This window comes from Pan paniscus, chromosome 13 (assembly GCF_029289425.2).
Source record: "Pan paniscus chromosome 13, NHGRI_mPanPan1-v2.0_pri, whole genome shotgun sequence".
Lineage (NCBI taxonomy): Eukaryota > Metazoa > Chordata > Mammalia > Primates > Hominidae > Pan > Pan paniscus.
The window spans coordinates 87,842,225-87,914,313 of record NC_073262.2 but is presented as its reverse complement, the minus strand read 5'-3'; the positions used below and the strand labels follow the sequence as shown (position 1 = coordinate 87,914,313).

The following is a 72,089-nucleotide window of genomic DNA, read 5'->3' as shown; positions in this document are numbered from 1 at the left end:
AAGATTTTTTATCTTAGTAGTATAAGCAGCCTAAACTAAATCCCTAAAGATGTTTTCAGATTATCCATGTGAAAACTTCACCTGTTAAGCCTTCTGAGCTTCTGCTCAATTTTTTGGTGCCTTCTTAAACAAGAGTGCATAAGCATTGATTACCAAATATTTGAAGAAAGCCCTGAAAAAGAAAGGCATATATTGACACAAGCCTGCAGGAAAAAACAAACTTGGATGACGAAAGACAATTTCCTCAGAGACATGAGAAAAGATATAGTGCTATGAAAAACCACTCAGAGAACAAAACAGAAGTTGTTTAAATTAGACATATAAGAGTAGATATTTTTACTTAATAATTTTTTGTGAAGTTGAAAATATTCCTGATTAAGGGAAGACAAATACAGGAAATAAAACAGATAATATAATTAAATTTTAAAAACACTTCAGGTGTCCAATACCAAATCTTAGCAATTTCAGAAATAGAGAAAAAAAATTAGGCCATGTTATATGCAAACTACCCACCTATGCTGTAGGATAATTAGTGTTTATAGGGTTGCATATGTTCTACTGTTATCTGATTGCAAGTTTTTCTAATAACCTCTACTTTATATCAGCATTTCTTAGTGCTGACTGTGTCTCTGTGACCTCTTTGCACGGCATCATTTTATTTTATTATATTATTTATTTATTTATTTGAGATAGGGTCTCACTCTGTCACCCAGGCTGGAGTGCAGTGGTGTGATCATGGCTCCCTGTAACCTCTACCTCCCCAGGCTCAGATTATCCTCCCACCTCAGCCTCCTGAGTAGCTGACACCACAGATGCACACCACCATTCCTGGCTCAATTTTTTCTCTCTCTTTTCTTTTCTTTTTTTTTTTTTTTTTTTTTTTTTTGTAGAGATGGGGTTTTGTCATGTTGCCCAGGCTGATCTCAAACTCCTGGACTCAAGAGATGCACCACCTTGGACTTCCAAAATGCTGGGCAAGTCCTGCTGTCTTTACCACCTTCTAAATATTTCTCACAACTCTATACTCATTGTCCATTACTTTGATGTTTGATCAAGATTTATTCATTTCTCTCTTGCCTTACTGCAGTGGCCTTCAGAAATATACAATTCAATGTGAAATCTTTACATTTAATAAGCATTGATTATTGTTACTATGTCACTTATCAATGACATTTGATTTTTTACTACTGTTTTTAACTGTAGAATTTATTAAGTTTTCAGTGAATTTAGTATTAAGACTTTTGTTTTGCCTCTTTCTACAGGCAATAGGAAGGGCATCCCATTTAGAGCCAATAGAAAAGATCAGAGATTAACATTTTAAAATTTAAGCCTTCACAGAAGAATTCTAGACATTTTATCACATGAAATTACTTCTACCTAGAGCTAAATCAGGACTTTATCTGTGTGCAATAGAGGCAACAAAAATCTACATATGGAAGTTGGAGAAAAGAAGCTTTCAAAAATAAATGTATGTCACCATTCTGTAGGAAAGAGCTCTCAGTGTGAATGTAAAAGAAATTTTATTCAAGTCAAAACAAGTATAAGACTCCTTATTGACTCTTCCTTGAACAAAGATTTGTCTGACTTCAAAAGAGAAGCAACAGCACCAGGCTTTTGAATTCAGTAGAGAGGGCTTGTAGACATGCCCTTTAATGGATCAATAACTCAACTGGTAATGAGAAGTAGAGTCTATTTCCAGAAGTCCAATACCAAATATCATAGATTAGCAGTTCTATTATATTTAAACTTTCAAACTCAAACTGAAGGGCTAAAGAATTTTTGAGAGAAAAGAGAGAGTCCACAGTCTTTAGTAAATCACCCTGTGACTTTCCCCATGTGATAATAATAGTCCTATTACAAAGACTCAATTAAAATGTGGGTCTTACAGCCTATTATGAAGATGTTTCCAGAGGAAGAAGAGAAGGAAGTCAATTTTCCTTTAAAAGGAATAACAGACAATACTCATACGCCAAAAAGCTTGAATAACTTCCTGGATAAAACGTCCTTGAGGCAAGAAAAATCAAACAAAAATCTATCTTGAGCTTTAATAAGTCTCAATCTTCTAAGTTTTATTTCTTAACCTGGATCAAGATTATGTGAATTTCGTACTGTATTTGGAATTATTTTAACTATAAGCACTGAATCCTATACCTATAAGTGCTACCTTATTTTTATGTTAATTTTAATTAATTTATTCTAATATTATTCTCACAGAATATTATGTTGTTTCAGTATTTTCTGAGTCTGAAATTTCTTTTTTAGATCTAAAGCCAGGGAGTGTTTCTCTTGTTCAGTTCCAATTATATTTCTCCCCAAATCTTACATTAATTTCTAAATAAAATGATAAAACATTCTAATCAGCTAGGGATTACCATAGGATTGTGTAGGATATAGGGGCTCAATGGAAATCAATAAAATGTCAGTGATTCAAGCTGTTTCAAGAAAGAAATACAATCCCTTTTTCTGATTTACATTTCAGGATTATATGCTTGTATTCTTTAAAAATATCTAAGCAGTTTTCCATCTCATTTTCAGGAAGAATACAAACCCTTCACCCCCTCCAGCACACACACACACTGTTATTTATAAACCTTTAAAAGCTTATAAAAACACAATTTAAAATAAATAATTCTTGATAAATACTGTATCAAAACTTCTGTACACATAACAACTATTGCCTAAGGATCCCATTAACGGAAAGTATGATAATAATGTAAACTAACAAGCCAATGACTATTCTTCAGACTCACAGATTCTAGTTCAAGAGATAATCTCATTCTTAATTTTTGCATACTAAGCTGGTTTATGATGTACTGTAGTATGTGCATTTACCAAATTTTTAAACTTGTGGCTAGGAATTAAAATTATTACTGTGGTCTTAGCATATTTGTTTTTGGCCTAAAAGTTTCTGACTACTAGTTTCCACATTACAAATTTTATAAAGCTGATATTTATTCTTTTATACAGTAATTGATTTTACATACTTTTGTATCTCTATTCAATACTCTGATCTTAGACAAAGTTCTTTATTTTTCTTTTTCTTGCTCAATTTCCTTTCCTATAAAATTGAGGAGTAGAAATGAATTGTCAGTAAGTCAGCTTTCATACCTATCATTCCAGATTCCATATTTGAATTAATGCTTACCTGATCATATTTTATAGTAATATACATAAAAGCTATTATTTACTAAGTACTTCGTTGCCAGACACTTTGTATTATTCTATGCAACCTTTTTAACAACTATATCAGCTATTATACAAATTGGATAATTTTGGAAAGAAAATTTAAGAAATGAGTTCAATAAGATAAAAAGTACAAGATCTGAAACATCTGTGTTTGATTTCAAGACGAGGACTTTAAACACTACCCTGTACTGAAATCATTACTTCTGTTCTAAAGACATATTGTGCTTCAGAATTTAAATTTAAGTATGAGGAATGTGTTTTCTCCCATTTAACCATCCTTATCCTTGGGATAAAAATAGAAGTACAATGTTTCTTTTTTCTTTTTATTTACTATGCCAACATCCAGTGTTGCAAGATTCTCCGTCTCCTTTTATCAGTAGCTCACCTCTATCCAAACTGGAGATAACTGGGAGCTAGACATTTGAAACCATCCAGTAAATCCTCTGAGTTCCAGGCATAGCATTCCCTGTTCCCATTGTGTGGCAGGCAGCAAGCCAATTTCCACTTGGTGCTTGGAATCAATCACCACAGCTATTACCATAACCCCTTTCTCTTTCCTGTTTCACTAGTATGAGACACTCAAAATAGCCAAGAGGTAAATTTCACTTTCCAATTCAATGTGAATATTCTGTCCTTTGATGGAAACTTTCTTCTCAGTCAGTCCCAAAGTTTCTGGAAGAGAAATAAAACATGTATTTCAGTGATCTTTAGGTGTATTAGTTAGAAGGACCATTTCCATGCCTTGATTCCTAGGCCCATTTACAATGACTATAGGAAAACGAGGCCCATATATAGTAATCACTGGTTCAAAGCATAGGACATTATTTATTTATTTATAAGTTTTTTAAAGAAATGGGGTCTTGCTCTGTTGCACAGGTTGGAGTGCAATTGCAAAATCATAGCTCACTGCAGCCTCAAACTCCTGGGCTCAAGCGATCCTCCTGCTTCAACCTCCTGAGGAGCCAACATGCTCGGCTAATTTATTTGTTTATCTTTTCACACCCAGCTAATTGTAAAAGGTTTATTTTTTTTAGAGAAGGGGTCATGCCATGTTGGTCAGGCTGGTCTTGAAATCAGGCCTCAGGCAATCCTCTTGCCCCAGCCTCTCAAAGTGCTGGGATTACAGGCATGAGTCACCATGGCCTGCACGCTAAATTGGCATGCTAATCTTTCAGGGTATTGTCTCTCACATGGTATCATAAATAAGTGTTAGCAAGTATCTTTTTTAAATCATGATAGTTGTATAAGGCCATTCTTGCATTACTATAAAGGGATAACTGAGGCTGAGTAATTTATAAAGAAGAGAGGTTTTATTGGCTCACAGTCCTGCAGGCTGTACAGGAAGTGTGGTGCTGGCATCTGCTTGGCTTCTGGTGAGGCCTCAGGGAGCTTTTACTCTTGGCAGAAGTTGAAGCAGGTGCAGTGACATCACGTGGTGAGAGAAGGAGCAAGAGAGAGAAAAATGGGAGGGCTCAGACTCTTTTAAACAACTAATACCGGAATGAGAATTCACTTATCACCAAGGGGATGGTGCTAAGCCATCCATGAGGCCCCCCACCACCATGATCCAAACACCTCCCAGCAGGACCCACCTCCAAACACGGGATTACCTTTCAACATGAGATTTAGAGGGACAAACATCCAAACCATATAAATGGTAATTTCTTTTAACTGAGCAATTGTAGACTGGCTCAGAAAATTCCCAATTTACATCTGAGATGGTGGTGTCAGTGCTATTCAAACCACTTTATATATTGTTGCCATTGGGCATTTGTCACATGTGTACAGGTTAGGTATCCAATAGGCACCAAAAATTGTGTGCTCTATGAGACTATTGATTGGGCATTTTCTATTCTAAATTCAGCTCAGTTTAAGTGTGCCGTAAGTCCTCTCAAAGTGTTTTCTCTGATGTGTCAAAGGACAGACATTGCAAGAATGAGGTAACCATATCACTACTATGTTTACTCTCCTCAGCTATTCAGATTTCATTGCCACTTGCCATAAAAACATTTTATCTGATTTATATTCAGTGTAGATGAAAGGGTAAAACAAATTATATTTCAGATATGTGGTGGAAATCCACTTCCCATCACACTCAGACACCTGTCTTAGCAATGTGTCATCTTGATTCATAGTCACACAAACTGTAGATGCCTGGCTGTTTAGGAATTTCCACCCTTGCAAATAAAAGGTGATCATTTTTTTCTCTCTCTCTGCTTACCAGAAAAAGAAATAAATTAGTAAATATACCCCAGAAATTATGAACCAAATAGTAGGTTAAAGTTGCTACCTGTTAGTTCAGTGTTCAGGGGATTCTGCAAGCCTTTTGTCCAAATTAAACAGATACAGTCTTTAGGCAGAGCCCATCAATCTTCAGGAGCCCTATTTCCCTTCTACCTGCATCAGCTGGCCATAGCAGCAGACTGGGAGAAATAGCCAAGACTATTTTTTTCATGTCCTAAAATACTCTCACTGTAATAACTTAAACATCCTTTCCATGTGCCTGGTGGTCCTTACTCACTTTTTGTGCCCTCTTCTCACTCACCACAATATTTTCTTATGACTACTTATTACTTTTTACAACTCATACCTATTCTGCCCTGGTAGTATTGGCTGTTGGAAGTATTATACTGATTTTCCAGAGAACCGACAGCTGCATCTGTTTCATCAGGGTTTCTTCCTCAGCCTGACTTCAGGAAAATGTTACAGCATGTGATTGGAAAATAACTACAGGTCTGATCCTGTCACTTGGTAACAAGACGATATTCACATTTAGTCCTAATTTAACTACAATGAGGAAGTTATAATCCACCCTGATGATACTCCAGAAATACATGCATTCAGTCAAATTCTCTAGTATGGATACCATATCTTGTGCATCTCTCTCTCTCTCTCTCTCTCTCTCCTGATATGTGAAATAAAAGAAAATTGTGGAAGGTGGAAAAGTTACAAAGTTATGTAGTTATGTCATATCTCACATTCCCCACCCCCTCATTTCCAAATTCTTATTTTAAAAATATTTACAGTTAAATCCCTCCTATACTGAATTTCTTTTGTGAAAATATTTAGTCCATATAAGTATTCCTTCAAGCCTTTTCATACCTCATATTTTAAATCAAAACATTTAATTGTCAATTTTATATTCAACAAAAACAATGGGACCAATGTTCCCCTGCCTCAGTCTCCCAAGTAGCTGGGACTACAGGTGCTCGCCACCACGCTCAGCTAATTTTTTGTATTTTAGTAGAGACAGGGTTTCACCCTGCTGGCTAGGATAGTCTCGATCTCTTGAACTTGTGATCCGCTCATCTCGGCCTCCCAAATTGCTAGGATGACAGGCGTGAGCCACGGCGCCCGGCCGCAATTGTCTTTTAAGAGAATATATTCAAGGACTGCATCAGGCAGTTCTGGTTAAAAAAAAAAAAAAAATTCAATAATCTCTGTATGTATCCTGGCTGTAGACACTTTTAAAATCATCTGAACAATTAAATCAAAAGTTATATTTTGTCACTGAAGCAATAGCATTTTGTAAATCTTTTCTGAAAGCTTAAAAACTTTAATGGGGTATAATTTACATATTCTAGATCACATATATTTAAAGTATACAGTATGAAACATGTTGATATACATACAATCTGTGAAACCCATGTACAATCAACATAACAGCCATATCAATCCCCCTCAAAAGTGATTTCATGTTTCTTTGTAAATCCTTCCTTTCACCCCTGCCCACTCACCTCCTAACCTACACAACCACTGATCAGCATTATGCCAGTACAGATTGGTTTGGAATTTATCACATTTTATATAAATGAAATCACAAAGTAAATATTCACTTTTGTCTTGCTTCTTTTATTCAGCATAATTTTTAATGATTCATTCATGTGGTAGTATGTATCAAAATGTCATTTTTTATTGTTACTGACAAGTATTCCATTAAATAGATATGTCACAATTATATTCATCTTGCTTATTTACATACTTTGGTGATCATCAACAAAACTGCTATCTAGCATTCATATATAGGCCTTTGCGTGAATATAAATTAACACTTTGCTAGAAATGGGATTGCTGGGCCATATGGTAAGTGCATGTTTAACTTGGTAATAACTGCCAAACACTTCTAGTCATACCATGCTATATTCATACCAACAATATTTGAAAAATCCATTTCCTCCGTATCCTTATAACATTTGGTACAGTTAGTCTTTTTCATTTCAGCCATTCTTAAAATGTGTTGCAGTATAGCATTGTGGTTTTAATTTGTATTTCTAATGAATTATCGTGTCTATTTGTCATCTTTATTATCTTTTTTGGTAAAGTGAGTGCTCAAAACCTTTCCCACTTCTTTTTTTTTAATTATTCAGTTTGAAAATTATATTTTTATATGTTCTGGACAAAAGACTTTTATCAGATATGTTATTTTTAAGTGTTTTCTCCAAGTCTGTGGCTGATCTTTTTGTTCTTTTAGGAGTGTCTTTTGAAGAGCAGAAGGTTTTAATTCTGCTAACATTTAATTTAACAACTTAGTCTTTTATGGACTATATTTTTGGTGCATATTTGCACAATATTTAAGATATCTACCTGACCAAGGTCACAAAGTTTTTCTCCTGTGTTTTCTTTTAGAAGTTAAATAGTGTTATATCTTACATTTCGGTCCACAAGCCAGTTTCAGAAGATTGTTTAATGTTGTAAGGTATACAACAAATTTTTTTTCACATATGGGTATCCAATTGTTTTATCATCCTTTGTTGTAGAATAACCTTTCTAAAGATGCGAAGGATCTGGGAAGAGAGGATCTTCTTCAACAAAGGTGCTAAAACATGCATTTTTTCATTTCTTTGTTGACCTATTCCTGGATTCTCTGCTGTATTGATTGATCAAAGTGTATATCGTTATGCTATCATCTCTTTTTCTTGATTATTGTAGCTTGAGAGTGATTCTAGAAACCAGTGATACTCCTCCAAGTCTGCTATTTTTCAAAGTTGTTTTGGCTGGTCTAGATCCTTTGCATTTCCATGTGAGTTTTACAATCAATTTTTCTACTTCTATAATGAAGCCTGATGGGATTTTGATAGAGATCATGTTAAAACTATAAATCTATTGGGAAGAATTGGCATTTTAACAATATTGAATATCTCAACCCATGAGCATGATATAGCTCATCACTTTATTAGGTCTTATTTAATTACACTCAGTAATGTTTCATCGTTTTCAATGCACAGGTCTTTTGCATACTTAGCCAGATTTACCTCTAATTTAAAAAATATATTGATAATAATACAACATTATTTTGTAAAATTCATGTTACATTTGTTCTTTGCTTGTAAATACTAATAAAATTGTTTTTGTACATTGATCTTGTATCATTCTAGTAGCTTTTTAGTAAATTGTATTGATTTTGTACATAATGATGTCATCAGTGAACAGTTTTCCCTTTTAAACACTAGGCATTTTTGTTTTGTTTTGTTTTCCTTTTTCATTGAACTTTCTAGAACCTTCACCATATTGTCAAATTTAAGTGGAAAGAGCACCAAGCCTTTGTCTATTCTTGAATTTAGGAAAAATTATTCAGTCTTTCACAATTAAGTATAATTTTAGCTGTAGATTTTCCATAAATGATCATAATTAAACTGAAGATGCTCCTTTTTCACTATTAGATTGGCACAAAAGTAACTGTGGTTTGCTGAGCACTTTTTTCTTTTTTTTTTCCCTAGGATGTATGCTAAAGTTTGACAAAAGGTTTTTAAAAAAATCTATTGTGATAATTATGTTTTTCTTTTTATTGGTTAATGTGGTAAATTACATTACTTTATTTTCAAATATAAAACCAAATTGCACTCTTGGTAGAAATATCATTGGTCACAATATACGATCATTTGGATATATTTTGGGATTCAGTTTGCCAATATTTAAAAAAATTTTGCTTCTCTCTTCAAGCAGGATATTGGTCAATAGTTTAATTTTCTTGTGAAGTATTTGGTTTTATTTACCTACTTTTTGAATTTTTTTAATTTGCTCCTTTTCAGGTTATAACTTACACACAATATGGTGCAGAAATGTGTATAGCTCAATAAATTTTTACCCCTATACACATATGCATATATTCACAACACAGATAAAAATGTTGATGAAGCACTGACAAACTTTTTCTATCAAAGGCCAAATATGTTTGTTCTTTAGTCCAACCAATCCGTGTTGCAACTACTCAACACTGTTGTAGTGTAAAAGTATCCATGGGCAATATGTAAATGAATGGGCATTTCTGTGTTCCAATAAAACAGTGGGTGGTGTTTCTAATTTGTATCATGAGCTGCAACTTGTGGACCCCAGATACAGACCATTTCCAGCACTTCTGAAAATACCCACTTAAAAAAGAAATTCTCTAACTTTATTGAAGTATACTTGACAAATAAATAAGGGATTTACTTATGGTGTACAAAATGATTTTTTGATATGCATGTACATTGTAAAATTATTATTATGATCAAGTTAATATACATATCCATCACCTCACATAGTTACCATTTCTGTGTGTGTGCATCTGTGTGTGTGTGTGTGTATGTGTGTAGAACACTTAAGCTCTACCCCCTTAGCAAAATTTTATATACAATTCGGTATTGTTAGCTATAGTAATCATGCTATACACTAAATCTCCAGAACTTACTAATCTTGTATAACTAAAACTCTGTACCTTTTGATCAACATCTCTCTCCATTTCCCTGACCTCCTAAGCCCTAGAAACTACCGTTCTATTCTTTGTTTTTATGAGTTTGAATTTTTTAGATTCCACGTATAAGTGAGATCTTGCAGTATTTGTCTTTCTTTGGCTTATTTCACTTAGAAAAATGAAATTTAAGTACACCCACGTGTGCAAATGAAAGATTTTTTCTCCTTTATTAAGGCTGAATAATATTCCATTGTATTTATATACCAGATTTTCTTCATACATTCATGTATTGATGGACATTTGTTTCCATATGTTGAAATTAACATAGTAGAGATGCCGTTTTGAGATACTGATTTTGTTTCCTTTGATTATGTACCTAGAGATAGGATTGCTGAGTTATATGATATTTTTAATTGTTTGAAAATCTTCATACTGTTTTCCATAATGGCTATACTAATTTACATTTCCACTAACAGTGTACAAGGGCTCTCTTTTTTCCACATCTTCATCAACATATTATCTTGTCTTTTATGATAATAGACAATATAAAAGGCATGAAGTGATATGTCATTGTTTTGATTTGCATTTCTGTGATAATTAGTAATGTTGAGCACCTTTTCATACACCTATTGACCATCTGTATTTCTGCTTTGTAGAAATGTCTGTTTAGGTCCACTGCCCATTTTTTAGTTGGGTAATTTGGTTTTTTGCTCTTAAGTTTTTGAGTTCTTCATGTATCTTGGATATTAACCCCTTATCAGACAACTGGTTTGAAAATGTTTTTTCCCATTTTGTAGGTTGTCTTTTTATTCTGTTGATTATTTTCTTTGCAGTGCAGGAGCCCTTTCATTTGACATACCCCTACTTGTCTATTTTTGCTTTTTTTGACTGTACTTTTGGGATTATAAGCAAAATAATAATTTCCCATACCAATGTCAATAAGGTTTTTATTCTTCTTTTTAGGAATTTAATATTTTCAGGTGTTACATTTAGGTCTTTAATCCATTTGTGTTGACTTTTCTATATTGTGTGAGATAAAGTCTAATTGGACTCTTTGGTATATGGATACTGAGTTTTACCAACACCATTTATTGAAGAGACTCTTTCCCTGCTGTATGTTCCTGGCACCCCGATTAAAACCAACTGCCCTTAAATGCATGGGTTTATTTCAAGGGTCTCTATTCTGTTCCATTTGTCTACTAGTCTGTTTTTTTAAGTACCATACTGTTTTTATTACTGTGGCTTTGTAATATTTTTTTAAATCAACAGATGTATGTCTCCAGCTTTGTTCTCTTGATCAAGATGCTTTCACAATTCAGAGTCTTTTATAGTTCCACATAAACGTTAGGATTGTTTTTTTCTATCTCTGTGAAAAGTACCACTGGAATATTGATAGAAATTGCATTGAGTTTGTAGATTGCTTTAGGAAACATGGATATTTTAACAATATTAATTCTTCCAACCCATGAGAACAGGATATCTTTTCATTTATTTTTCATTTTCTTTCAGCAATGTTTTGCAGTTTTCAGTGTAGTGATTTTTCACTTCCTTGCTTAAATTTACTCTTAAATATTTTATTCTTTTTCATGCTATTGTAAATGGAATTGTTTTCCTAATTTTTTCCATAGTTTGTTATTAGTATATAGATGTGTAACTGACTTTTTGTATATTGGTTTTGTATCTTGCAACTTTACTACATTTGTTTATTAGTTCTAATAGTTTTTTGTTGAGTTTTTAGAACTTTCTATATATAAAATTATGTCATCTTAAAACAACAATTTTACTTCTTTCTTTATAATTTGAAGGCTTTTTTTTTTCTTGCCTAATTGCTATGGCTACTACTTTCAATATCATTTGAATAGAAGTAGTCAGAGTGGCCATCTTGGTCTCGTCTCTGATCATAGGGCTTCAGCGTTTCATGATTGAGTATGATGTTAGCTTGTCATATATAGGCTTTTGATGATGTGGGCTTGTCATATATGGCTTTTATTATGTTAAGATACATTCTTTATACACCTAATTTTTGAGAGCTTTTAAACATGAAAGAATGTTGAATTGTGTCAAATGCTTTTTCTGCATCTATTGAGATAATCATATAAATTTTATGTTTCAGTCTGTTAAGGTGGTGTGTCACATTTATTAATTTGCTTATGTTGTTCTATGCTTGCATCCTAGGAATAAATCATGGCATATGGTCTTTTTAATGTGCTATTAAATTCAATTTGCTTGTATTTTACTGAGAAGTTTTGCATCTATTTTCACCAGGGATATTGTCCTGCATTTACTTTTCTTGTAGTTTCCCTGTCTGCCTTTGTTATCAGAGTAATACTGCCCTTCAAAATTAGTTTCAAAGTGTTCCTTCCTTTTCAATTTTTCAGAAGACTTTGAGGATTGGCATTGATTCTTCTTAAAGTGTTTGGCAGAATTCTCTAGTGAAGCTGTCAAGTCCTGTTAATTGGGAAGTTTTGGATAAATGATTCAATCATCTCTGACATATCATTACTGATATGTCATATTTTCTATTTTTTATGATTCAATTTTGGTAGTTTCCAATTCAAGGAATTTAATTATTTCTTCTGGGTTATCCAGTTTGTTGATGCATAGCTGTTTATAGTAGTCTCTTATGATACTTTGTATTTCTGTAGTATTAGTTGTAATAATCTTTCATCTATAATTTTATTTATTTGAGTCTTCTCTAAAGATCTGTCAATTTTGATCATCCTTTCAAAAAACCTCACTCAATTTTGATTATCTTATTTATTGTTATCATCTCTATTTTATTTATTTATGCTCTAATATTTATTATTTCCTTTTTCTGCTAAATTCAGGTTTAGTTAATTTTTTCGCCTAGTACTTTGAAGTGTAAAGTCAGAAAGTTTATTTGGACTCTTTCATTTTAATGCAGATGCTTATCACTATAAATTTCCTTTTACAGTGGCTTTTTCTGCCTCCCACAAGATTTGTTATGATGTGTTTCCATTTTTATTTGTCTCAAAGTATTTTTTATTTTACTTTTGATTTATATTTTGATCCATTGTTTGTTTAGAAATGTTTTGTTTAATCCCTACTTATTTTTGTATTTTTCAGAAGTTCTCCTATTTTCATGGTGCATGGGAATGGTAGCCAGAGGGCTAGGGACACTCATGGGCAAATTGGGTGAAGACGGGTCAGCAGGTGATGTGGTCTATGAGGTTCATGTGCAGCTTTATTGGTAGAATTTGTTTTTTATTTTATTTTATTTATTTACTTTTTTGAAACAGAGTCTTGCTCTGTTGCCCCAGCTGGAGTACAGTGGTGTGATCTAGGCTCACTGTAACCTCTGCATCCCAGGTTCAAGCTATTATCCTGCCTCAGCCTCCCAAGTAGCTGGGACTACAGGGTCGGCTAATTTTTGTTGGTGTTGTTGTTGTTGTTTTTGTATTTTCAGTAGAGACGGAGTTTCAGTATGCTGGCCAGGCTGTTCTCTAACTCTTAACCTCAAGTGATCCACCCAACTCGGCCTCCCAAAGTGCTGAGATTACAGGCATGAGCCACCACGCCTGGCCTGTTGGTTGAATTTGAAAGGCAGTTATTAGAAACAATTGCTCTTTGTTGAATTCCATGTTATGAACCCATTTTACCTTTTCTTAGTTGTCCCCAGACTATTCAGCCTTGCAGATTTCCTCAGTCTTCTGAGTGGGGTGCAAAGAAAAGTGGTTCTTGGGCAGCACTTTGCGTGCTTGGGGAAGCTGGTGCTTAATAAGCTCTCACATGGGAGAAGTCATTGGCTGAGGAGGGTGTCCATGATGAAAACTCCTATTCTGCCATCGTTCTGACATCACTGTAAGCAGTATTTTGTTTTGTTATCAAGATCATGTTGGCTCCATCAATGAGTTGGGAACCATTCCCTCGTTTTCCATTTACTGAAGGTTTGATTATTAGTATTATTTCTTTTTCAAACGTTTGGTAGCCTACCAGTCTAGTCCTGGAATCTTCTTTGTGGGCAGGTTTTTCAGTACAAATACAAATTCTTTAATAGATACAGTTTTAATCAGGTAATCTATTTCTTGAGTGAACATTGATAGTTTGGTAATTAAAGAAATATGTTCATTTCATCTAAGTTGTCCAATAAATAGGTAGGAGGTTGTTCATGATATTTCTATATTATTATTTTAATATCCATAGAATCTTCAGAGATGTCACCTTTTACCTGACATATGTAATTTACATTCTCTAATTTTTTTTCTGAATGCTAACTAGTGGTTTATCAATTTTATTATTCTTTGTGAAGACATCTTTTGTTTCACTGATTTTTTTTTGTAGGTTTTCTGTTTTATACATCATTTGTTTCTATACTGAACTTTTTTTTTTTTTTTACTTATACTTAGTTTAGGTTTCATTTGCTGTTTGTTTTCTAGAGACATGGTCTCTGTCGCCCTTGCCGTAGTGGTGCAGTGGTGTGATCATAACTCACTGCAGCCTGGAACTTCTAGGCTCAAGTCATTCTCTTGCCTCTGCCTTCTGAGTAGCTGGCACTACAGGCACATACCACCATACTCTACTAATTAAAAAAAAATTGTAGAGACAAGGTCTCACTATGTTGCCCATGCTGGTCTCAAACTCATGGCCTCAAGCAATTCTTCTACCTTGGCCTCCCAAATTTTTAGGAGTACACACATGAGCCACCATGCCCAGCTATATTTACTTATTTTTTTTAGAGACAGGGTCTCAGTGTGTCACCCAGGTTGGAGTGCAATGGCTCTGCCATAGCTCACTGCTGTCTTGACCTCCTGGGCAAAAGCTATCCTCAGGCCTAAGCCTCCCAATTGGCTAGGAATGCAAGTGCATGCAACCACATCCAGCTAACTTTTACAGAGTTTTTGTAGAGACATGGTCTTGCTGTGTTACCCAGGCTGGTCTCAAACTCCTGACCTCAAGCAATCCTGCTACTTGGGCAACTCAAAGTGCTGAGATTACAAGCATGATCCATCACTCCTGGCCTAATTTTCTTTTCGATTTCTTTTTTGATCCCAGGCTTATTTAGAAGTATGTTATTTGGGTAGCTAACTTTTGAAAATAGCATTTTGTGATATAAAATAAATTAATTTAGGTTTATATATATGCATATATATTTATATATTATGTTATATATATTTTTATATATATATATAACATGCTACAGAATTAGTTCTCCATAGAAATCCCAGATTTTAAATTTTGTTTTCTTTTATTCTTGTATTTATTCACGATATCGTATCATGTTTAGTTTTTATGTGTTTCTTCTGAATTCTTACAGTTTCTGTGTGTGTGTTTTCTATAAGATGGCAATCATCTTTTTAAGTATTTCAATTCATGACAAAATGCTTGAACCCATTCTTCCTTATTCTGTGGCAACATTTTTTATTATTTTTTTGATCCATGCCCATTTTTCTTTTAATTTATTTTTGAATAAAATGGATTTTTCAGGACCTAATGTTTAAAGAAAATTTCTGGTAGTCATGAGGGACATCATAGTTTTCCAGACCATCTGATTTCACCATCCAATAGCTTTCTCTCCACTGACTTAAAGGTATACTTCTTCATGCAAATATGCAAATATAGTTCATCTTTTTTGAATTAGGCAAGATCTAGGGAAAGCATACCTGCCACCCCTTCTAAGATCACTTCCAAACCCCTTTTTGGGAACAAAAGGTATTTGTATTGTTTTTAAACTCCTGCTGCCTTTGCTGAGATCTGCCTCTAATGGTCCCTCAGAGTATACTACATGCTTTCTATATTCCACCTTTTTGTCTCTAACAAAAAGTTTGATCACACATGCTTTGGGAATCTCTTTATGTGTTTTAGATTGTATAAAATATGTTTGTCTTCATATAGGTATACAAATATATATATGTTAATATGTACATATATAGTACATATATCACCAAATAGATATGCAAATATATATGCTAGTATGTACATGCACACATATTATATATTATATGTACATATCATATGCATATATAATACATAACATGTATGTGTTAATATGTACATACATTTATTTGTAATATGTACTTATATTATATGTACAAATTAACATGTATATGTACATATTAACACATATATGTTAATATGTACACATATTTATTTGTCTGTGATAAAACAACATATATTTACAACTGTTTATATATCCAGTAATGTCGAATACTGTGATGTAAACACATGTTGCATTGCATTATAAACCTAAATATAAGGGTTATTTTCGATTTAGCAATTGACACATTACATATTTAGGTTGACCATATATACTCTTGTAATATGGAGGTGACATTATCTATATGGGAGAGATTACATATAAATCATTATATACTTATTTCTAATATTTTCTATTTAACATCACATAGCAAAGTGATGGAAAATAACCATCTTAATGTAGAGAAAATGTGTTTAAACCTTTTGGACCAAGATAGTAAATAAAGGGAAAATTAGATTATCTTATTATTTTATTTCAAAACTGTTATATTCCTGATAGGTAAATATTTCTTATTGTGTATATATTCCATTAACTGCTAATGCAAAATCACTTGGAAATCTTTATTAAGACCAATAGTACACTATTGTTATCTTGGGTTTAAAGTAACATATTCTTCCACACTTTGTTTACAGGAAACCTTGAGGCTGTAATCTTGCTTGTTTCACATGGCTTCGGAGTAAAACTTGGCTCAAGGGCTTAAGTTTTTATGCATATTTTATTTATAAATTATTTAAATTCACACATCTGACTTTGATTTAAAGATCAGTAAAGTGAAATCTTACGGTTTTAGTTGATTTTTTAGTATCCTCTTGGTAAGACCTGGTTTGTGGGAAACACAATTTTGTATGTATTTAGTTTTTAATGTTGGTATATTGAAGCAAAAGTGCCTCTAAAATCTGTTCATATTTTTAAACATCAAAATTTATTGCTGAGCATATGCAGTAGGTAATTTTATTTTTTCTCTCACATCAGCACTGGAACCACATTAGAAGGTTGTAATAGCATAATTCAACAGATTATTTTTCTCCATTTTACATTTTGACTGTTCCTAAATACATAAACTTCAAATAAGATATTTCAAACATATCTACACAGTATACATTTACTGAAGTTTTTTAGAAGTCATAACAGTCTAATATAAACTTCATGTGTTACAAACATACCACATTGCTATATCATATAAAATCTGATTTTCAAAGGATGGAATATATTGTGTTGACATGTAGATGAATTTTCATCTTCAGTTATAGAAGTCATATATATATATAAATATATATATGTTATTCTTTACAGCCATATTTTTCAAGAAACTCACTTTGATATTGGTGAGGGAAAAACACTCCATGCTTTTTGCTTTTCCTTCTAATTTAGAATGACTTCTATAAGTGTTTCTCCACTGTGTTACTTTTCTGGCCTTTCTCTACCCCTCTATGCCTGCTTCAGATGGGTCTTTGACTTCATGTGATACATTGATGGAGGGCAATACTTTCCAGAAGCAAACCCCATTCCTGCAGGGAGAAAACTTCCCAACTTGTTGGCCACCACTGGCTTGCTAACTGCAAGGTTTGGCCCAAAGATGTGGCTATGTCCATATTAAAAGCAACTTGTAAAAAAGCAACAACAATATAAAGAACTTTTAATTCTATTTTCAGTCATTTATTTTGAAAGTGAATACCAAATTATATGATTTGATTTCAGTGTTAGGCTCATTTACTTTGTTAATAAAAAGAAGTAATATGATGCTTCTTTATATTATGGAGGTTACTGAAATAAAAACATGGGGGGTATGCTGATATAATGAAACACAGGGTAAACATGGGGATATACCAGGGGCATTGGAGCTCTATCACATTATTGATATATTCAGTCACCAAATTTCCCACCACTTCTTGATAGCAATCAATCCAGAACTTGCCCCTACTTTCCTAATCCCGTTTCAGATTCTTCTAGTACACACCCAAAACTTTTGAGAAGACCTCTCAGACTCGTCTGCCACTGATGTTCCCCTTGGGTGCTTTCTTAGTTCAGCAAGCTAAATAAGTGCAAACTTTTTTCTTTATCTAAATATAAGTGTGTTCTTGGTCTCTGCTGGTGGACTTTAACAATCCTGGAGCTTCCACTGAGATACTGTTGAGACATTTTTTTGCTGCCACAGACTAATATTCTTAATACAGAAGTAATACTTTCACTTGTGTGTACACATACTAGAGGCAAACTCGACAATGATCATAAGGCAAGTTAATACAAATCTGTGCTCCAAATATCTTATTGAGCCCTTCAAAATTCTTCTATTTCTGCCTTATGAATAGAGGACCCAAGACTCTTCAGCCACATGATATGTTTATATTAATTTTCCCTGACTGACAAATCATTGATTGGCCATTAAATATCCTCTCTGTATTTTGTTTTTGTTTCTGTTTTTTGGTACTGACCTGTTTACTAGAGGAAGTTCAAGACAAATGTAGTTATAATAAATGTCTTTCCAGCTGAGCCTGAAGAATGAAAGCTCTCCTTACACATTGTCTTTTCAGGATAAATTTTGTTGTATTATTCATCAACATGTTATCAACACTTATCTTGGTTTGGTTTTTGTATACGAGATTGGCTTTTAAAGATATTTTCTGTCCACAAATTCTACTTGCCATGGGAACCATTGATTTCTCAGGTCAGCAGACAGGGGCAGCTTGACCTTACATTGAGAATCAAAGATAGGCAGAAGAGATACTTTTGCTTTTGACTGGTCGTCAGCCAGTCTCTAATGGATAACCTGCTAATAAATTTGTGTTACCTTCCAGCACTTGCTTTTGTGTTATTATTCTTGAACTTTTCTTTCTAATCAGCATGACTGCACCAAGAACATTTAAATTTGCAGTAGCCACTTCTTAGAACTTTTTGATATAACCAAAATTGTTTATTTGAAACATACTTTAAAACAAAATGTGAAGAAAATAAACCCATAGGGACATATGTGTCTGGTTAACATAAAAGAAAAATTACTTGATTTAATAGGGAAGACCTCCCTCTTTCTTTTTCTTTACTGGGAAGATGAATAAGCACCAACTTTTAACATGAAATCTTTGCATAATTGTGAAGGATCCAAATTATTGTTTAAATCAGCTACAGAGTCTCTCTCTCCTTCTCTCTCTGTTTCTCTCTCATCAAAATTAATTTTGCTTTCCATGTGCCTTCTTGTCATCATGCAAAGAAAGAAAAAATCAATCTCAAATATTGAACTTTAATTATCTTCATGTCTGTCTCTAACTGGCTCACTCAAATTTCTACTTCTTTTCTTCCTCTCCCTCTCTCTTTCCCTTCATTTTGGTAAACAGTCCATCATAAAAATGTACACATTCTAAGATTATTGACTGTAGACAAATAGATCTAACACAAAAGGGGGACAAACTATAGAATAACATTTCCTATGACCTAAGTATAAGCCACTGCTTCAATAGGTTTTTTTTAACAAACAATTTTATATGTTAAAGGTTCACATGTATTTGAAATTAGAGATATCAAGAAATTCCAACAGAAAAAAAACATAGATTTTTATTCTTATATTTGTTGGTTTTTGTAAGAAGACAGTTCTATAAAATAAAAATTATTAAGCTGCTATGTCATTGATCTTGTTTCCTATATTACATGGTTAGGGGGAAAGCAAGGCACTCAAGAGTTTTGAAATATTATTTAAAGATGCTTTAAAATTTGATTTTAATTATAGAGGCTTGCAAATGTAAAATATCTGTCAAAATGAATATTTGTACATCTTATAGTGTCTTAGTTAGCTTTTAGGAAACATTTATATCTCTTCCTCGATTTTACCAGAGCCTAAAAATAATAGCAGTATAATATCTTAGTTTGCTAAGGTTTGTTTTTTTGTCAGTCAACTTTCTAAATTTCTTACATTAGTTTAGGAGTAGGTAAGTTGTAACTGATTACACAAATTGCTTAGACATATAAAAACGTAAAATTATGTTTAGTCAAATACATTTATAATAGTGGAAATGTTTTACAGGAGTTTAATCTTTTGAAATTCTTTCTACCTTACAAATCATAAAGAGGTAACAGGTCAGCTTTAAACTGTCATTTTCAGATCTTTGAGTAGCTTAACAATTTTTAAAGTATTATTCAAATTTGTTGATAAGTTAATATTTATATATCTGGACAACATAATTTTAATATCTCTCTGCTGATTTAAATTATAGAGTAGGCATCAGTTAAACGTTTAAAGAAGGATGTATAAATACCTTTACCTTACATTAACACCAGTGTTCCCTTGCAAAAAAAATAAAAAGTAAAACCATGTGTGTAATAATACAAGGATGTTTATGCAGTATCATAAATATGTTTCTGTTCATTGAGGAAACATTTTTTATTTAAAGAAAAAAGTTTTAGTTTGTGCCAGGATATATATTTTGATAAAGATAAAAGGTGAATTTAAGGTATTTATTATGTACACTTTATTATCCCTCTGTATAGTATATACAAATCATTACTTTAACAGGAGCAATGAAATACATTAAAATATGACAGAATTAGTTAAATGTGTTTGTGTTCATAAGAAAGCTGGGTATAATGCAGTTTGAGTTAATGTAAAAAACTTCATTCAACTTCAACTATAGCATCTCTTTAAACTGAAGGGGGAAGGAAACTACATTGTATCGTGGCAAATGCATTTTTGCTTGCATTTCTACAAACAAACAGAACTGGTTTTGGAGATTGGACTTTATCTAAATAATCAAAGTTATTAGTTCATAACTAGAGGCATAGTTGTGAATTTAGAACACAATCAGGAGCATCAGTCAAGCATAATGGGAACAGTTTTGTTCACATATGTTCTGTTTTAAAATGGAACATCATAACAGTTCAGTGGAGCTCAAAATTACAGCTGAGAAGTGATCAGTTAACCACCCTCAAAAAACCGCATATGGGAAATAGGCTGAAAAATTAGTTTCTTAACATTGACATGTTGCTGCAGTATTACATTCACGGAAAGACCTAAAAACATTCTTCTCAAAATAAACAGTATGTATATATATGTATATACATATACACACACACACACACATATATATGTACACACATATATATACACACACACACATATGTATATAAAAAAGGAGTTAATAGAAGTACTATCAACAAAAGAAAAAGAGATCATTGCATTTATAGAATTAATGCTGCTGAAATTTTGAAGCCAAAATTTTATAGACTGACTATCTTATTTCAAACTGGGCCAATGTTTGATATATATGTACATATAATTCATATAAAGGAAAAATAACAATTATATATCTTTGGAATGAGTATTTTTTGGACCATATTTTTAAAACAATTTCTAAAACCAGTGCTAGAGAGATTAAGAAAATGTGTAGCATCTTACTTATCATTAAGAGCCATGCAGAGGGAGAGAAAGATAATTCAGGAAGTGGCTCCATTTTTACAAGAAAAAAAATTGATAAATATTTACATTTGGGATTTTTTGTCTATTGATATTTCAAAAATAGTAATTACACATTCATAGTACTACAAAGACAGAGTTTTGTGACGAGAAAAGAAGTTGTGCCATGTAATCTCACACTTTTTACTTTTTTTCTAGTGGCAGCAATCACAACAGGGGTACTGGTTGATACCACTGCTGATTGAAGGTTTCAACTAGTTGGGAGGTACAGAATATGTAGAGAAATGCAGATAAGAGTAGAAAGGAGGACTAATGACCTACCAACGTCTTTCTATAATTGCCAATCAATAGCAACAAAGACCATACTGTGGAGTAAATTCACATGGCACATAGATGCAGTATATAGTGAATTGGTTAAGAATACAGCCTCTCTGTTAAACATCTGGATCCAAATCCTAAATAAAGCATTTACTGTGTGACTATGAATAAGCTATTTAATTTATCTGTGCTCTAATTTTCATTAATAAATTGGGGATAATAGTACCTAAGTTATGGGTTATTGTAAAAATCAAGTATTCGTTAACAGAAAAAACGTGCTAAGAACAGTGCTTCGTATATTGTTAATACTATATAAATATAAATAATATTATATTTGTTTTATTAAAATACACACCTGTAAACAGCTGAAACTTTTCTTCAGACAGACATGATAAAATGACCCACTCAAAAGATAGAAGGATCAGACTCTGATCTTAGTGTATTCTAGATACAAAGTGGTCGCCACCTCACTCTTCTAACTCAGTAGAGCTGGATCCCAGAGCAGAAGTCTTCATTTCATAGGAAGTAAGTATCCAGGAAAAAATTCCTTGAATGCGACTGCCTGTGGCCTTGGCACATGTTATTCTTATTATATATTTATATGACTAATTCTTTTTCATCTTTAATTTCTCAGATTAAATGTCCCCTCCTAACTGAGCTCTTTGGTACTCAATTTAAGAATATACTCTGTTGTAGCTCTGGAATGAGTCTTTTCCTGACCACAAAAGCTAATGTCTCTGTTAGAGAACGGTACTTAGAAACCAATAGCTTGGTGTTATTTGTGCTCATTGCTACCAGTATGTCACTGCTTCTAATCCAATTCTGATCCAATACCATGTGCTACAGCCTATACTTTTCACTTTCCATATTTGCAACTACCTTATACCATAGTGAGAAATCAGTTTCTTACTCTCCTTAATATATTGATTCATTTGTTCAAGTCTACAATGTGCACATACTAATTTAAGAGTTATGAAATTACATCACAACAAAGAAAGCAAAGCTTCTAACTAGAGTTCAATATTGATTTCCAGTTTGATTTTTGAACTAAAATGTGCATGTGGTGAAATGAACAGATCTTAAAAATCAAATTTGTTGTGTTTTGACAAATGTATACATCCTTTTACCCACATAATCATTAATATATAGACCATTTCTATCTCCTTAGAAATCTCCTCATGTTCCCTAGTCAATTCCCCCAAGAGGCAACCATTAAAAATCTATATATATATTTCATGGTAGATTCATTTTTTTCTGTTCTAGAACCACAGATAAGTGGAATCATGCTGTATGTGTTCTTCTGTATCTGTATTCTGTCACTCAGACATGTATTTTAACATGCAATTTTAAAAGTTGCATTATTAACAAAATATATGCAAAAATATATTAGTGAAAGGTCATGTTTTTTAACTATCTTTCAGGAGTTACATTATAGAAGTATCTCCTGAGGCAGACAGTGCTTCTACTGACTCACTCCCCCTCTTTCACCTTTGAATTAGGTCTACAACAGTCTTTCAGACAGAACAGCAGTATCTTACAGAAGAGCAATACCTTATCATCTTTGATATCTATCCTATATTTATACATACATTTGTTAACCTGACCCCAGACTATTTGTCTTACTCACGACACGACCTCTGTGCTCTAAGGACATCTTATTGCTACAGAAGATTAAAGTATTTTGTTTAAAAAATAGTAACAGATATACTGAAATAGCAGGCAAAAATATAATGGAAATGTATCTAATATTATTTCAAAATGTGCATTTCAGGGAATGTTTTACTTTAAAAGATGCAAATAATATGGATCTTATTCCCCCCAAAATGACAGGCAATTAAAAACCATGAAAATGAATGAATTCATTTTGCATATTTTGTCTACAAGAGGATAGAATAAAATAACAACAATGAAAAAGGCTTTTTTAATATTTAAAGGAGAAACACGATAATTTAATTTAAAGACTTATTAAAATTAATGAAGACTTTTCAAAAAATAGCAAGGTTGGAGAATCATAATTAAGTATATAAAAATTGGTATTTAATGTTGCTGACTTTGGGGTTCAAAATTAGAGAACCCTATAGACAGTAAGGGTAATTTTTGAAGAAATTGCTTTCCAATTTCATCAAACTGTTCCTAGCAATATATCTAGCTAAAATTAAATGTTTGCTGACTCTATTTCTCTTTTCAATAAATAAGGAGTTAATAGAAGTACTATCAACAAAAGAAAAAGAGATCATTGTGTTTATAGAATTAATGCTGCTGAAATTTTGAAGCCAAAAGATTCAAAATTTTACAGATTCAGTATCTTATTTCAAACTGGGCCAATCTTTGATTTTCAAAAGCTTGTAAAGATGATTTAAAAAGACATGTTAAAATAAGCTGAAGCTACTGGTCATAACTGCTAAATCTCTGAAGATAATTGATTATACCAAGTCCTTTATGCTAATTTTGAAACCCATAGTGTGTTTGCTTTTTCTCCCTCCAAAGTTAGCTTTTTCTTCAACTGACACCCTGTAGGAAACTGTGTATAGACATTTGGTGATTTTTTTACTTATTATATTACCAAATTTTCCTCTATATAAGTCTGCTTCTTATAAACCTTAACATTTCCATATGATATTTTTCAAATATTCTAGTTTGTTCCTACATTTTAAACCCAAAACCATTTACATGTAAAACCAAAGAACAAAATTATCATCATTTCTCAACTAAGGTTAAGATGTACATCTTTATTATATACAATCCTATCTGTCTGGGGCAGATATCCACTGCTGTTATATTGGTAAGCTTTGAAACAGTGGTATTCAATAAGTCACCTGTGGACTGCTAAGAGGCACTCAAACTGTTAGCTCTCTGTGAAAAGATAAGGAGCTTTAGAGAGAATGTACATCTACCATATGACAAAGCACATGGGTTAATTTGCTCCCCTAACTCCCTACTTCTTTTTATAGCAAGACTTTTTGATGTAAGAAGTTTTACATCAATTAACATACTGATACAAGCTCATTAACTCATTGCACATTGGCACTTTGAGTAGCATTCCTCTAAACCAGGGTTCTGCAAACATTTTCTTTAAAGGACCAGATATTAAATATTGTAGATTCTCTTTGCAATAGTTTGCTATTTAGCATGAAAACACCTATGTAAGTGGATGTACATGACTATGTTCTACTAAAACTTTATTGATGAATACTAGCATTTCAATATCATAAATGATCACGTGTCACAAAATACTGTTTTGATTTTTCCCCAACCATTTAAATATGTAAAAGGTACTCTTAGCTTGTGAGCCATTAAAAAAGTAGTTTGCTAACTCCTGACTTAAGCAATTTTCTAATCATCACTTAAATTGTTACTGTGTAAATCTTCTCTAACTTTTCTATTAGATTTATTATTCTTCTTCCTGTACTTCAGAATTCATGAACACCTACAAGGTACTTTATTGAGATTAATTTGTGTGGCAATGCTTTTTCCCCTCAGAAGACTGAAGTAATTCATCTAAGGTTCTTAGTCTATGAAGTGTGGTTGGGATTAGAGCCCAAGAGTCTTGCACCAGAGTGTGTGTTTTAGTCACATATCTGTCTGCCACTTACTACTAAGTAGGGATGGAGGAATAGAATTCAATAGGTAGAAAAGGAAGCATATTTTGGAGATTCAGTGAACTAGCATTTAGGAGATCAGATTATCTAGGAGCTTTGTTGGACTTTGAACAAATTACTTAACGTTTTGGGTTTCTGTTTTTTTTTTAATCTGGAAATTTAAAGGATATTGCATATTCTTTAAATATATTTAAACTCAGATATAGGTTTAAATATATTAAACTTAGATATTCTCTAAGTTTCTCAGATTTTTCCATTTTTATGATTCTAGGATATCGGGACACTATAGGATCAGGGAGTGGTTTATATAGTGGGTCACCAAAATACACAGATTTGTCTATTCACTAAACAAGAGAAAATGAGTGTCAAAGAAGGTTATATACAAACAGAATAATAGTTTTAATGATTCATTAAGAGAATGCTGGAAATAATTCAGTAAATATTTTAGTACGTGGCACACTGATTTTGCCAACAGAGTAATGAAGTTGGAGTCTGGCTAGATTACAGTACATGCAGATATGGCTTCTGCAAATTTGGAAACTTTCCATGCACTTACCTCAGCACCTTCAGACAAAGTCTGCAATCATGTGGTTCTGTGACTAATTTATAGTAACAGGAGAACAGAACAAAAATTTCTAGTTTCACCAGATTGCAGATACTAACTGTTCTGATCTCAGTTTACATCATCACCAACAGGGATACTCTATCAGGTTCTGTTTGGAATTTAAGTCCATACAGCATCTCTTGTTTAATGTTCCTGTCATTTTTTTTGTAACAGCCCAAATAAATAAAAGCCCCATTGATTTCTACTGTCATATGCATGTTATTCTGAGACTATTTTGCTCATCAAATTTCCCCACTAGCTTCCTTCAATATTTTTTCACTGGGTTCTCTGTAAACTGTATTCCTTGGTTCAATAGTCATGTAGAATATCAAACCAGTCAAAGGAAATCTGACAACAAATGAATCTTGAATTTCTTTATCAGAAGAATGGAGGATGCTAAATCCTTCAGCTACCATTTTCTTGCAGACTGGGAGATAAAGTTGGTGTCTTTTCAGTTCTTCAGAAGCATACCCCCAAATTACTTCTCCTTAGACTATTTTTAAAAATATTCATTTCATTTTATCGCACTTCTCAAATGCTATATATGCCATCCTAGACATGGAGACTAATTCTGTATTGATTTTAATACACAGTTCAGTCTTAACTACTTCAACTGCTGCAGAACAGATAAATTGTTAAAATGATATTCTGTGGTACTATCTCCCTGGTAGGTAAAATATATGGGTTGCCAGTATTAATTAAAATACAGAATACCTAGTTAAACTTGAGGTTCAGATAAATAGCATTTTTTTTTCAGCAGAAGTATCCTGTTGTCTCAGCTTTTAGTAATTATAAATTATAAGTGTTACAATAATAAAAATAATGACTAATAATTATTGTTGATAATGCAAGTGAAGAATTGCTTCTTCCAGGAAGCCAAGCTGGAAACCCCCAGGCTGAGGTACATACTTCTTTTTATTTTCCAATATTATTACTATTGTGATATATTTTTCCCATATATCTATTATAGTACATTTATTTGTGCTTGTTTCTTTTACCTCTTCTTAACTTTGAGCTCCTTGATGGGAAAAAAGTCTGTATCTATCTTATTTATTAATTTATTTTTGTAGTCCTAGTACATGGCTAAGCATCTGACAGATAGCAAATTGTTCATTCTTACTGAATAAAACATTAACTTCTTGGTGTCTCATATGTAGAGGAGTAATTCAATCTAAGAAAGTCACTTTTTAGAGCACAATGAGCCGTAACTCAAAGGTATATTAATTTTCAGTGTAAAACATTTTTATGGTTTTATTCCCATTTATGTCAAAATATCTCTTCTATAGTCAATCTTAAAGTATGCATTGTATAAACATTTCAAGTGCTCATATAATATATAGGAGTAAATCGATGTTACTTTAGCTGTCAGTAAGCAAAAATATATTAAAGGCAGAAGATTTATATATTACTTATTGGCCCACTGTTAGATGAGTTGACACTAGAAGATAAAATGTGGAATATGAATACCTGTGGCACATTATCATTAATCTTCTTGGAAATGAATAAATTTCTTTTCAGCTTATTTTCCCAGATATCTACTTTGCTGAATTCTTTCTAATAGCATTTTCAGGGTGAAACATTTTATTTTTATGTGATGTATATGCAAACATTAAATTTAACTCATGTATTAAGAAAAGCCTATACTGTATTTGAAGCAGTGTAGAAGACCAATACCGCATTTCCCAAGATCTGTACCAAATAAAAATATCTCTTATTGTCTAAATACAATTATATTGATTATGCTTGTAGTTATTTTGTACTATGCTTATAGAGATTGTAGTTATTATGAACAAGTTTCTAAAAATAAGACAATTTAAGCAAATGACAGTAAAGTAGTTGAATACATTTTATGTAATGTGTGGTATGGCCAGGTAGAACACGTATCAGTAACATGTAACAAGAAGAAAGTGGCTCCTCCTAATTTTATTTGCTTTTTCAGCTAGTAAATGGATGTTTCTTGAATTACTCACATCTCTAGTCTTTGTTCTCTCTGTTGAGATCTGACAGATGGGAGCTCAGCAGCAGCCATGCAGAATGTTCTGAATGTGACATGTGTACAGATCAGATGATATCATCTTCCCCAAGAGGCTCGCTTAGTCCTCTTCAGCAACTTTGACCTGCTTTAGCCAATGCATCCTCACAGGAAGAATTTTTGGAATTTTCTATGAATAAAAATAAGCCTAGATCACAAACTATAGTGATTTTTTTCATCTTCCTTTATCATGAACAAAAAACATTTTTTCCGCATAAACGTTAGTCATTTTTTTATTTAATACTGATGATCATTTTTTCTTTAAATATTATTAGTTAAAAAATTGGTTGTACTAAGACATTTGGGCTATATGTTTGATGGCAGAAATGCAAGCCCAGTTGAATTTCAAATATATTCACAATAAGATAGAATTATTTTTAGGTACAGTTTTAAAATTTTGGTTATCAGTAGTATTGGTCTATTTTTAACCCATGAATGAAGTAATACTGACTTTAAAAAAATATTCAAATGGGCTGTTTTGATTGGAGTTTGAAAGGAAATTCCTAATGTTTCCTCTTCCAACTTCTTTCTAAAGTGAAAAAACAGAAAAAAACAAAATGAAACACAAACAAAAGACTCATAGTACTGTAAATTAAGACTGGCAGAAAGTATTATGCCAAAATTCACGGTAATTTTAAAGCAGTCATAACTGGACTTGAGAAAAGCTTAACCATGGTTAACAAATTATGGGCTCACATCATGAGAAAGATAGGCTGAATAAAGAGAGTTAATTTCGTTTTACCTTTTCCAGTTGTGCCCTTTGACTCAACAAATCAGAACATGCTACAGAGAGAAACAGCAACTGTCCATTCCACCTCTCAGATGGTACTTTGTGATGAGTGTCATTACCATTTGCCTTGTTTGCTACCCTCATAAATCCAGGTTAGTTAGGAATTGACAATACCAGAAACCCTCACAATCTATATAGGTACATGGTTCTTTGCATTTAAGGTGTGGAGTATAAAAAATCTTATTTAATCAGAAAAAAGACAAGAAAGTATAATCAGAGAAATAATAGTAAATTAACCAATGAAAAAATACTATTATTGCCCTCAGCTGGTAGATATAAATGTGAAAGACTAGATATTGTGCATAACTTTCCCGAGATCATGCTGTGATTTTTAGCAAGTATAAATTATAATGGAGGAATGTGAATTCATATTGTCTAATTTCAGGATGTAGAGTTTTAAAAACAATAGTAATTGACACAGTGAAATTAATAATAAGGGTTAATAGTGCTTATTCTGTGGCAAGCACTGTGCTAGATCATCTACAAGCATAATCTCATTAGGTCTTCTCAACAATTGTGTGAGATGTGATTACGATACCCATTTTATCAATCAGAAAGAAGACTGTCAAGTATAAATGATTTGACAAATTTCACACCTCTGCAACTGATGTTGTGACGGAATTGATTCATGCTGTTGTGGAAACCTTATCTAGACTGCGCCAATCTGATTTTTTTTTTATTTGGAATTCTCAACTGTGTAACAGAGCCTCTTATATTTCTATATGTGGATGAAATGTAAGGTAGCTCTGAGTGACAATATCCTGCTATGCAGACTGAGAAACGAGGATGATGGCAGGAGCAAGAAAAATGAGCAAAAACAAGAAGCTGAAAGCAAAAAGAAAAAGAGATGAGAAAGTGAATCCAGATCTATTTCCAATCTCATTGTTGCACTTACCTGACACCAAGTTGCATTCTAGTTCCTAGTTTGTGCCTAATCCCTTTCTGATTATGCAGTAAAGTATATTTTTGCTAAATTTAGATGGAGTCGTTTTATATAATAGTTAAGCATGTTAATAAAAAATAAGTAATGTTGATTATTATTTTGTAGTGGAATTGTTAATTCATATTTTATTGTTTATTCCTTATATTAATGTTACATTGTTCTAATGAATTACATTAAACTAGATTAAATGAATATAATTTTAATGATTTTAGCTGATAAATGCACCTTCAGAAATATATTAAGAAGTATTTACCAAATTTGTCTGAACAATAAAGAAATACTGAGCTTGAATCAGAAATTTGCAATTCAAGTTTTGCAGAAATGTTCATTAAGGCATTTATAGTAATCTTTTTAGTTTATACTTACTTTTAAGAGACACTTTAGAAAAAGTTTCTGTGTATGCACAAACACTCATTCAACTTTAACTGAAAAAATTTACTCATATAGAAACGCTTCTTCTTTTCCTAAAGAAAACGTCAAAAAATTCATGACAAGCATTGCAAAAAGATGATACTCTAATATTAATGAGAGGTCAGAAAATACAATGGATAGTTTTATGTGTAGAAATATCTAAATGTAAACTGAATGATATCTAGTAAACATCATGAGTAAAGTTGTCGACTTATTGAAACCATCTTTTTATGTTTTCAACTTATATGTTAAAAGTCAAACCTAATTCTTTAAATAATATTTTTCAATTCCTGCCATAATGTGATAATTGGCCTAAGTATTTGTATTAAAAATACAATATCAAATTATAAGATATTATTTATCTAAATTAGGGTGCATATTTGAGAAAAAATGTAAGGCTCAGAACTAATATAATTTGTAATTTCAGGACAGACCAGTTATCTATTCCCTCTCTAAGCTTCTATTATTTAGCATCTCTAGAGTCATTACATCATTTTTATTTTACATTAAAAAAGCAAAATCTTAATGATCTGGTCTCAGTGGTTTTGGGAAGGAGTAACTGATACATTATTTTAGAATTCAAACTACATGTTATTATAACTTGCTTTTAATATCAATAAAATGAATAAAATGCCTTTATTTTCTTATTTTAACTATTCAAAAGTACTTATTTCAAGTAGGTCAATATTTCCTTCATGAATTTTCAAATTTCAAAGACATTTATCTTTTTTAAATGTTATTTTATCTATCTGAATTTTGTTTTTTCATGGATAGCTACTGCAAGTTTAAAATCCATCGTACTTAAAATTTACTTTTTAAGAAATAATTTCTAGGATTATTTTACATGTTCTTCTCAATTAGCAATTGCAAAGTGAGACACTATTTTAGTCTACCTTTCACTTGCTTTTAGAAATATGATGCAGTCAGTTTGGCTCCTGACTTCCTCAACTACTGCTATTTATTTATACATCATGGCAAAATAATCAGTATTATTTCACGTGAGCCAATTAACACATGCAGAAACACCTAATTTTTGCCTCAGAATAAAGCTATATTTCTTTTTTTTTTTTTTTTTTTTTTTTTTGAGACGGAGTCTCGCTCTGTCGCTCAGGCTGGAGTGCAGTGGCGCCATCTCAGCTCACTGCAGGCTCCGCCTCCCGGGTTCCCGCCATTCTCCTGCCTCAGCCTCCCGAGTACTCCCGAGTAGCTGGGACTACAGGCACCCGCCGCCATGCCTGGCTAATTTTTTGCATTTTTAGTGGAGACGGGGTTTCACCGTGTTAGCCAGGATGGTCTCGATCTGCTGACCGCGTGATCCGCCTGTCTCGGCCTCCCAAAGTGCTGGGATTACAGGCATGAGCCACCGCGCCCGGCCAGAATAAAGCTATATTTCTACTGACTTACTGACAAAAATTGATTATATGCCTTTAGGTATAAAGTGTAAATGGCTCAAACAAAATCCCAAATACGTACATCTGACAGTGTATGTATGTATTTGTCAGGGTTCTTCAAAAAAAACCAGAACCAATAGAGTTTATAGAAATGCCTGCCTGCCTGCCTGCCTTCCTTCTTTCTCTTTCTTTCTTTCTTTTCTCTTTCTTTCTTTTTCTTTTTCTTCCTTCCTTCCTTTCTTTCTTTTTCTTTCTTTCTCTCTTTCTTTCCTTTTCTTTTTCTCTTTCTTTTTCTTCCTTCCTTTCTTTCTTTCTTTCTTTACCTTTTCTTTCTCTCTCTCTCTCTCTAATTAGTACTAAAACTACTGAAGATATTGAATTCATTGTTAAACATCTTTCAACAACCTAAGCCCCAGGCCAGATGTTTTCATTGGAAAGATTTATCAAAATAAATAATACAAATTTTACAAAAATTAGTAATAAATAATACTAAATTTACAAAAATGTTTCTAGAAAATAAGAGGCACATTCCAATTTATTTTATGAGGCATACATTACACTGATACCAAAACCAAAACTCTTTTTACATGAAAAGAAAAACTAGAGTAATATTCTTCATGGAAATGGAAAAAAGCATCAGCATCATTATTATCATCAATATCATAATCATTCCCTCTCTCTCAAATAAATGTCATGTCAGAGTAGAATTTATTTTAAGAGGTTTATTCAGCATTCAAAAATCAATGAATGTAATGTAACCTAAAAATAATAATAAATAACCATAACACAAGATCCTCTTGAGAGATGCAGCATGCATTTGGCAAAGTCCAGGGTCTATGTTTGTTTTGAATGAAACTCTTCAAGTTTCATTATCAATTCATTAGCTATTGTCCCAAACAGCCACTAGAGGCCTGAACGAAAGCACACCACCAGGGGATCCACTGCATCTCTTTGGATGGCCTTGCCATCAGGGTTCAGACTGCAGGCACAGCTTCAAGGACACAACGAAATGTGAAAGCTTAAGAGTTTTTAGTACCCACAGACACTGAGGAGTATATGGCACACCTGGAGGTCAAGAAACTGAGGCAGGGAGGGAGAAGAGACTATTGCCAGAAGTGGTAAACATAAGGAAATAGGGTGTGGGTCACTTATGTGCATATGCCGGAACGGTTTATTAAAGGGAAGCAGTAGGAAAGAGGGGAGGCTATTCTGAGAGACTAGGCCAGAGGGACGCCTCTAAGTTCTATCTCTGGTCTGTGGCTTGAGACATTTGAGTGTGATGTAGAATGAGAAACTATGTCAAGGGTGATTGAACTCTGCCTCTGGCATGAGAAAGCTAAACTTTCATCAAAAATGGATGTCAAGGCAACGTAAAATTATAAGCATTCACTATAATATGTTATAAAAATTTCTGCACAAATGAAAGATCACTTTCTCAACTTGATAAAGACCTCATGAAAACCTATGACTAACATCATACTAAATGCTCAAAGATTGAATGTGTTCCCTGTAAGATAATAAACAAGAAAAAAAAGTCTGATCTCACCATTCCTTTTCAAAGTTGTAATGAAGATTCTAGTTAACAAATCAGGAAAGAGAGTAAAATGAAATGAATATATGTTGGAAAGAAATAGTCTCTTTTCACAGATGTCCTCTCTATGTGGAAAGTCTCAAGGAATCCAAAAAAGAGCTGCTCAACAGAATAAGCATATTTAGTAAATTCACAGGATGAAAGGTCATTATTTAAAAGCCAATTGCATTTCTACATAGTTGAGAATTGAAATTTTGGAAAGAAACATATGTAAATACCAATAAATTTGAAATATGTATGAATAATTACACCAAAATATTTGTAAGATTTTTATACTGAAAATCATAAAACATTTGGTAAGAAAAACCAAATAAGACCTAAAATTATGGGTAGATATATGTGTTCTTGGGTTGGAAAAAAATGTCCAAATATCAATTAACCTCTAAATGCTGTATAGATGCAGGGTAATCTCAATCAAACTTCATCAGCAATTTTGTGTTCACAAGCTGATTCTATAATTTATATAGAAAACAAGGCATATAGAATAGCAAAGATAATTTTGAAAATGAAGAGCAAATTTTGCAGATCTACACTGCTTCATTGTAACAATAACTATAAAGCTACAATAATCAAGATAGTGTGGCATTGCCAAAAGTATAAACCCACAGATCAATGAAACAGAAAAGAAAATGCAGAAAAAGATCTATGTAAATGATTATTTCCTGCTTCCTAAGGTGGTCAAGGGTTAATAATGGATAGTCTTTTTAATGAATAAATAGGTAACAATAGAACAACCATGTACAAAAATGTGTTTCTCTACTCCTAATGGCATCACATACAAAAATTAGCTTAAAATGGATCATAGACATAAAGCTAGGGAATTTCTAGGAAAAAAGCATAGGGAAACCTTTGGGACATTGTATCCTTTGGTTATGCAGAGATTATGTAGGACACAAACAATTATCAGTATGTAGGACAAATTAAATAATAACAAATAAATAAAATATTGATAAATTGTACTTCATTAAAATTAAAATTTTCTGCTCTTTCAAATCTACTTTGAAGAAAATGGAAAGACAAGACACAAAGTGGGAAATGGAAATGAAAACCACAATAAGATATTCTTATACACCTATCAGATTATTTCAAATACAAGACTTGATAATACAGAGCAACTGGAATGTTCATATATTCTTGCTGTGGTTGCAAATGACCCAGGCATTTTGGAAAAGAATAAGACAGTTTTATATAAAGATAACAGTCTTACCATATGGCCTAACACTTCTACTCATAGTTATTTACCAAAGAGAAATGAAGATATAGCTAAATAACATATGTTTGTGAATATTTATAGCAGATTTATTCAAAATCATCAAAAGCTAGAAACAACCCAAATATTCATCGACAGGTGAATGGATGAGAAAATTGTCATGTATGCAAACAATGCCAATTAACTCAGAAACAGAATGAGCCATGAACCAAGGCTATATACGGAAGGGTTCCACTTAAATGACACTTTGAAACCATAATGACAGAAAATACAGGGACAGGAATCAGATCAACTCTTGCTAAGGGCTGGGGGTAATGCAAGATAATTTCCTACAAAGGGGTATTAGGGAAGTTTGGGAAGAAAATAAGAAATATTTTATATCTTAATCATGGTGATGTTGACACTTACTGTGTAAATTTGTCAAAACTCATAGAACAGCACTCCTAAAAAATGAATTTTACTTTATATAAATTATACCTCAACAAACCAAAAACCAAGCAACAATAACAGCAAAGAATAGAGGAGAGCATGAAATAATAAGAAACAAAAATTCAGTACACATGCCTCCTTTCTTTCGTATAATTGCTCACGGCCCCTACATTTGTCCCAAACTGTAATTTTACTCTATCTCAACCTGATCTCTCAAGTTCAGAAGCTCTTCTCTCAAGCCTTATTCTTTGGAAATTATCTTGATAACCAGTGGGTTGACTAGGATTTATTTTTGTCAGATATTCTCATAAATATCAATTGCCAATTTTGCTGGACACAGATTTTCTGTTTTATCTACCAACCCGGTGCCTAGCTGATTGTATTTCCAACTATTATGCTGTTGTTGTCTGTCTGGATAACTTCTCATTTCCTGAAGCTCTGTCTCTACTACATTAGTAGTAGTGTCTGGAATCCATGTCCTTTTAAATTCCGATTCATTGGCCTGCCAAATGAGCACTAAGTGTTTTTACTTTCCAGATTATTCTAAATTCTATAGGCTAGTTATTGTTTGTCTTCTACAGCATGCTCTGTACCGGTGATTCTCACTCAGTACTGAAATATAACAATCTATTGAATATTTTAATAATGCATATGAAAGGCTTTCCTCCAAACCTACAAAATCAGAATATGTGAGTGAGGTCTATGGAAAGTCTCTATTTTATATTCCATAAGTAAGTCTAATGTTCTTTTTTGTTTACACCATTATGAGTGACTAGTTTTGCTCCAAACAACATAACTGATACCAATAGTTATTGCATGCTACTAAGCCTGCAATTTAGATTTTTGAGGTTTTAGCTAATTGCATTAATCTTATTTTGTAATTAATTAGATTTAAAAAGGCAGATCCAATTACAAGTAGACAGATACTGATATCTACGCTGAAATGTATAACATAGGAAAAATGTCAAATTCCTTTTCTTCCACATTCCTACCATTAACATGGATAATGTGCCTTGTGCTACTGAGAGTAATATTGCATAAGTAAGATTCTACTTCTTGCCTGATTTAAACTGTAAGCCTTGACATATACATTTATCATTTTCTGACACCATGTATTTGTGTGTGTATGTATTGATGGTCAATCTTACATATGTCAATTTAGCTAGGTCACGGTATCCTTATATTTGATCAAACACATCTGGATTCTGCTGTAAAGATATTTCTTAGATGAGATTGGTATTTAAATTAATAGACTATAAACGAAGAGATTACCTTCCATAATGTGGGTGGACCTCATCCAATCAGCTGAAGGCCTTAAGAAAAAGGCTGACCCCCCATAACGAAGAGAAAATTCTTCCAGTAGACTGTTTTCAGACTTCAACATCACCAGCTCTTCCCTAGGTCTCCGGCCTGCTGGCCCATCCTGCAGACTTTGAATTTGCCAGCCTCCACAATTACTGTGAACCACTTCTTTAACATAAACCTCATTCTCTCTTTCTCTCTCAGAAGATAGATAGATAGATACAGATAGATAGATCATAGATAAACAGACAGACAGGTAGGTAGATAGATAGGTAGATAGATAGATAGATAGATAGATAGATAGATAGATAGATAGATAGACATCTTATTTATTCTGTTTTCCTGGAGAACTGTAATACTAATATGTTTGCACAGAATAGAATATATCTCAAAAGAGCCCAGTACAAATTATTCAAATTATTAATAGATAGGTATTTAATGTAAAACTTTCAACATTGACTAAATAATTGTTTGGCAATCGCCAAATAGTATTAATATTCTGTAAAAAAGATGATTTCAAAGTATTTTCAATTTTTTAATTTTTTTAAACCTTTCTAAGCTTGTGAAGTAGATATAGAAGGCATTGTTAATGAGGATTCTAAGCACATGTTTAAAATAAATATAAAATTTGGGAGTGAGATGTTGAGGCTAAAACTCTCAAGCTAAAATCAATAACTCTACTGTGCAAAATATTCCAGTTAAGCAAATTCTAAATTAGTTACTTTAAGTAAAACAGGCTAGTACTGGATTACAAATTAGGCACATACTGTTCAAAAATTTAAAAAAATATGGAGTAACTATAGCAACTTTGGCACAATGAGGACACATTAAACTGAATTTCTAATAAAAAAAATTTACCATACCTCCAGGTTTTCAGCAAATCTAAACAAAGTTCTTAGTTATAAGCATAGAGGGGACAGAGTCTTGAGTTTTACTACTTGCGAATGAATGAGAATTTTAAATGTTAGAAATATCTCAATATAGTCCCCTTTCACCATGGATATATGACACCTTATTTTCAGATGTATAAAAATAGTTGTAGTAGAAATTCAATGTTTACTGGAGAATGGATTTACTTGAATAACTGTCAAAATTATTTTGGAGATATTTAAATCAATAGACTGTGATTACAGCTGTTACCAAACTTTTCTTGGAGTTGTGTTCCCTTTAGGTGATGTTGTTCTCTCTATTCATCTGGCTTATGCTTTGTAGTGACAAAAATAAATTAGCACCATAGTAGGCTAGAAATAGGCAAATTAAGCAGTATGAATTCCAAACAAAGCTAGATATTAAAAGCAAAGAGGGCTAAGACTTCAAAACAGACACAGCTCACACAAGTGTGATGAATTAATTCTAATGTTAGGCATACAGAAAGGGTACAATCAAGAAACAAAGAGACTTTAGAACTACACTGTTTTTCTGTTAGAGTACAAAGTGATTACGCATGCCCTCGGGCATAGGTAAAGGCAAACTCAAGCCAATGTTAAGATCAATACAGAGTGGCAGATTGGGTTATTCAGGAAGTAGGTTCTGAGACACAGACACAGTTTAGTGTAGGGATGTTTATTGGGGTGTTCTTGGAACGAACCAATGTGGAAGGGAGGGTACAAAAGGCAAGATGGGTGGTGGGAAAAGTTCACTGATCTGACAGAAAACTCTGGAGCTAAATATGGGCCCAGCATTATCCTGTGTTGAGCTAAATGGCCAGACTTTGATATCCTTACCTTCTTTGGTCATTGGATTTGAGCTACACTAAGACAGGCATACCCTTGGGTGAGGCCACTCTGCAGTTGAGGCAGTCCCAAGAACTGACAGCCGAAACTTCTCTGCTGACAGTATGCCCAAGAGCTGGAGAAACTCTTCTTTCCTACCCGGATGATCTGGGTGTCAGAGCTCCATGCCCATCACTGCCATCCTTTGTGCCTCATGGATTCAACTCCTTTTGTACCTTTATAAAGCAGCTTTTTCAGGGTTCTTACAAAATTCTGGCAGACCTGTCTTTCTGGGAGAACCTTAGAAGAGTTAGATTATTGGCAAGTAGCAATAAGATTATTGGGAAGAACCACTGGAGATGGTCTTGGGAACATAACTGATACTCATCATCTCTTTACTATTTGTTCTAAATCACCTTGAGCCTTGGCAACCACTTCTACTTGTCATAGCTAAATCCTTATCCATCAGTGATCCAACTCCCTTGTCAACATCCTCTTCTCAGGCCAGGAGTACTGTACCTGTTCATTTGTAGTTACATTTGCTCAAGGAAATAAGTACCAAGAGACATCCAAGCAGATCACCTGGATTCAAAACATATTTCTCCCCGCCTCCATTGTGAAAGCAGCCCTTCCTCCTTCTGATAATCAGGCTCAATTACTCTTACCGATATGGTGATTCCTCTTTTTTAATCTTCTGCACCACAGACAGAAGGATCCCAAAGTGCCCCTGCAGCAGGCATAGGCTGTAGCTCAATAGTGTTCTTGTTGTGTCTCCTGGAAAAGGTGTTCTGCCTTTAGTGACCCAGGCCTCTGACATTGTAGAGCCCAAAGTTGTAGGAATAGGAAGCACAGATCCCCTGAGAAGGTCACTGGGAGTGATAGTAAGTGTAGTTAAATTTCCTATTCCCAAGACTCCTGGGGAAGTAGGAATATTTGATTAAAATTATATGCTTTATATACAATATAGTGTCTTGTGGCTCATCCTTGTTATCCTCTCAAGGTATCTTCTTCCAGCTGGCGCTTCGGCTGTGCCTACAGCAGATTGTTGCATTGTTTTAGCTGGTTAGTAGCTCCTAGTTGATGGAGAATGTGATACAATCAATCAATAGAACTAACAGACATGAGCACATCTGTAGTTCCTCTTCTCTAATAGAGATTCCATGGTCTGACATAATGTTATGTTGGATCCTATGACATTTCATAAGCCATCTAGTTGTGAAATTGCTGCCTTTCAAACAGAAGAGGAAAATTCATACCTGGAATACATGCCTATTATAAGAACACATTTCTAGCTCTTTCATTTGGAAAGGACCTATGTAGCAAGACTAAAATGTCTGACACATGAATGGTTGTAATTGATGCTATTATTTGGATGAGTTTTCTCAACCAGTCTTCTCAACATAGTCCCCCACCCAACTCAAATCAGATGTGAGCCTCTTTATTTACTACTAATGAAACTCTGGCTTTCACACTTAACTTTTGATTGCCTGTTAATTGATCTCAGCGTTTCCCTATTTACTTTTTAGCATCTGTTGATCTTAGTAGTAGCCACTGCATTTTATTGTCCTTGAAGTTACTATTTACTTTATGTTTCTCAGATACCTAATATATTGTACCACCTTGACTATCTTTCCACTGGTGTACCATCCTAAAGCTCCACCCATGAAAGTTAACCAATTGCACCATCCCTTTCTGCTAGGAGCTTTGAGCAGTAAAACAGAATCCATGTCACCAGATGATAGTTCATGATCTTACTGCCAAATATTACCTTATTAACCTATATACCTGACTTCTCTTAGCATCAACTGTGGTATTAAACTCCACTGAAGCAAATCCTTCAGTGGAGTTTGGATAGAGGAAGGAAATAGGGAGAAGTCGAGTTGAAACGAGTCCCTACATGAACCTCTGCTGCCCCCATGAGGAATCCTGCTACTAACAGGGCTCATCAAGTGGGCTGCCTCAGGAAAGGTGAGGCCACTCTGAAGATGAGATAACCCTGAAGAGGCTGACAGCTGAAGGTTATCTACTGACAGTACTTCTATCAACTGCTACACAAAGTCCTTCTTAAAGTGTAGCCTGTGCAGCACCATCATGCCTATTACAGACAACAACATGAGAAAAATATCCAGCAAAAATGAAGAAATATCAATAACGATGTCTAACATTTTTGTGTCATAGAGATTGTACACAAACATTGATTCTCTCAAACTTCATAGTTAGGAAAGACCCATATTTTTATAATGCTTTCACAGATAAAGAGGTTCAGAGAACTCAGGTGACTTTCTGTAGAAGATAGATGCAATAAGTATTGAAGTTAGAATGTGCTAGCCTTAGAACATGACAAGAAGGGATTCTTCTCTGGGCCCTGCCCTTCAGTAAGTCTCTAATACTGAAACCACACAAAACATAATCTAAAAAATACACATGTGCACTTTTGTCACTTGGAATCTGCTGCATGATACTGATATAGTGCACCCTGTGACCTTAAACATCTACTCTCACGCCTACCTAGCACATGCCAGGACACAGGAACATGCTTCTCTGTGTCCTTTGAGCAATGTCCTCAAAACAAAAGTTGACTGTATCTGAATGCCATAAGTCCCACTGCTAATTTTCAAGGCAATCACTTAATACAGTACTCATAAACATTTTACATGGCTATTGATAAACATTTATTTATATAACTTAAAATTTTATTCATACATTTATAAGTAACACATGAAGCCTGATACCAATTATTATGTTGCCAAATAGAAAAATATTTAATGGTAGAATTGTAAATAAATTCATTTTTAAATATTTCATAATTTTAAATTAAATTTACAAATAAAATTTATTTGAAAACATTTTACATTTTATTAATTTAAATTTAATAAATAACATTTAATATTTAAATAAAAATAACTGCTTAGAAAATATATATACTTTAATTTTAAAATTTGATATCCAAATTTTGGATACTTTAAATACAATTATTTATCATTTATGATTTAAGATCATAACTGAATAAAATACACATTATGTGAAATTATTTCTTATAAGAAATAATGACTTCGTAAAAAGAAGGCAATAAAAATATATTTTGTTACAAAAATATATTTATGAATTACATGTCTTCTATACTCATCCAAATCTCATTGTCCCATCAACATAACATCCAGGTGTGTAGGATAATAATTCAATTCATTCATCCTTGATGTGTTGCCTTTATGTAGTTTTATTGAAGAAAAACTTTATATATTTTAATGCTGTAGTTAATAATAATGTTTATTGTAATGGTTAGTTTTGCATATTAATTGCTAAAATATGGTACCTACTTTCTTGATCAGACTTCAAATAGGCTTCATCCAATCAGTTGAAAGCCTTAAGAGCAAATATCAAGGTTTCCTGCAGAAGAAGGAATTCTGCCTCCAGATGTCAACATAGAAATTCTGCCTGAGTTTTCAACCTTCAGACTTAAAACTGAGACATCAGCTTTTACCTGAATTTCCAGCTTGCTGGGGAGAGATTCCATTTGTTCTGTTTCTTTGGAGAAGCCTGAATAATATAGTTATATTTCTTGAAACAGGATATAGAACATATTTTATGTAATGCTTGATTTTCTTGATTTATACTTTTAAAATATTTGGGCATTTATTAAGAAAGCTTTTATTTGTACTTTTGTCATAGGCTCCACAATAAGAGGGCAGGATTAATATTAAACATTGGGTTGGAAAAAGACTACCTGCCAGAAACTATAAATGAACCTGTGAATACTAGCTTGAATATAAACGGAGAAGTTTCCTGACAAATTATATATATATATATATATATGCCATTAATATTCAGATGTTTCATTATTTAAAGGTGATAAAGAGTGTATTCATCTACTTAGCTGTCATAAAAAAATGCCACAGAGTGATAAGGTGGCGATTAGAGTAAGCCAGGAAGAGGGCTTTTAATAAGAACCAAATCTGCAGACAACTTTGTCTTGGATTTATGGCCTCTGGAACTGTGAGAAATAAATGTCTATTATTTGGCTACCCAGTCTATATTATTTTGTTTTGGTAGCTCAAGCAGACTAATAAAGATTATGGTAATGAGAGGTGGGGCACTACTGTAACAAATACCTAAATTGTGGAAGTGGCTTTGAAACTGAGTAATGGGTAGGGACCAAGAGGGTTTTGAGGTGCATGCTGGAAAGCTGAGATTGACGTGAAGGGATGGCTCATGTGATTATGTAGACTGAGAAGTCTAGGCGGAGGAGAGCCAATGATATAGTTCCTGTTTGAATCCAAAGGCCTGAAAAGCAGGAGCTGATGATGCAAGTTCCAGTCAGAGTCTGAGTCTGAAGGAGAGAGTAACAATGTCCCAACTCAAAGACAGGCAGAGAGAGTGAATTCTTTCTTTCTCAGCCTTTTATTCTCTCCAGGCCTTCAATGGAATGAATGAGGCCCACCCCTATTAAGGAAGACAATCTGCTTTATCAATTTAAATGTTAATCTCAACCAGACACAACCTCATAAACACATCCAGGAATCACATTTAACCAAATATCTGGGTACCCCCATGTGTATTCGTCTGTTCTCACACTGCTAATAAAGACATACCCAAGACTGGGCAATTCATAAAGGAAAGAGGTTTAATGGACTCTAGGGAAGCCTCACAATCATGGCAGAAGGCAAAGGAGGAACACAGGCATGTCTTACATGGCGGCAGACAAAAGAGATGTGCAGGGGAATGCCCTTTATAAACCCACCATATCTCGAGACTTACTATCATGAGAACAGCATGGGAAAAACCCGCCCCCATGATTCAGTTACCTCCCGCTGGGTTTCTCCCATGACATGTGGGGATTATGGGAGCAACAATGCAAGATGAGATTTGGGTGGCAACACAACCAGAAAATATCACCGTGGTTGTCAAGTTGACAATAAAATTAGCAATCACTGAGGGTAATTGTGGGTGTGTGGAGCAGTGCAGAATTGTAAATAGAGTGGCCAGGCAAGCACTTTCTCTAGAGATGGTAACATTTGAAAAACTGAATGATAGTTGGGAGTGTCATGCTCAGAACCTGGGAAGATTTTTACAAGGTAAAGAGTAAATGCAGAGACTCTGAGATGTAACTGAGCTATACCTGGAATATACTGAGAAAGAATAGACTGGTGCATGATTAAGCTTGGAGAGTGAGGTAGGGTCAAATTGTTGGCCATGGTAGAATTTTGATTTTACTGTACATATAACGGAACTTAATATGAAAGATTAAAGAAGAGGAGACTTGCAATCTGATTCATTTGAGAGGAGAAGGAAGGAAAGAAGAAAGGAAGAAGGAAGGAAAGAGGGAAGAAAGGAAGGAACAAAGGGAGGGAGGGAGGAAAAAATAATGAATAAACAAGGAAAGGAAGGAAAAAGCTAAAAGAAGCAATAAGGAAGATATACAATAAACTAATATTCTGAGGACAGTATGGAAAATAGACTGTAGTTTCAGCAACGGAAAAATTATGTTACATTAGCTCCCAAAAGAGAAAATCATTGCCTGAATCTAGACCTTGGTGATAAATAATTTTGGACTGATTAGAAATGTATTTCAAAAATGAAACTGAGAGAATTTGTCAATGAATCAAATGTGAAGGACAGTATAAGAGTATAAATAATGATGGTTCTTTATTTTAAAATAAAATTAAATTGGTTTTGCCATGATTTTTGAGGTGGGAAATAATGAAAAACATCATTAAGTTTTTTATTCGCATGGATGAATCAAAAATTTATTTTGGATATATTAACACTAAAATGCTAATTAGATTTAAAAGTGAATATGTTAAGTAGGAATTAGAAGAAGAGCAATGCGTAGGGGCAATCTGGTGTCACAGATGAAAATTAGAACTTTCTAATGCTTAGAGAGGTTTAACTTCTTTTTCTAAGTATGTTTTATTTTCTCAAACTCATGGGTAAAGTTCAATACCCATGCACGTGTGCACATACACATACACACACACTATCCGCCATCAGCAGTTATCAGTGTTACAAGTCATATGCTAGGTTAGAAATCAAAAGAAAAATAAAAGGAAATGGGAATAAAAGGTGTGGAGACATATTAATAGGCAAGTACTAAAAAGAGGGGATGAAATTACCCTGATATTCAAAGAAGTATCTGAACTGCTGCTCGGGTACTGAAAACACCCTCTCAATTAATTTTATTGGTATGAAGAGATGCAGTGTCAGTAACACTTACTATAATTGGGAAATAAGTTTAGAACCATATTTTGGAAGTATATCATTAGAATGTATATGTTAACACAAAATACTATCAAATAGAGTCATGTAAATTTGAGAGATAGAATATTTAGAGCATTTTATGTAGGAATAATATGGTGAAATAAATGACCATCAAAATGATAATGTAGCAACTGAAGGCTGAAATATTCAACTTAAAAATCTAGAAATATTTATTTCATGGCTAGAGAAAGAAGGCCCATTTGGTTAGCTCAAGTTCAAGTATAGCTATGAAATACTGGTTTTACATGAATTTTACATAATATGAAGGTTCTCATATCCAAGAAATGAAGAATAAGTCCTTCAGTCTTTAAATTTGTAGTCTAGTTGCTTGAATATTCCATTTCTTTCAAGTGGAATAAAAGGATGTATCTTTAGAACAGCAGTTCATATGTGATGAAGTTCTTCTGAAGAAGCTACAAGTTGGCTTCCCTTAAGGTTTCCCACTGGAAATTTTGACTAAATTTCTGAATTTCTTATAAGGTTGCTCTCGGCCACCCTAAAAATCCTCCTAGGTGGTAGGACATAAGTCATTACTATCCAGATTTCGAACTGAGCAGGGCTAGAAGCAAGGTTTAAATTATGCCCAGTTTACTGACAGGCAAAGTCTTAAGTGGCTCTGAGTTTTGAAATACTGAAATTAGATACTGAACTATGTCCTAGCTTTAATTACTGAGATTTAATGTCACACCCATCAATGTTAATATATTTTGTCTACACATTTCTCACTGGATGACCTCATGCTCTATTTGGTAAGACTACAACTAATTTGTAGAAATTGAAATAGTATTCCCAGTTCCTAGCAACCCGTATAACACAGACATTTTCAGCAAAGTTTTTGTCTAATTTAATTGCATTGAAATTTTAATAATGAGACAATCTCCCATGTCCTTCATCACACAATAGAATGATGGATTTTAGAACTGATCCCTAGACAAGAGCATAGAAATCTTATTTAGCCTCACACTGGCTGCATGCTTTTAGGGAAGGCAATTAGACATCTTGTTTTGGTTTAATTCAATAAAGTGAAGATATTTATCAACACCTATCTTAGCTTTTTCCAGATCTTTTATACTGTTGACACAATCTTTAAATAATTAATTGTTCCAAAAATAGGACTCATATGATATTTTTATGCTAGAGTAAGCATCCTAGGGTTGACACATTCTTGCCTTTTGTTATATATGAAATATTTTTGACATTTGTAATTATTTATGTAGGAAAACAGCCATGAAAGTAGAAAATCAACTCAGAAAGTAGACACAAGTTTCTTTTGTATGGGAAAGAAAATAGATAAAATGATTTGGTCTATGGTGCATAGCAATTGGTAAAATTGGTGTTGATTTTGATGTTTATTAGGGAGAAATTTCTATTAGATTTCATTTAGTGTGGAAAATTGGACCCTGTGACAAACTCTATAGTATTCCATGCTCCAGACAGGCTTACAGACCTCTCCATCTGTCAAATATCATGCTCTTTGGTTTGGAACATATTCCTTGGTTTGGAGCATTATGTTTGAACAGATGGAGTGGCCTGTTTGTAGATAAAATTAACAATGCATTTCTGTATATATTAGTTCATTCTAGTTTTCATAATTTTTTCCCCTGTGGTATTTAAAACACAAATTACGTATGTTGTCTGAAAGACAGAGGGTATGAAAATGCTGAGCTTGAGCAACTCAAAATAACTCTGCTGGAATTGCAGCCAACATTAAAGTTTTTGAAAAATGACTTGACACATAGAGGGTATCTTTGGAATACTCTTTAAAATATTGAATGGCAAAAATTTTTAGGCTCCAAAATCTCCAAAATTGTGTTAATTAGAAAATTATAGCTTACAAATCAATATGATTTGATTTTTTTTCTTTAAAATGCAATTCTCAGGTATTGTAAACTATTTTTTCTGTAAGAATAGAGAGATCGCAGATCTAGATGGCATTAAGATACTTCAAAAAGGAAATTTATTACCTACTATGACAAATACATGAACAGCAAATAGGCATTTTTGTTTCTTGCCTAATTTAAACCAAGTCTTCATATATTCTTATTGACTTGTAAAACATGTATAAAATACAGATACTGTGACTATACACATATACATAAATGTATATAATATATATACACACAAAAATACAGATACAAACATGTTGTCAATAAAATACCAAGTGTTTTTAAATATATTAGCAAAATAGCGAAACAAAAAAAAAGTCAATACTATCCCCTTCTTTGTTTATAGTTTCTGCCTTTTGTAACATTTTGATGACATTTATCCCATAAGATGAGACCAATATTTTGGTATAATTATATTTTCTTCTGCTAATTTTATATTTTCAGGGTTAATGCTGCATCAGGATTATTCAGTTTCACAGTTACCTGTTATTTTTTTCTAGATAATCTTTGAACCAATATTGTCAAATTCTTATCACTCCACCTAAAATTTTTTATTGTTTTTGTGTTGTGTTTAGGCATGTATAGAATTTATAAAATATTGTTGAACTTATTGAACTATTAAGATTTGCTATTCAAGAACAAGGCACATTGCTCATTTTGCTCATTTAGTCAATGTTTTTTCCATCAAATCTAAAGTCAACCGTGTCTTCTAGTTTCATCCATTTTGTTGCAAATGGCAGAATTTCCTTTTTTCTAAGGCTGGATAATATACGATTTTTAAATACACACACATACACATACACACACCACAGTTCCTTTATCCATTCATTGATGGATGAAAACAAATTATTTTTATGTCTTGGCAATTTTGAATAATGCTGCAATAAACATGAGTGCGTAAATTATCTCTTGAAAGTACAATAATTATTTCATTTTCTTTGGATACATGCCCAGAAAAAGGATTACTTTTAATTTTTTGAGGAACCGCTGTACTATTTTCTATAATGGCTCTACCAATTTGCTAAGTGACACAAGCCAGACACAGAAAAATACTGCACAATCTCACTTATATGTGGAATCTACAAAGGTCTAATACAAAGAAGTAGAGAGTAGGAGAGTGGTTACCAGGCCATAGATGATGTAGGGTTAAAGTTGTAGTACAAAGTTGCAGTTACGTAGAATGAAGAAGTCTGGAGATCTAATGTACAGCATGAGGGCTATAGTTAATAAAATACTATCTTATACACTGGGAATTTGTTAAGAGAGCAAATTTCAAGTGCTTTTATTATGGAGAAAATGTGTGAGGAGAGGTATATGTTAATTTGCTTAACAGTAATAATTATTTCACTATGTATATGTATATCAAAGTATTATGTTGTACTCAAATTATATAATATAATAAATCAGTACATCTATAGAGCAGATTTTTTTTTTACTTTATATCTTTTTTCATATGGATCTTTTGGAGATCACCTTTTCAGAAGTATTGCCATTTAAATAAGTATGCAGTTTTAATTGATAAATGTTTTAAAGTTAATTTTACTAGTTTCTGTTTTTCTGGAGATTTTGAAATAATTGTATTATGCACAAATGATGATAATTTTATTAAAATACTTATTATTCTTTATTTCCTCTCAATTTCTTAACATTTTTCTTGAAATATGTTGTGATAATAAACTTTTTTTTCACCAGGAATGCAGAAATTGATCTTGTGAAGTTGAAATCTGACTTGGTCCTACCCTACCTCCATTACTAACCTCAATGAGAATGTTAAATGTGGAGTAATTCATTTTGGTCTTAGGTAAATGATATTTGGGGATTAATTGTTTAGTAAAATTTATACACTGACTAATACATTTAGATTTTTGAAAAAAATTTATTAAGATTTAACATGGAATACTTTTTGAGGATTGCTTTTCAAGGGTATATTTTGCATTTAATTGTTGAGATGAATTATATTAACCTGTTTTCTATCATTGGACAACTGGACAACTTTCAACTTTCAATACTAGAATCTCTCTACTTATCACACTGTATTATTGTTTTTATTCCAGTAGAGTCCATAGGTTAGTATTTTTCTTGAACTATTTCCATATATGTTCAAAATTATGATAGATATATAGGTATTTTTAAATGCTATCTTTATAATTTGTTAACAAGGAAGTTGTATGGTATTATTAAAGTTAGAATTAAGCTACTTAGGATATTTCTGTATGTTTGATTCCTTCTATTACAATGTTGTGTAATTTCAGACCAACTTTTATTTAAGAATTTTCATTTTTACTTAAAGTACAGTAATAATAATCTCTAGAAAAGTACAAATCATAGTTATCTGAATAACTGGCATTTATTTGTTATTTGTATCTGGAGTAAATAAGGTTTTTGGAACTCTAATACATTAATGGGCATCACCATTCAGTTAATAGCATAAAATATTGAATTAGTATACATAGTAACTTCTCAGCATACATAATATCTAATATTATTATCATCAAACCTATTTTTTTATTTTTTTATTTTTTTTGCAATCTCTTCGGAGTATCATATCTGATTTATAGTTATTCCTAATAGTAATTGCTATAATATTACATTACAGAAATTTTAAAATCATTTAATGTTTTCCATTATAAATAACACATTTTAATAAAAATGCAGAAATTCAAATAAAGAAATTTAAAAACAAAAACAAAATACAGGGGGATGAAGAAAGTTTTTATTTCTGTAAACAGTTACTGGGAGAAGGCCTGGAAATTATCACCAGACCAACTCAAAATTACAAAGTTTTTCAGAGTTTATGATGACAACAAATGCCTCAATGATGTATTTGAAATCTGTCTACTGTTTTAAAAATATTTTAATATCTGGAAAGTAATAAATGATTCCTGTAAGTATTATACATGTAATTTTTTGGTTTGTAGCTTCTTAAAAATGCTAGAGCTTAGATTCAACATAAAAGCTAAATTAGATAATTGGCATGGACAGCTCTTAGAGTAAAAGTTACTATCATTTAGTCATATCTTTCTAGATATGTAATAAAAATTATACCATTTGGTGGTTTACAATAAATTATTTAAATATATTAGTTAACAGTTCAACTAAAATACAATAATTTACAAATATTTTCTTTACAAATAAGTTTATAATTTCTTTTATAGAAACATATGATAACCGTTATCTCTAGTGTAAATCAGACATCATCAAATATTTTTACTGAAATATTTTTATTGAAAAATATTGCCAATATTTTTATTTTTATTGAATATTTTATTTTAACATATTTCTACCAAATAAAATTTTTAATATATATCATAATATTTTAAATTTGTATTGGCTGTCTATTTGCTTCTGTTTTTTATATTTCCAAACACTATTTAGCAAGTTATTCCCTGTTCTTTGAAAAATTAAGACAAACTGAATTAAGCAAACTTGTATTTTAGTATTTGAATGACAGACATTACAAATTAAATAAGTTTCTTATCAATATGTAAACTGTATATCATCCAGCCATTCTACTGAGAGATCTCTAGATACATGGAATATGTACTCCAAGGAAATGACAAATACCCCAGTGAGACAGCTGCATCCATTTTTTTTTTAACTTGCTACCAAGCACAACTTCAGTGGCAAGCACAGAGGCAAATTTTAAACTGTTTGCTAAGTGTCTGTCATTTCTGCTTTCACAAAAAGAATGATTTCCAACGAGAGAACACTGTGCTCCAAAATACCTAATGTGGGCAGCCAACCGATGAATCATCCTGAGAAAAGCCAGAGAAACCAATCATCTTAGTATAAAATCCATTGATCAATGATTTCCTACAACAACAGTTTCCCTGAATCTAATTCATCCTGTACAAAATTATTTCTGTGTTGTAAAACTCAAAAAGTGTCAGACTGCCATTTTTTGGTTGTGTTTATTAAATTTTTTATGGTTAAGACAATTGAACATTGATGTGCTGTCACATGCAGATATTTCCTGTCTACCTTTTCACAGTGGTTTCTTAAGAGAGATGATTTGGTATTTTATAAAGCAAATTTGGCTTTGACAATATCAAACTGTCATTTTAGCTCAAGAATCTTTTATAACCTTACTGTATCACAAACACAGATGTGTTTGAGTTTCTCTTAATCTCTTTTTGTGTCTCTGTTCCTCTCTCTCTATATATCTATACGCACATGTCCATGCATGTGTAAATTAAGTTCTCTTTAGCTCAGTTCCCTAATCTGTAAAATGGAGATAATAAGAATTGATGATTATTTTTGGTATTAAGTTTAATACCAATGAAAGATTTAGAACAATATCTGGCATATACTGACTATTCAATAAATACTATCATATTAGCATAAATATTTTAGGTAGAATAACCTATTAGAAAACTTAGAAAGAAGTTAAAAAATAAAAGAAAATTAGTCTTTTAAAAATAAGTATCTTGAGTACATTAGAGCAGATACAGTTAGTTATAAGGTAGTGCCCATGATTTTCTGCATTATGTTTGCTACCACTTAATATGCCTCTAAAGACATGTTCAGCCCTGTAGATAATAACTTGTTCTTAGACATTTTGGTATTTTTCTTTAGTCTGAATGGGGTGGCTCTAATAATACCTGCTAGTTTGCCTTTATAGTGGTGTAGTTGTTGAGGCATGAATATATGTCTCAAACTCTAACAGAAAAAAAAATGCACGGTCCTGTCAGAGTAAATGGAGATGTTATAATCTGGCCTCTGATGCAGTATGCATTTATGCTTAATGAGAAGGTATAGAGCATATTTGTGGTATTTTAGTAATGCAGCAATTAAACTTCATGAATAAGTCTTTGTTAGATGTAGAATCCTTCTCAAATTTTGGTACTAAAGTAAACTATAGCATTTCATCTTTCATCCTAAAAGTCAAGGCTTAGACATTATTGATAATCTTGGCAGGTTAGGACTTTTCACCTTAAGAGCATGGAAGGAGTGACTCAAAAAAACCAGGAAAGCCAGATGTAATTTAGAGCAGGGGTAAAGTTTATTGTCCAGCAAGAGCATGATGAGTATGCAGTCGTGGCAGCAGGGCATACCAACAGACTATTTCTGTGGTGCTATCACCATTGTATTTTCTGCTGATGTTCTACAAATGCTGCTTCTCTAGGTTTCTTTTGATTCTGTAATATTTCCAATGCACTTCTAATAAATTTAGTTTGTTTACTCCCATGCTTTATGTAAGTAAGCCAGGTAAAGATTTTGTTGTTTCTAATAATACCTCAGTCAATCCACAGGTGATACTATTGTGACAATTATGACCATTTTTAGAAAAGAGAACCCCTATGGGAATTATTAAGCTCACAGCTCAGAACAAAAGTATTCAGAACAGTGTCTACAACATTGGTGAATGAAGTAGGATAACATAACTGAGTAGGGAGAAAATAAGCCATGGACATGGAGGCAAGAAATGCAAGTCACTGGGTCTTGGTCTGTGGAGACGGTGGATACAGCAACTAAAAGCTCAGCACTGACCATTCCTGAAGTTTACATGGAGCTGCCAGAGACAGAAGGTACTTGGGAGAGACAAGGTTTCCCACATACTACAGCTGGCACAGCATGACAGAGAAATGCAGTTTTGTTAGTGCTTCTCTCAGTATATTGTTGCAGACTGTTAAGATAACCTAGGAAATCAAATAATTATTTATTCAGTGCTTACTACGTGCCACACACCCATAACAGGATTTATACATTTTATCTTCACATTGAACTAACTGCAAAAATCACTAGTATTTTAATTACACAAACTAGACCAAGATAGAACATAAGCTATGAAAAGATAAAATCACAGGTTAATTTGCTCATTAGAGATATAACATTCACGTTTATTGAATTTCCTTAGTCTAGAGTTCCCTGTTTGCTCTCAGTTGAATGTAATTTATGACTTAATTTTTGGCTTCAACAATGATGATTCCCCTCTTTTTATTTCCTTTATTATCACTGATATCTACCTGGTCACTCCCTACTCCATAGTCACATGTATCTTTAAACTCCTTAATGAAGGCAACATGAAAGTAGATTAAGTGTCTGTTTCATGGGAAAGCCAAGGTTAAAATTTTGTCTTTTGAATTCGCTACTGCTGGGTTTCAGACAGGCTATTTAAGCTGTTTATGCCTATATTGCACCACCTGTGAAATAGATGAAGTAATTATATTACCTAACCCCTAGTGTTGTTATAAGAATTAATTAATAAACCAGCATAAAGCTCTGAAAACAATACCTGGAACATGGAAAACACTAAAAAATGCTATTAGTTATTGAGGATTCAGAGAACTTTATCTTACTCGCTATGAATGTGTCCATTCTGTCTCTCAAATTTAATTACAAGGAAAATATTTTGTGTTTTTAAAAGGTAATATGATTACCATATAATGGCCTGTTCCAGTAATACAGGTATAGCTAATGGCAATGATAATATACATTACTCATTTAACCAATTTACACCATACCCATTACTTTGAGACTTCTGTGCACATACACTCATATGTCACTTAACAATGGGTACACATTCTGAGAAATCCATTGTTAAGCGATTTTGTTATTATGCAAACATTGTAGAGTGTACTTACACTATCTAGGTGGTATAGCCTACTACACACCTCGGCTATATGGTCTAGCCTATTGCTCCTAGTCTACAAATCTGTACAGCATGTTACTGTACTGAATACTACAGACAATTATAACACAATAGTATGTATTGGTGTATCTAAACATATTTAAACAGAGAAAGAGCAAATATGGTATAAAATGTAAAATATTTTACACCTATAGGGCATTTACTGTGAATGAAGCTTGCAGGAATGGAAGTGGCTCTGGATTAGTCAGTGAGTGAGTGATGAGTGAATATGAAGTCCTAGGACATTACTATATACTACTATACACTTTATAAACACTAAAAACTGAAACTGTCCTACATTTAGAAAAAAAAAGTAATTGCGATATGGTTATGATGGCTACAAAGTCTACAGGCAAAAATGAATTTTTTAGTTCCATTATAATTTTATATAACCACTGTCAGATATGTGGTCCCTCACTGGCCAAAATGTCATTATGTGGTATATGATTGTATGTAATTATTTTAGCATATTTCGGATGGTTTTATATCTAAGCTTCTTGCTTTATGTGATTGATTCCAAAACTTTCTGACACAAATATTGACAAATGACTTCATAATCCTAAAATTTAATATGAGTGATTTAAAATGTAATTAGTAAGTAGAACATTTACTTACATAATACTTAAGAATGAAATTTAATGTCATTCTGAAAATATTTACACTCGCAAACATATATAAATAATAAAAATAAATTGGATCAAAGGGCTTGATAAGAAAGTTAGATTTATGTACAATTTTGGGGAACAAATATAACTATATATTGTAGAAAAAGCATATTTAAATATTAATAATTTTTATCCTTTATACCTGACAGAGAGAAGTTAACTCATGAACAGACATTTCTCAAAAGAAGACATACTGAGACTTTGCTGAAGTTGCTTATCAGCTTATAGGGTTTAGGGGCTGAGACAATGGGGTTTTCTAAATATACAATCATGTCATCTGCTAACAGAAACAATTTGATTTTCTCTCTTCCTATTTGAATACCATTTATTTCTTTCTCTTGCCTGATGGCGCTGGCCAGAACTTTAATACTATGTTGAATAGGAGTGATGAGAGAGGGCATCCTTGTCTTGTGCTGGTTTTCAAAAGGAATGTTTCCAGCTTTTGCCCATTCAGTATGATATTGGCTGTGGGTTTGTCATAAATAATTCTCATTATTTTGAGGTATGTTTCATCAATACCTTGCTTATTGAGTGTTTTTAGCATGAAGGGGTGTTGAATTTCATCGAAGGCCTTTTCTGCATCTATTAAGATAATCATGTGTTTTTTGTCATTAGTTTTATTTATATGATGGATGACATTTATTGATTTGCATATGTTGAGCCAGCCTTGCATCCCGGGGATGAAGCCAACTTGATTGTGGTGGATAAGCTTTTTAATGTGCGCTGAATTCATTTGCCAGTATTTTATTGAGGATTTTTGCATGGATATTCATCAGGGCTATTGGCCTGAAATTTTCTTTTTTTGTTGTGTCTCTGCCAGATTCTGGTACCAGGATGAAGCTGGCCTCATAAAATGAGTTAGAGAGGAGTCCCTCTTTTTCTATTGTTTGGAATAGTTTCAGAAGGAATGGTACCAGCTCCTCTTTGTACCTCTGGTAGAATTCAGCTGTGAATCCATCTGGTCCTGGGCTTTTTGGTTGGTAGGCTGTTAATTATTGCCTCAAATTCAGAGCTTGTTAGTGGTCTATTCAGGGATTCGACTTCTTCCTGGTTTAGTCTTGGAAGGGTGTATGTGTCCAGAAATTTATCCATTTTTTCTATATTTTCTAGTTCATTTGTGTAGATGTGTTTATAGTATTCTCTGATAGTAGTTTGTATTTCTATGGGATCAGTGGTTATCTCACCTTTAACATTTTTTATTCTCTCTTTTCTTCTTTATTAGTCTTGCTACAAGTCTATCTATTTTGTTATTCTTTTAAAAAAAAACAGCTCCTGGATTCATTGATTTTTGATTGTCTCTATTTCCTTCAGTTCTGCTCTGATCTTAGTTATTTCTTGTCTTCTTCTAGTTTTTGAATTTGTTTGCTGTTGCTGCCCTACTTGTTTTAACTGTGATGTTAGGGTGTCAATTTTAGATCTTTCCTGCTTTCTCCTGTGGGCATTTAGTGCTATGAGTTTCCCTCTTAATGCTGCTTTAGATGTGTCCCAGAGATTCTGGTACATTGTGTCTTTGTTCTCACTGGTTTCAAAGAACTTATTTATTTCTGCCTTAATTTTGCTGTTTACCCAGTAGTCATGAATGAGCAGGTTGTTCAGTTTCCATGTAGTTGTGCAGTTTTTGAGCAAGTGTCTTAATCCTGAGTTCTAATTTGATTGCACTGTGGTCTGAGAAGCTGTTTGTTATGATTTCCCTTCTTTTGAATTTGCTGAGGAGTGTTTTACCTCCAATGACGTGGTCAATTTTAGAATAAGTGCTATGTGGTGCTGAGTAGAATGTATATTCTGTTGATTTGGGGTGGAGAGTTCTGTATATTTCTATTAGGTCTGCTTGGTCCAGAGCTGAGTTCAAGTCCTGAATATACTTGTTAATTTTCTGTCTCATTGATCTGTCTAATATTGACAGTGGGTTGTTAAAGTCTCCCAGTGTTATTGTGTGGGAGTAAAATCAATGTGCAAAAATCACAAGCATTCCTATACTCCAATAATAGACAAACAGAGGGCCAAATCATGAGCGAACTCCCATTCACAATTGCTATGAAGAGAATAAAATACCTAGGAATACAATTTACAAGGAATGTGAAGGACCTCTTCAAGGAGAACTACAAACCACTGCTCAAGGAAATCAGAGAGCACACAAACAAATGGAAAAACATTCCATGCTCATGGATAGAAAGAATCAATATCATAAAAATGACCATACTGCCCAAAGTAATTTATAGATTCAATGCTATTCCCATAAAGCTACAATTGACTTTCTTCACAGAATTAAAAAAAATAAATTTAAATTTAATATAGAACCAAAAAAGAGCCCATACATCCAAGACATTCCTAAGCAAAAAGAACAAAGCTGGAGGTATCATGCTACCTGACTTCAAACTGTACTACAAGGCTACAGTAACCAAAACAGCATGGTACTGGTACCAAAACAGATGTATAGACCAATGGAACAGAACAGAGCCCTCAGAAATAACACTACACATCTACAACCATCTGATCTTTTACAAACCTGACAAAAACAAGCAATGGGGAAAGGATTCCGTATTTAATAAATGGTGGTGGGAAAACTGGCTAGCCCTATGCAGAAAACTGAAACTGGATCCCTTCCTTACACCTTATACAAAAATTAATTCAAGATGGATTAAATACTTAAGCATAAGACCTAAAACCATAAAAACCTTAGAAGAAAACCTAGGCAATACCTTTCAGGACATAGGCATGGGCAAAGTCTTCATGACTAAAACACCAAAAGCAATTGCAACAAAAGCTAAAATTGACAAATGGAATCTAATTAAACTAAAGAGCTCCTGCACAGCAGAAGAAACTATCATCAGAGTGAACATGCAACCTACAGAATGGAAGAAAATTTTTGCAATATATCCATCTGACAAAGGGCTAACATCCAGAATCTACAAAGAACTTAAACAAATTTACAAGAAAAAAAAAACAACCCCATCAAAAAGTGGGCGAAGGACATGAACAGACACTTCTCAAAAGGAGACATTTATATGGCCAACAAACATATGAAAAAAAGCTCATTATCACTGCTCATTAGAGAAATGCAAATCAAAACCACAATGTGACACCATCTCATGCCAGTTAGAATGGCTATCATTAAAAAGTCAGGAAACAACAGATGTTGGAGAGGATGTGAAGAAATAGGAATGCTTTTACAGTGTTGGTGGGAGTGTAAATTAGTTCAACCATTGTGGAAGACAGTGTGGCGATTCTTCATGGATCTAGAACCAGAGATACCATTTGACCCAGCAATCCCATTACTGGGCATATACCTAAAGGATTATAAATCATTCTACTGTAAAGACACATGCACACGTATGTTTACTGCAACACTATTTACAATAGCAAAGGCTTGGACCTGACCCAAATGCCCATCAATGTTAGACTGGATAAAGTAAATGCGTCACATACACACCATGGAATACCAGGCAGCCATAAAAAAGAATGAGTTCATGTCCTTTGCAGGGACATGGATGAAGCTGAAAACCATCATTCTCAGCAAACTAACACAGAAACAGAAAACCAAACACCCCATATTCTCACTCATAAGCAGGAGTTGAAAAATGAGAACATATGGGCACAGGGAGGGGAACATCACACACTGGGGCCTGTCGGTGGGTGGGGGACAAGGGGAGGAATAGCATTAGGAGAAATACCTAATGTAGATGATGGGCTGATGGGCGCAGCAAACCACCATGGCACATGTATACCTATGTGACAATCCTGCACGTTCTGTACATGTATCCCTGAACTTAAAGTATAATAAAATTAATAAATATAAATAAAAATGTATTACAAAGCCAAATATATATATACATATATAAAACAAAGCTTAAAAAAGACACACAAACAGCCAACAAACATAAATATCTGCCTAAGTCACTAATTATCAGAGAAATGCAAATTAAAACCACAATGAGATATTATCTTACACCAGTTAGAATGGCTATTGTTTAAAAAGTCAAAAAATGACAGATATTGGTGAGGGAGTATGTGGAGGAAAGGGAACATTGGTAAGAATGTAAATTAGTACAACTTCTTTGGAAAACATTATGGAGATTTCTCTAGAACTAAAAATTGAACTACCATTTAACCCAGCAATCCCAACACAATGTATTTACCCAAGAAACAGAAATCATCATATCAAAAAATACCTGCCTGCACTGGTATGTGTATCTCAGCACTGTTTATATTAGCAAAGTCATGAAATTAACGTAAGTTTTCATCAATGGAAAATTGGATAAAGAAAATGTTGTATATATACACAATGGAATACAAAGCAGTGCTAAAGAGGAATAAACTTATATATTTTGCAGCAATGTGGGTAGAGTTGGAGCCATTAAGCTAAATGAAATAACTCAAAAACAAAAATTTAAACACCCCACCTTCTCAGTTAAAAGTGGAAGCTAGACAATGTGTACACATGGACATAAAGATGGAAATGATACCTACTGGGGACTAAAACGGGGATGAGGGAAGGGGATGAGGATTAAAAAATCAACAGTTAGGTGCAATTTTTAATATGTCATTGATAGGCACACTAGAAGCCTAAACCTCACTGTCACTCAATATATCTATATAACAAACCTGCACATTTACCCCCTGAATCTAAACCTTTTAAAAAATAATAAGTTTTGATGTTGATGGGATATAAAAGCTGTGTAGTAAGTAAATGAGTGAGCAAAAGGTCTATTTAAAAGCATCAGAGAGCCAGAAAGGCAGTCATAGCTTAGGAAGCCAAGATCACAGAGAACAGAAAACCAAAGTAAGGTGAGCTGGACTTTCTCAGTTTTTTTTTTTTCACTCTGAAAATGAGCTGTTTCCTAAGAATGCAGCTCAGGATATAGAAATTTGGAAAACCAGATATAGAATAACTTTTACAAACCTGGAAATTCCCTAGAACCCACTCAATCTCTGATTAAAGCAAGGGATTGATCTCTGTTCTGAACTGTTGGGCAGAAAGGAATTATAAACTCATTCAAAGCCTTCATATTTTCACACATAATGTACACCAGTCAATAATCATACAAAATTCAGAACCAAGGGAAAAATGGAAATCAATCAACAGTGCTCCAATTGCTGAAGGTGGTTTACAATGACTTTAAAGTGACCTGAATAAATGTGTTCAGGAAAAGAAATAAAAAGGAGCATTTCACAAGCGAACTAGAAAGTATACAGAAGAATCAAATAGAAACTCCAAAACTATAAAATATACTTAATAATTAGTAATTACTAATTATTATAGTAAGTATTATAACTGATTACTATTATTAGTTGGTAGAAAATACCTAGACAGGCATAAAGAGAAAGAAAGACAAAAGGAAATACAGCAAATTGAGTATGATAAACACAAAATAAAAGTACTAGTAATGGGTAATGCGGTAGCCATTAAAGAAAGAGAATCAGTATTTGAAATCTACCCATAAACACCAGACTCACCAGTCTTTATTGATTAATCTCTGTGAAAATGAAACACAGATCTTACACAAATTATCAGAAAACAAATAAATAGAGGAACACTTTCAAACTTATCATATATGGCCAGAATTCACTAAATAGCAAACTCGAAAAGGACATTACAAGAAAGGAAAATTCTAAGCCAATCTATCTTACAAATGGAAAAGAAATAAATCTCAAGCAAAATACAAAAAAAAAATTAACAGAGAAAGATTTTTAAAGTATTCTACATAATTACAAAATGGAGTTCTTTTCACCAGTGAAACATTTCTTTAACAATACAAAAATCAACCAAATTCTAGACATTAAAATAATGTTTAAAGCTATATAATCGAGAGGCAGAGCAAGATGGTGAAAGAGAAAGCTCCACCAACTCCCACCCCACCCCACCCAAGGACACCAAGTTAACAACTATCTACACAGACACACACACAAAACACTTTTATAAGAACCAAAAATCAGGTGAGCCCTCATTGTACCTTGTGGTAATTCCATATAATTGTAAGAGGTACTGAAGTGGTAAAATAAATAAATAAATAAATAACAGTCTGGATTCACAGATGCTATCCTTCTCTACCCTCCTGGCAGCAGGGGCATGGTGTGGAGAATTCCTCTGGGCAGTGAAGCAGAAAGAACACAGAAATTGTGAAGCACTAAATTAAGTGCTGTCATGTTAGAGCAAAAAGGAAACTGGACCAAACTCAGCTGATGCCTGCCCACAGAGGAACACTTAAAATTAGCCCTAGCCAGATGGGAATCACTGCCAATCTTAGCAGTTGAAACTTGAGTTCCTACAAACCTCACTACTGGGGGCTACAGTGCTCTGGGTCTCTAAGTTAACTTTAAAGGCAGTCTTGGCCGTAAGGACTGCAACTCTTGATGTGTCTTAGTGCTGAACCAGGCTGAGAGACGGTGGACTTGGGGGTGGAGAGAAGGTACACAACCTACTGAGACACCAGCTGGGGCAGCTAAGGGAGTGCTGGAATCACTCCTTCCCTAACCTCAGTCTACACAGATCACACTCAAAATACCCCTTCCTTCCATTTGAGGAGAGAGAGGGAAGAGTGGGGAGAACTTTGTTTTGCATCTTGTATACCAGCTAATCCACAGCAAGACAAGGCACTGGTCAGAGTAATGAGGCCCCCTCCTAGGCCCTAGCTCCTGGATGACATTTCTAGACATACCCTGGGTGAGAAGGGAACATGCTGTCTTGAAGGGAAGGAACTAGTCCTGGCGGCATTCATCACCTGTTAATGGAAGAGGTCTTGGGCCCCAAATAACCAGCAATGATACCTAGGTAATACATTGAGGGCCTTGGATGAGCCTCTGAGGCTTACTGGTTTCAGGTGAGACTCTGTGCATTAACAGCTGTGGTGACTATGGGGCAAAACTCTTTTTGCTTGAGAAAAGCAGAGAGATAAGTAAAGGAGACTTTGTCTTGCACCTTAGGTACCAGTACAGCCATAGAGGGGAAGAGCAACAAGTAGGCTCTTAAAATCCCCAATTCCAGGACTTGACTCTTGGACAGAATTTATGGACATGCTGTGGGTCAGAGGGGAGCCCACTGCCCTAAAGGGTGACTCCCAGGCCAGACAGCATCACCACAAGCTGACATAAACACCTTTGGGCCTTAAGGCAACATCAGCAGTAGTCTGGCTGTGCTCCTCACAGCCTGTGGTGGCAGAGGATGCAGGATGAGGCTCCTCTGCTTTTGAAAAGTGGAGGGAAGAGTGGGAAGGACTGTGTCTTGTGGTTTCACCGTCAGCTCAGCCACATACAATAGAACACGGAGTAGACTTCTAAGATTTTCTACTCTAGTCCCTGACTTCTGGATGACTCAACTCATGCAGGGACTAGGGTAACTCACCACCCTGAAGGGAGGAACAAGGCCTGGCTGGCTTTGCCATCTGCTGGTCGTAGAGCCCCAGGGCCTTGAGCAAACATAGACAGTAGTAGCAAGGTAGTGTTTATAGTAAGCCTTGGGCAAGACCCAGTGCTATGTTAGCCTCAGGTCTGACCCAGCACAGTCATAGTGGTTGTGATCACAGGGGTGCTTGTGTCACTCCAACCTCAGCTTTAGGTAGCTCAGAAAACACACACACACACACACACAGAGAGAGAGAGAGAGAGAGAGAGAGAGAGGAGAGACTGTTTGGGAGAAAGTAAGGGAAGAGAAGAAAAGTTTCTTCCTGGTAATCCAGACAAGTCTCCTAGATCTTGTCCAAAACAATCAAGGCAGTATCACTACAAGTCTGCAAGAACCATAGCATTACTGAGATTGGGGTGAACCCTAAAACAGATACAGCTTAGATCACAACACCCAAGTCCTTTTGAATATCTGGAAAGATTTCCCAAGAAGGATGGGTACAAACAAGCCCAGACTGTGAAGACTACAATAAATACCTAACTCTTCAATGCCCAGAGACAGATGAACAACCGATAGCTACAAGACCATCCAGAGAAACATGACCTTACCAAACAAACCAAATAAGGCACCTGTGACCAATCACGGAGAGACAAAGATATGTGACCTTTCAGACAGAGAATTCAAACTAGCTGTGTTGAAGAAATTCAGTATAACAAAGAGAAGGAATTCTGAATTATATCAGATGAATTTAATGAAGAAATTACATAATTTAAAAAATAAAGAATAATTGAAATTTAAAATTTATTTTAAAAGAATTGAAAGAAATTCTGGAACTGAAAATTGCAATTGGCATACTGAAGAATGGATCAGAGTCTTTTAACAGCAGAACTAATCATGCAGAAGTAAGAGTGAGTAAGCTTATTCTTTGGTTAGGTTATTTGAAAATATACAGTCAGAGGAGACAAAAGAAAAAATAATTTAAAAAATGCAGCAGGCCTATGAGGTCAAAAAAATAGCCCAATAGGGCAAATTGAAGAGATATTGGCCTTAATGTGGAGGTGAAGAAAGAGATAGGAGTAGAAAGCTTATTCAAATGGAAAATAACTGAGAAGCAAGGATGGTACTGGCATGAAAATAGACACGTAGAACAATGTAACTGAATAGAGAGAACCCAGAAACAAATCCGCACACCTCCAGTGAACTCATTTTTGACAAAGGTGTAAAGAATATACACTGAGGAAAAGACAGTTTCTTCAATTAATGGTTCTGGGAAAACTGGATATCCACTTACAGAAGAATGAAACTAGCCCTTTATCTCTTGCCATATACAAAGATAAAATTCAAATAGATTAAAGACTTAAATCTAAGGTTCAAACTGTGAATGTACTATAAGAAAACATTGGGGAAAATCTCCAGGATACTGGTCTGGGCAAAAATTTCTTGAGCAATACCATACAAGCACAGGCAACCAAAGCAAAAATGAACAAATCAGATTACATCAAGTTCAAAAGTTTCTGCATAGCAAAGGAAGCAATCAACAAAATGAAAAGACAAGCCACAGAATGGGAGAAAATATTTGCAAATTACCCATCTGACAAGGGATTCATAACCAGAATATATGAAGAGCTCAAACAACTCTATAGGAAAAATCTAATAATCCAATCAAAAAGTGGGCAAAATATTTGAATAGACAACTCTCAGAAGAAGGGATACAAATAGCAAAGAGGCATATAATAAGGTGCTCAATATCATTGATCGTCAGAGAAATGTGAAACAAAACTACAATGAGATATCTTTCACCCCAGTTAAAATGGTTTATATGCAAAAGACAGGCAATAATATCATGGGATCTTAGAGGTGTCACTTTGCCAGCCTGAATCCTCTGTGACCAGTGGCACCTTCTGCCTGAGTATTGCTCATGCCCGCTGGGCTTATTTTGCCCATGCAGCCTGGCAGGATGTGGAGCCCTCAGTGGAGAGGGGACCCAGAGTGGGCAGCTCCTATCTCCAGGCAGTTCATCGCAATGTCTGCCTGAGCCTGTGTGAGTCCAGGGTTTTTATGAGCTTTAGAAGGGAGGAAGTCCATGCTGATTGAACCATGGGTGGCCATGGGTGGGCCCAGAAAAAGCACCATAAGTTCTCACTCCTGGCAGTGGTCTTCAAAAGAACTGACAGCCTGGCCCCCATGCTTCAGGCTGTACCTGGCTTGAAGAAGGGGCTTCACTGGGGACCTGTCCCTTTCTGCCCAGGAGCCTGTCTACTGCCTGCCACCATCAACATGTCATCCACAGCACCCAGTCTGTTTGTGCTGAGGGCTGCCTGCAGGCCCACATTGAGCTGCTCTCAGGCCCGTTTTGGCCTCCCTTACATGCTCATCCATGCCCAAAGTCAACAGCAGGCTGAGGTGGCGAGGGGCTGGCATATCAGCACTGCCCCAAGCACATGCATACCCGGCCAGGTTGTGTCAGCACCTGGGCTCAGCCACAACTTTGCTCTGAAATTGGAGTGGGTGCCAGGATCAGGGAGAGGCCAGGAAGTGGGAGCAGGCACTTCTGAGTCTGCGGTGGGAGGAGGGTTTCCCTGGATCCCAAGACCACAGCAATGCCTGGGTCCAGAGCTGCAACTGGGCAGCTGAAGCTGTGCCCAGGAGGGTGGGGCTCCTGCCCCACCAACTCAGAAGGGAACCCAGAACCCCCTACCTGTTCCCAGTTCCTGCTGGCTCCATGGAGCCCACAGCCCCAGTCACACCTCTTTCATTGCAGCTGGTGTCTACACAGCAGCCACTCCAGATGGGCTGCTGCTGCCATCAATGACAAATGCTGGTGAGGTTGTGGAGTAAATGGAATCCTCATATACTGTTGGTGGAAACGTAAATTCATACAAACACTGTGGAAAACAATTTGGAGTTTCCTCAAAAACTAGAAATAGAGCTATCATATGATCCAGCAATCCCACTGCTGGGTATGTACCCCAAAGAAAAGAAACCAGTGTTGAAGACATATCTGCACTCCCATGCTTATTGCAGCACTATTCACAATAGCTAAGGTTTAGAAGCTACCTAGGCATCCATCAACATCCATTCATGGATAAAGCAAATGTGGTACATACACATAATGGATTACTATTCAGTCATAAAAAAGGATGAGATCCTGTCATTTGCAGCAACATGAATGGAACTGGAAATAATTATGTTAGTGAAATAAGCCAGGCACAGAAAGGCAAATATTGCATATTCTCACACATTTGTGGGCTCTAAAAATCAACAAAATTGAACACATGGACATAGAGAGTAAAAGGATGGTTACTAGAGGCTAAGAAAAGTATTGAGGGTAGGGGATGGAGGAAGGTGGGGATAGTTAATGAGGATACACACACAAAAAAAGTAAGAAAGAATGAATAAGGCCAACTATGTGATAGCACAACAGGATGACTATAGTTAATAATAACTTAATTGTGCATTTTAAAATAACTACAAAAGTGTAATTGGATTGTTTGTAACACAAAGGATAAATGCTTGAGGGGATAGATACCCCATTCTCTATGATGTAGTTACTACACATTACATACTTATATCAAAACATCTCATGTTCCCCTATAAATATATACATCTACTATGTACCCACAACATTTAAAATTTTTTTAAATTTAAAATAATATATATAATCATTGCTATAAATGCATAAAGAGAATTTGATACAATCAATACATATTTATGATCAAATGAAACAAAATAATAATCTGAGCAATCTAGGAATAGAATAATAATTCCTTAGTGTGATAAGGGTATCTTAAAATAATACCACAATATTATGATCCATTGTGAAATAATAAAGATTTGTTCTCTGAGTGCCAGAACAAGAAAAGATTGCCATAATCACTCATTATTTTAAACATTTTTTGTAAGATCTTTAGAGTGCAATCAAGCAGGAAAAAAAAATAAGAAATGTGATTATCATTATTTGCAAATGACAAGATTATATATGTTGAAGATGTCTGAAATTAAAAGATACACTGTTAGAATTAACAACCCAGAAGTTTTGTTGAGTTCAATGTCATTATTAAATAAATTTAATTAAACATATATATATTAGCAATAAATATAGTAAATATTTTAGATTGCTTACAGTAACATTAAAAATAATACATAATACCAATAAATTGATTTATAACATTAAGCAACATTTCAGCACAGAAAATTATAAACTTTAAGCAGAACAAGTTTGGAGGAATTAAAATTTAAGTTTATACAAATTTTTAAAGTGTAGTATCATCACAATAGTAAGTAAATAGATTTGAGGAACAAAATAGATTGTCCCATAGCAAACCACTCATATTCAGTCATCTGATTTATAAAAAGATCCCTATGCAGTACCATGAATTATTTAAATAATATCTATAAAAATAAAATGTGCTATATCAGTTGGATATCCATTTGGAAAAATGTATTAGTATTGTTCCAATTAATTCACTACATATACAAAAATTTATTCCAGATGGGTCATAAATCTAAATAGAAATATAAAATCATATAGTGCTTATGATATACATTAGGAAAATATCTTTGTGATCTTGGTTAGAAAAAATATTTTAAATAAGACACAAAGAGCATAAATCAAAGAGAAAACTAAAATACATGTAATTCAGCTGAAATCAAGACCTTTTGTTTGTTAAAATACGCCATGAATAAAGTGAAGGATACTAGGTACAATTTGGGAGAAACAACCTTCTATGCCCATACCCAACAAAGACTCATGGATTTTGTACTAATCAAAGAATGGTATCTATGCTTTCTCAAACAAATTATGAGGAAAAAGCATTGGTCTCAGTTTATTGTAAGATCCTTTCCTCTTCTAGAATTTAGAACTATCATGAGATTTAATTATCATGAGATAATTAAAATTATCAATTTAAAATAGGATTACCAGAATTCTTAGATTTAATCCACAGATGGGAAATATTTTGTCATGTCACTAAAATACTTTGTGTTATTTTCAATGTTGTTACTCCAAATTTTCAAGTTTATGTTTTAAAATATACATATATTTACATGATATATGTATCACTCACTTGGAAGTTTTTCCCTCAACTATACAATCAAAGAAAATTGTGCATAATAACCAAGCTGCATTTTCTACTCTTCTTCTTACAATGATTTACTAATCTTACATAAGCAACTGCTAAAAACCCTCTACTTCTTAAGTGAGTGAACTTGCAAAATACTGTGTTTGGATATGAAAGCAATTTGATTATAAAATATTTTGTTCCACTTTTTTCATAAAGTTTATTTGACATTCTTGAGTTTCTAATTGTGAATAACAGCATGTTGATGGCTTAAGAAACCTCTGTTTTAAATTTTTCTTTGCTTACTATTGATAGGTAAAGATGATATATATTCACTAACAGTCATAGTTTTATGTATGACCCTAAAGGAGGCGGAGTAAAATACGGTTAAAAATGTTAGCTCTGAAGTAACTTTGATTGGACGTGTTCACTGGCTCTACCATTTGCTTAGTCATGGGTGTACTGGGGAAATTACTTAGCAACTCTGTGTCAGTTTCCTTGTCTATAAAATGGTGTAATAACCACTCCAAACTCATGAGTTGTTGAGAGGTTAAATGAGTTAATAAAATTTGTATGAGTTAGTCAATAAAAAAACAGTCCTTTGCAAATGATTAAAATTGTAAGTTATATTATACATGTGCTTGGCACATACTAAATATTTACATGTTAGCTTTTATTATAATTATGACTTCTAGAAAGATAAATATTTAATATTTAATTGAGAATGATCCTTATTCTCTTTATGGAATGTTTATTCCTTCTTCAAGGCCTAGTTCAAAAATAGCCCTACTTTCCAACCTCCAGGTGAATTAATTGCCATTTTCTATATCTCTTACCAAATTTTAGGTTCTCATTTTACTGTATTGTAAATATTTATGTATGTTTCCTCCTCCAGAAAGTACACATTTAAGACCATATTGCATTCAAATTTCTTAGTTCAGCACTTTGAATGTAGAAAGGCCTATAACTAATGTTTGTAGAAGTTTACTTTAGATTTCGGTCTTGTGGTGGTTGCTGTTGGTATTGCCAAACTCTAAGTCCTAGCCTAAGCAATTCTCTTTATCTCTCTTTGCTTCTTCCTGCTTCCTCTGCCCCTCACCTTTTGTCATTTGGCTTATTTCTCCAGATCATTTGAAACTGACAGTGGTCTATCTTGTGAAAAGAAAAAAAATCTGAATTATGCTAGGAAAATCATTTGTAAATAAACTTAATAAATATAAGGGAAATATACTTTCATAACTATTCTACATAGAACTGCAATATTTTTTAGTTATAGCCATGGCTGAATCCTCAGTTTGCACACCTTAATAGGACACTGAATATATGGTCATTGGAACATTTCTTTTCTTTTTGAAGGAGCCTGTAAGAATGTCATGAGCCTTGAGCATAGACTCCAAAGGCTCAGATTCGAGCACTGGCTGCTTCATGTTCTATGTGACTGCAATAGCCAACACTAACTTTCCATTTCTGTTACATAAGCACTAGGCTAGATCAATGGTTTAAAAAAAGATCTGCTGTACAATATTGTACTCATAATCAGCAATAATGTACACTTAAAGTTTATTAAAAAGATAGAGCTTATGTAAAGTGTTCTTACAACGATAAAATTGTGTTTAATTTTTTTTTTTGAAAAAACGTAGTCACATAGATATTTAGGCATTAGAGGCTCAGAAGGACCTCACAGGTGGGAGGGGTTGAAAGAAGAAAAGCAGAAGGGGACCTCAGAAGCACTCTTAAACAAAGTAAGCTTTATATGTATATGTATATGTAAATATGTATATGTATGTGTGTATATATACATATACATATATTTAGAAGTATACGTATATATTATGTATAAACTATATATATTATTAAAAATCTAAATTGATGAAAAAGAGTACAATGACAAAACATTTGGAAAATCACTGCAATACATTTGTTTCAAGCCTCTAGCCACTGGAATATCTATATCTATATCTATGTCTATACACACACACACATATATGTACACATATATTAGTAGGATATACATTCTGGTAATATTTTTCTTCAGTTACTTTATAGATAAATGTTGGAAAAACACTGTAAGCATGTGATTTGTTCATTCAAACTTCAAGAGAATATTTTAAATTCAAGTTACTGTATACATAGTTTATTCCAAGTCAAATTTCTTTTTTATATATTCTTTTATAAAATAAATATAAATTAAATCATTACAATATAAATAGGACAATTACAGTTACTTTCAGTGGATAAAGATTTGACAACTTATATTTGTAACGACTGTGTCTTCTATGTTTATATTTTAAACAATGTATCTACTATTCACAATAAATGAACAAATTAGCAAAGTGGAATTGATAATTTTCATAATATCCTTTAAAAATGTATGCTTATAGACGACATGATTGTGTACACTTGGATTTTCTGGAATTTTCTTCATTTGACTTAATCCTTTGCTTTTAAAACACAAACTCCCTATCAATGTTAATGCACATTCAAAACATAATGGCATTTGACAGTAAATACACAGCCTCATCAAATCACTTATCTCCCCATGCTTCCGCAGTAATATTGAGGGAATCTGAATAAATCACATCTCAAAGGGTACAGCTGCTGTCAAACAGCATAACTAATGAATTGCCTTGACTGGAAGAGAGCAAATAATATCTTGCGTTTATAATCTAAGACAGCTGATGGCTGAGTCCTTGAACTGAATCAGTCACCATAACTAATTATAACCTGAAAAATTATAGTGACTTTTATGCTAATAATTAGTAAACACCAAGTAGCAATTTCTTAGAGAAGATAGATTGTCATACGATTTGCAGAATGGTGAAGTAATACAATTTGAACTAATGTACAGGCCCGTGCTTTTCTTTTATTTTTGCCTTTTATTTTCCATTATCAAAATTATAGTTGTCTGGTCATTAGCTTAAAGCAATAATAATAATATGAGACTATAGAACAAACTAACGATATCAAGATAAAGAAATAGGTATTAAAAGCCTACAATAAAGAACAACTAGCTATGAAGTTAGCTTTTATTTCAGTCGTGTATATATATATATACCATATACAAATTGTGTAATATTTTGATATCTTCAGTGTTGTAGGGGAATATTTATTATTAATAACTGCTAAAGCAAATTCTTAGTTGACCCATGAGAACTCTTTTCAAAATATGAGAATATCATTCTTAATTAGTACATTTGATTGACATCTAAATTTTATAACCATACAATTCGTTACACAGCAAAATTACCAAATTCACAGGTAAAGATCATCTTGAGGAATACAAATTAGCTGTGAGAAAAGAGTTTTCCTATATAATCACATGAATTAGAAGCTCATTGTGTTTCTAAGAAAGGAAATAGTATAGGAGAGAAATAGTGAGAGTGTTCAACCTTACTAGTAATCAAATAAATATGAAATAAAATTTTACTTATGTAGTCTGCAACAAAATTTGTTTCTTTTATAGTGCTGGTCAAAGTATAAGTTGCTAAAGGATTTTCAGAAAAGTATTTCAGTCATTCAACTTCTTCCACATATAAAATAATAAAATTTCAGCCAGTAATTTTATTTCTGTGAATTTTTATCAAAAAATAAAATAAATATAAAAACCAAAATTATATATATGAAAACTGTGTAATAACAAATAAAATTCAGGATAAAAGTGTTTTATGCATTACAAATAAAAAAGTGTCAATATTATGAAGATAAAGATTGCTCAGTGTGAAGAAGAATGAATTACATACTTTCCTCTTATTCTTGTTAATGGATATTTTATGGTGAATGCATACTTCAGCTTCATAATTTAAATATGCATGTATAATATATCAAACTTAGTATATTTATATATTGCCCAAGCTAAAAATATGGACTCCAAGATGGCAAATTATTCCAAGTGCAAAATAAAAGCTGTGTCTTCTATTTTACAAATCAATTTCTAAATTACAAATCTATCATATTATGAAGAGAATGTGTCTTGAGGTATAAAATTAATATTGTCTTACCTTATATAGCCAGCATTTTCTAAAAGATGTAAATATATAACCCATTTTACAATTTAAACATTTTTATAAAAATATTTGTCATTGAGTCTAACATTAAGCACATTAGTTGAGGCTTTATGCTTTTTACATTTTTTTAATATGCTATGTTGAGCTTAATATTTTCTGCTATATGAAAATTAAAAGTAAGCTAAGGTTCCATTTTGGTGTATAATATATACATATATAAGAAAAACAAATTTCTTTCGCTTCCAGAGTTTGAGTCAATACTTTTTCCTAAGAATGCCTCTGATTTCCCCTATATTTTCTCCTACTAATACTATATTGATTTCTAAGAATCATGAAATGGATTTATTTGGAAAGGAAAATATATGTAGATAATTCTTATCTTCGTAGCTACCAATTTTACCTCTTGTGTTCAGAGACCATGCATTTATTCAGTATCCCCCGATAGTGCTACAGTAAATATTTTTAAATGATGCCCAATTCCAAGCAGTAAGGGGGAATTATTATAGATAAAATTCCTCCTCCCACATGCAAACCGTTCTAAGTATATAGAAACAATAAATGTGCTATGTTTAAATTTAAATTTATAGCTGAAAAAGTAAACAAACAAATAAATAAAATCCATAGTACAGAGACTGGGCCCAAGTTGGAGAAAGGAGAAAGATGCTGAATCTATACAATCTCAAGGAACCAGAGTAGAAGTTTTAGTAATTGGGGGTTTAGATACTCGTCAACAGATTAAAAAAGGCTGGATATCAATCAAGGTAGTTCTCAAAAACATAAAGTTAAACAAGGTTTAGGATGGTATATAAGTAATATATAAAAACATTTAAAATTTTGAAATAATAAAAGGAAACAATACCTATCTATTGGGACTAGTTATGGAATAAGGGGTTCTTCAAATGTGTTGGTAATTAGAAAAAACAAGATGAGATATTCGACCTTATTTGTGTTTGTGTGCATGCTTGATATTTTTTCTGTGCTTTTTTTGCATTTTAAAATAAAAAGAAAGCTCCACTCATTGAACTCTACAAAATTAAAATGGTGATGCATCATTCTTTTTCTCTTTTATCAGTTTCTCTCCATAATCAACAATGTGTAACTCACTCAGCATTGTGACTGCTCAATTAATTTCTTTGGATGAACAAATATACATTAGCTAATTACTTAGAGAACTATTCTGGTGTTACATAAACAAGAATCATGGGCCAAAATAATTATTTGCATACTTTACTAAGCATGCATACTTAGGGTATTTAATCAAGATAGATAGGTAATTCACAGCAGTAATTTTTTTGGAAACTAAAACTGCCCACTTAATTTACTTTGTAGAGAGAAAACAGCAAGATTATAGTCATTGAATCTTGGAAATATGGTGAAGCCCTATAAAAGACCAGCCAAATCTCCTGCAGTAAGATGTCCAGACTAATAGAACTCCAGTAGCTGAGTTATTTGAGGAAGAAAAGGTAAAAAATAGTGATGTTCAGTGCCAACCATTTCACCCATAGCCACCTGATATGTTAAAAAAAAATCTTTGAATTCTTGAGAACCTAGGTTTGAATCAAATCACTAGCACTTACTTCCAACTAGGCATCTCAAAGGTGCCTATCAGGGTTGTGAAAAGAGAAGGTAAAATTTATGAAGTGTTTATCATATGTTTTGCATATCAACAAAACACAATTAATTCTAATTCTTGTTTTTGATACTGAATACTTTCCCATAGAACTTCACATATACTAAGGAGTTGAGAAATTGTGACTAATAAAATAGTATGATAGTTGTCTAACAAAGACATTTATAAGTGCTTATTATGAATTAAATTATTTAATCTCACAAAACTGTAAAGTAGATATCTAGCACTTAATAACTGCTCCAACATGAAAAAGATTCTTAAATATCCCTAAAGAGATTAAACAGCTATAGAGAGAGGGATATTTAACTATCCTTATGGAGATAGGGATATTTAAGAAACCTGTCTATGTTTGGGTAGCTAAGTGCTAGATATACCATAGGTATAGGCATAGGTATAGAGATAGATATAGTTAAGAATAGGGGTAGAGATAGAGAGGTAAATATAATATGTGAACCCAAACCACTTGAGCTTTGGAAACTGCACAATTTACCATGGCATTGCTAATAAATTCCTTTGCTTCGCAATGTTAAGTTAAGTACAATTATAAATAAGTGAGTATCTTAGTATAAAATAAATATCTCCTAGGATTTTATATATAATTTAACTTTTTAGGCATATTTAAAATTTTGAAACTAATTGTTAAGCCCTGGTGCTTTAAGTTTAGCAACATATTAAGCTAAATTAAAAATGAATCATCTTAGTTTATAGCATATTCTCATATGGTCTCACATTCAATCTAATAAGAATTCTAAGTAATTTGAAATCTCTTCATTATGATTCTAAAAATGTGACTGATATTTGCTGCAATAATTGTTATATGCATCTCAATAAAAGCAAATTAGCCGTAGATTATAGTTAATTTATTGACTTTTTCAAATGAAATATAAATGGATTAAAAGGTTTAAAGGTATGTTAATAAAATCTAACCTACAGCAGATACAATTTTCCTGTATGCAACTATTTCTCTAAGACTGAATATGTGAAACAAGATTAAAAACAAATAACAAAAATGTTACATTATTCATTATAACAACTAAA

General features: G+C 33.3%; 1 long non-coding RNA gene across 1 annotated transcript; it reads right to left on the bottom strand.

Annotated features, from left to right (window-relative positions):
• Window positions 1–27,524: 27,524 nt before the first annotated feature.
• On the bottom strand, window positions 27,525–59,928 carry LOC134728706 (uncharacterized). Its single transcript, XR_010109403.1, has 3 exons — window positions 58,970–59,928; window positions 28,254–28,331; window positions 27,525–27,932 (listed from the first exon to the last, which is right to left on the bottom strand). It is a non-coding gene; the product is annotated as an uncharacterized LOC134728706 (long non-coding RNA).
• Between the last annotated feature and the right edge of the window lie 12,161 nt (window positions 59,929–72,089).